Here is a 72,089-nt window from a genome sequence, read left to right as displayed (position 1 = left end):
ATCAGATCAGTTTCTTCCTCATTTGATTTGCTAATTCTCAGTTGGCATGCACATTGCAGGGCCCTGTCAGTTTTCAGCATCTGCTCCATTGACAACTATGGCCTCAGGACCTTGGCCTTCCCACATCCTCAGAGATAACACAAGACTCTCTTCCAATTCTTCCATAAATTCAAACTGTCTCAAAGAACAATGCAGAGCCATAGTCTAAGATACAAAAAAGGAGCCAAAGTCCGAATTACCTTTAGGCTCAACTTATCAAAACTGTGTGAAACATCAGCAACATTTTGGCCTCCTCTCGCTTTTCAAAGTGGTGATGGGTTATGGTGTGAAATCTCTCATAAGCATGAATTTGCTCTTGCTTCAGAGAATCAGGAGATAGAAAAAATGGGAAGAATTTGATTTGAGCACCAGGAGGACATTGCATGAGTGAATCTGAGGTTTAGACTATGGATGGTTAGGCAGCCAAGATGGTGGCCTTCAAAAAAAAATAATCAGGATTTCACCTAGCAACTAAAAGTTATAGACCACTGATCCAGATATTTCCTTGAAGACTGAGATTATAAGACAATATCTATCAAGTTAAGTAGCATGATCAGCCAGAATTTTTCCTGAAAACCAGATGCCAGACTATAAGAAGAAACTACCAACATGAGTGTTTTGTTAAATAAAATAATCTATGTACTTTATGGCCTCATACAGATTGTTTTCATTGCATTAAAATTTTAATCACCGAACACGCTTGAGTAGAACAGCAGGATTTTTTTTAAGTGCAACATAAGCGAAGCATCTTTTTGTATGACTTAGGTAAATGAAGAATAGTAAGGATTTTTTTCTAATTACTGAACTATAATGGAGGTATAGGTATTTGCTTAGGTATAGCATGCAAGCGCATGTTGTAATTGATGGCAATTATGAACACATTTTTTTCCATTAAGGAAAAAAAGATAACATGGTTCATAAAAAGAAAATCTATAAGAGAATCATGTGTTTCCACTGGCGGCTTACCAAATCACTATGCACATCGTATAGAGAAAAAGATAACATTTATGTTACTTTACTATAGGGGCTTTGCCAAAATAAACTTACTCTCTAGTTACTTAATAACTTTAATGGACTGATTATAGACTTGGTATGTAAACTCTTAGTTCCTTGTTTTAAAAAATAATAAAGCTATTCAATAATTATTAGTTGTCTTTAGAGACTCAGAGAATTAGGTAAGAAAATACCAGCTCTTCTAATTAGTCTACAGCAGCCCACTGAACTTCCTATGGGGCCTTCAGTAAAAGGCTGAAACTCAGATTCTAAAACAGATGTCAAATTTCTGAGAACTCATGAAGAACCCAACAATCAATTACTTTGCCCAAAGACTATTAAGCAAAACAAAGGCCTTTCTTATTGCTTTTGTTTTCTCCGAATTTAAATTGAAAACCAGTATTTCCAGCAAGGTCACTATAAGGACTCTGTTCAATTACTACCCAGTCCCATGTGAAGACTATTGGGGATCCACTGGAACCCCTTCAGAGGTGGCAAGCTTAGTGATTCAATTTCACTCAACATCTCCATAAAATAATAACGATTGGCTTCAATCTGTGATTCACAGATGTTTTTCATTTCTAATATTTGAATTAGGACAAGCACTTGCATCCCTTCTTTTTCAACTATGATTCACATTTTAAATTCATTAATAAGATAAATTACATTGCTGCCAAATACAGGATTGGCCCTATTAATTGAGAGACTCAAAACTGGCCGACCATGACACCGTTTTAATGGTTCTAGGATGATCTTCACTAACAATACTGTCCTGCCCACCCGAAGTCACGTGACTCTTCCCCAGATAACGACTTCTCCTCTGCCTGCCCATTTATCTGAAATTGGATAATTGAGAGTCACCTTTACTTAAAGTTTTTGTCTCATTTTAAAAGGTAAATAAATCTGGGAAAGGATGTTCAAAGTCATATTATATAAATCATTTACACCTCAACAAATATTTTTAAAATGCTTACTAAGTGTGAGGCAACATTCAAAGCAGTAGAGATAAGGAAAGGGGAAGGAATGTCCCTGCCCTCAAGTCACTCAGTCTAGTGAAGAAGAATCACATGCCCATGAATCTATGTAATGTAAGTTGATGTTGGCTATGAAGGAGCTGTCTGCCAGCGACAAAGGGACCCCATGAGCTGTTATACTCCAGTCCCCTTGAGTCAGAAATTCTTCAGAAAGAGTCATGGCTGGAATGAGTAGAAACCTCTAGCCCCTGGGCAGTAGGGGATGGTGAAGGCAAGGAACACACAGAGGCAGGGACTGTGAAGGAACAGAAATCGAGACACATTTAAGGACAGAGTGGTGAAAACAGGGGGAGTTAAAGAATTCCAGTAAACTTGGAGTTATGGGAACATTTTGGGAAATAGGAAGAGACAAGATGGCACATGTTCTTTAATCCCTTACTAGGTTCCAGGTCCTTCCTGTGCTTTAGAGCCATTATGTCGTTTGATCCGGGTGACAACCGTATGAGTTCAGGGGTATTATTATTCCAATTTCCCCTCCCACAGGTAAGGAGGATGAAACACTAAGAAGTTAAGTAGCTTGCCCAAGGTGGCTGAGCTCATCAAGTCTCAGAGATAAGCTTCAAATCTGGGGGTCTGCCAGCATCTTCTAAATGTAGGTTGTGAGAGAGGGAGGGTCAAGAAGGATAAAGTCATTGGAGGTCTTCAAAGAGATTGCAGGTGATCAGAACAGTGTGCTTAGCCCAGGTGCAAAGCAAGTTTACCCACCTGTGCTTTAGCTGAGGCCTAGGCTACAAGGTCAAGTCAAAGTGGGGGATAACCTGGAGAAAATTAAGGGCTTTTTCATTTCTACTCATTCGGGTAGCATCTACTTCCAAGAGGTCACCATCTAGAGCTATTCAGGAGCAGAATTAATCACCTCCCTACCCATTGCTTGGAAGACTTCACCCAGGTCTTATGAAACAAAACCTATGGCCAGTAGGGCCAGAAACTCACCGTCCTCAAAGGGAATACAGAGCCTGATCTCCATCTCCCATCTCCAGTCATCAGTCAACACCCAACTGACAGCTATCATAGGCCCTCTCTTGCTGCAACACCATCGCCCTCATAATGCATTCTGCTTTCTTGCCCAAGGCTTTGCTTTCCTTCCTCCCCACCTCCCAAACTCTGCCGTTACATGCCCTGGAATCAGAGCATCACAGCAAGAAAATTCCTTTTTACCCTCAATCCCCTCCTTGGAGCACCGCTTTCATGTCCTTGCCTTAACTGAAACCACGGAGCACATGATATATTATATCCACAGAATGAATCTAAAGACCAAAGCAGACTTAATCCATAACAGATGATTTTGTTTCAAAAGATAAAATGACCTTAAAAATTAGGGGAGGGGTAAGGATGAAATTGCCCCAGTCTTGATTGTCACTTGTTCTAGAAGGAAATGCAAATCATAGTAGTACATCTATTTAATGAGCACTTATACATGAGGTGCTGCACTAAACATAACCTTCAGTTCTTACCACAAGCCCCTGAGACAGGAATATTCTCTAGTTCTCAGATGAGCATACTGAGACTCCAGAAAGTTAAATTTGTCTCCAGGTCACAGAGCCACCTGAGTATAGAGTTGGGTGGGACTCTAGTGACTTCATCTGCCATGTCTTCCTGTTACATTTTCCTGTATAGTTTAGGTAGGACTATCAGACCAGAGCTTATGATTCTAGCCTTTTTAAGGAACGGAAGCCTTCCCTGTAGTTCATGGAGTATATTACGAGCCAGTTACTTCTAGGTCTTAGTGAAAATATTCACAGCAACAACTCTGTTGTTATTATTTCCAACTTTTTTCTAAGGAGGTAAGTAAGCCTCAGGATGTTAAGGAAGTTATTCAAGGTGAGAATGTAATCCACAAAACCCAGGTTTTAACTCAGTGTCTTTGCAATCCTATGAAAATTACACCACCAAAGCGAATCTCCAGCTAAGGGCTTTACAAAACTCTTCCTATCCCTCCACCTTCCATAAAAACAACTGAGTCAAAGTCATGGTTGGGGGCCTGGAATGTTTGTATTTCAACATCCAAGAAGATATCACGTAGCCAGGTTGATGGCATTTAGGAGTCACTGCCCTGCCCTCCGGAACAGAGCTTCTCATGGTGAGACATTCAAGATGCTCCCTTAATAAGCATTCTACATCAAAAACTATTCCCGATTATCTTGGATCTTGAACACAGCCTCCTAATCTCCCTGTTACAGATAAATGGGTGGAGGGAGGAGATGAGTAAAGAACAGGTAAGTTCTAAGAAAACTATCTGTCTTCTTGAACAAATGAATAATGAGGGTTATGCAAAGTCAGAAGGAATACAGTTAAAGTGTATTTAAGACCTACACATTTAAAGGAAGGTAGAGGGCGGCAAAATGGATGAAAGAGAGTAAGAGATACAGGCTTCCGGTTGGGAATGAACAAATCACAGGAATAAAAGGTAACGCATAGGGACTACAGTCAATGGTATTGGGACAGCATTGTACGGTGACAGACGGTGGCTACCGTCTCTCTGAGCGTGGCATTTCATACGCACTTGTCAAAGCACTATGTGCAACACCTGAAACCGATGTAACAGTGTGTGTCAATTATCCTTCGATAACAAAAAAGAGCTACACATTTAAGATGTACATGATTTTTATAGTTCCAGTCCAGTAAGCATTTACGTCAAGGGAAAGAAATAAGGAGGGAAAGAGGCAGGGAAGGAGCGAGGGAGGGAAGACAGTGACATTATCGCCTTAGAATTTAATTAGCTGACAAAAAAAAAAGGTAGAAAATTTGACCAGGAGAAACAAAATGCAGAGGAAACAGAATAAGGAAGAGAGGAAACTAAAGACAAAAAGTTATAATGAGGTTCTGACTAGCATCTGAAATGTAACCAGCTCTTTTCTGATGTATTCTAATTAGCTTGTCTTCAGATTGTGTTATTTTGGGTTTTGTTGCTTTTATGTGTGTGTGTGTATGTGTGTTTTATTTCAAAGATGTAGACTTTGCTCTGAATGTCAAGGCAATTTCAGCTCTTGCAAGAGAAGGCAGCTGAATAGATAGCAAGCAAAATATAGTCTCCATTATACTCAGCTATAAAAAAAAAAAAAAAAGGGAAAAAGAAAAGAAAAAGAACCCTCCAGGGAATTTGCATAGTAGTCAGACTTTGGTGGCTACAGTGGGTGGTTCCGGCTGAGAGGCAACGCTATTCTTAGATGTTGAGCAGGGGATGGAAATCGGTCACTGCTGCTATAGGACCTTTAGTTAGTTCTTTTAATGGGGCACACCTGTCAGATCAAATTTCCCCAAATTGCGTAAAAGACGATTGTGATCAGACATGTCATCCCCTTCGTTTTATGGTGTATCTCAGAACAGAGCTGTTTCTTTCAATAAAGTACTAAAATTGTGGCCTTTCCCTTTTCTTAATGAGTGTTATTTTTAGGAAGAAGATTTTTTCTTCCCCATTCTTTTTGTTAATAAAAGTTTATTTCAAGTGAATATATTTTCCTTAAGGTAAAAAAAAAAAAAAAAGGCGCCTTTTCCCTTTATGTAACAACACGATGGACCTGGCTTTCCGGTTGTGTGGCCCTTAAACACAATCTAAGCAACATGAAGGTTAATTTTTTTCTATTGTAAGACAAGTCTGGTGCCTTATTGCAATGTATTTTCTACTTCGATACATTCATAGCTTAAAAGCCCAAAAGATAGTGAGGCTGCCAATAATAAGCCTTTCCTACTAGTGATTGGAACTCGGTCTTTAAAAGAATTTTTAGGGCACCTGGGTGGCTCAGTCGGTTAAGCATCCAGCTTCAGCTCAGGTCATGATCTCACAGTTTGTGGGTTCGAGCCCCACGTCGGGCTCTGTGCTGACAGCCAGCTCAGAGCCTGGAACCTGCTTCAGATTCTGTATCTCCCTCTCTCTCTGACCCTCCCCTGCTCATGCTGTCTCTCTCTCTCTCTCAGAAATAAATAAAACATTAAAAAAATAAAAAAAAGAATTTTTAAAAATTTATCAGAATATTTATGTAAGTTTTAAAAAATAGATTCCTTTAAAAATTTTTTTAATGTTTTTTTAAATGTATTTTTGAGAGAGACAGAGCACAAGCAGGGGAGGAGCAGAGAGAGAGGGAGATACAGAAGCTGGCTCCAGGCTCTGAGCTGTGAGCACAGAACCGACGTTGGGGCTCGAACCCACCAACCATGAGATCATGGCCTGAGCCTAAGTCGGAGGCTCAACCGACTGAGCCACCCAGGCGCCCCCAAAATAGATTTCTTTTTAAGTTTTATGTTTCTACACCCACGGCTTCAGGAAAGCCTGTAGCCTAACAGGCTTTGCTTTCATTATCTGAAATTCTGACTCAGAATCAAGAAAACCTGAGAAGTCCCCCAAACTGCATCTTTTTTGAGGCCCCTTTTACCCATACTCTCTGAAACCCTGGGCCATCTAAGCAAAAACATATGTGAAGAGAGCAAATGTGCACATTCTCTAAATGATTCTAAATGCGTGCCCAGTGCTTCATCATTTTGTCACTTGACAATTTAACACATTGGCCTCGAGAAGCTAAAAAAAAAAAAGGTGTGGCTCCATTATATGAGGCCTATTCATTTATAAACGAATGATATTAAAAGTGAACTTTTCTGGACTCAGAGAGAAACTCTGGAGAAACATAAAACCACCCTCACAGGGGAAAAAAATGAGGAACACATGTTATATTTGGACCTTAAAAAATATGAAGGTCAAGTGTACACGAGATAGATGATACTGGTATTTGATTTTTTGTTTCAGTGTGTACAGTCACACTAGAAGGGTTCTTTTTAAAGATCATAATTCCTGGGGCACCTGGTGGCTTAGTCGGTTAAGCGTCCAACTTTCGCTTAGGTCATGATCTCGCGGTTCGTGGGTTCGAGCCCCGCGTCAGGCTCTGTGCTGACTGTCAGCTCAGAGCCTGGAGCCTGTTTCAGTCTGNTGATCTCGCGGTTCGTGGGTTCGAGCCCCGCGTCAGGCTCTGTGCTGACTGTCAGCTCAGAGCCTGGAGCCTGTTTCAGTCTGTGACTCCCTCTCTCTCTGACCCTCCCCTGCTCACGCTGTCTCTCTCTCTCTCTCCTAGAAATAAAACATAAATAAATAAATAATAAAGATCATAGTTCTTTTTCAAAAAGAGATTCACTCTAGGGATTTACTTAAGTATGTATATGAATAGAAGAATACAGAGTCAGAAAGGAAATTGCTCTTAATAAAATGAAGACTGAGAAAGGCTCAGAAAAGTAATAAAACAATGATTTCGGAATGTGGCTCAGTTGGTTAAGCATCCGATTTGGGCTCAGGTCATGATCTCACGGTTCATGGGCTCGGGCCCCACATCGGGCTCTGTGCTGACAGCTCAGAGCCTGGAGCCTGCTTCAGATTCTGTCTCTTCCTCTCCCTGTCTGTCTGTCTGTCTCTCTCTGCCCCTCCCCCACTCGTGCTCTGTCTCTGTCTTTCAAAAATAAATGTTTAAAAATTTTTTTAAATAAATAAAAATAAAACTATGGTTTCTGGGACTTTGAGATTTCATACATTGATAAAATCTCTATCATTAGGAAGGCATAAAATATATAGGCTCAAGATAAGGAATAGTTGGGGCACCTGAGTGGCTCAGTCGATTGAGCATCTGACTTCGGCTCAGGTCATGATCTCATTGCTCATGGGTTTGAGCCTCGCTGACAGCTCAGAGCCTAGAGGCTGCTTCAGATTCTGTGTCTCCCCCTCTCTCTGCCCCTCCCATGCTCATGCTCTGTCTCTCTCTGTTTCTCAATAATAAATAAATGTTAAAAAAAGATAAGGAATAGATTTTTTTTAATGTTTTATTTATTTCTGTGAGGGAGAGAGAAACAGCATGAGCAGGGGAGGGTCAGAGAGAAAAGGAGACACAGAATGTGAAGCAGGCTCCAGGCTCTGAGCTGTCAGCACAGAGCCCGACGTGAGGCTCAAACCCAGAAACCGTGTGATAATGACCTGAGCTGAAGTCGGACGCTTAACTGACTAAGAAACCTAGATGCCTCTGGGGGTTTTTTTGTTTTTTTAAACCAAGGACATATATCTTCATGAAAAACTCCCTACATGGCCCATTTCACTTTTCCATTAGCAGAGAGGGTAAAAGATAAAAATAACCACCACCACCACCACCACTCTAGCTACACAGCAGTCCCTGAACTAAATGTTTAAAATATTAACTACTTGACAGGCCAAAAACAGTGTCAGCCATAAATGAAGCAAATCTAGTCTCCTTTTCTGAGGATGCATATAAGAGCTCATGTGATTAATATCACAACTGTTAGTGAAAGCGTTTTTTGGTACATTCTTAAAATTACCTTCTGAGCGTTTTCAATATGGAAAAAACTTGTTAAAAAGTAATAATCAAAATTACTCCACTGTTACTCTCAAAAAGCAGAACAGAAATCAAAAGAATGACAATTAACCTCATCAATCTTGAGACAAGTTGATCACCAAGCTAGTATATTTTATAAACAGTAGATTTTCCCCCATAAATGACACTTGACTCAAATCGGCTGTGTGTCACAGCCTTTCTAGGAGTTTCCCAAAGCCAACTCTGACAGTGGCCATTAAGTGATATGCTGTGGGAATCTTTCAGTGAAGACAGTGTGTCTCAATATGCCTTGATGTTTCCTGTAATGAAAATTAAGGATTCAGGATGCCCCTATGAAAACAAACTTTGTGTAGCTCCTGGCACTTACCAAAATTTATCCAATTCAGGTGGCTTAAGAATGTCTAGATCTTGTCAGCACCAGAGTTGACCACCAACTCCCTATTGTACACTAGACCTTGGGTCTTGACCCCACGGAAAGATAGGGGACTCTCCAAGAATGGGGAATGGTGACCATGTATGACCTCTGCCTCAATGGCCAGTCCAGGCTGAAGATGGTCTTCCAGGGCTGAGGCCAGGCAGGGCCACCCAGGGATGCCTGGTGCTTCCCAGCTCTTAGGATTTGTCTCCATTTCCATCATGCAGAGTCCATGTCAGCTACTAGACAGGACCCTCAGGGTGGAGGGAAAACGCTGGTAACCTTGGACTAGCTCATTTTGATTCCTGGGTTTCCTCTTTGCAGTATGCACATTAGGTCCCCAACAGGTATTAGACCCTGGAACCCTTCGTTCTTCACAGGAGATGCCGTACTCCTGTGAGCTAGTAGGTCAAGCAGGTGGTGAGGTCCGAACAGCGCCGACTTGCCCGTGAAGCACAGCCTGTGTATTGCATCCCGTTCATTTTACATTGTTCTCGAGGAGGGAACAATCTAGGTTAATCCAAATTTAACATGGATTGCCTGATTGTTTCCTTCCTGGCTGGGCCAATTACTCCCACACATACGACATATTCCGCTGAATATTTGATTTCAGACTACATCCTAAGTTTCCTTGAGTATGGTAAAATTGAATGTCATGAACCATAGTTAGGTTAAAAATCAGATTTAAATATTTTGGTGAGCACGGTCTTTAATTGCTTGAACACAATTTGAATAGGGTCAGAAAAGAGGAAAAAACAATACATACTTGGTTTTTTAATTCTCCTATACGTTACCCAACACATCTAAGGGTAAGTAAACTGAGAAAAAAATATCTCCTTAGTTTCACTTATCCTTGAGCAGTGATTTATAGTAATAAATACTAATTCAGGAGGCTGATTTGGTGGTTCTAATCACCAAAAAACCTAGCAAAGTTTTTAATTAAAAGAAGGGGATGAAAAGATGGTGGATATATAACATATTGCTCCCACCAGTCACGTTTATCTGTAAGAAATGAACAGTACTTAATGTTAGTAACCATATAAGTGTCCTCCATGGTTCACTGAATTTGTGATCTCTCTACCACCCCTTCCAAACTGCCCCCAAGCTATTTTATTTATGCCCAGACACCTTGTAATAACCTGGGTATTCCTCTGCTTTTTTTTCTTACCTAAAACAGTAGCTAGGTGGTTACGGTGTTTATGTATTTCTTGTATGCTGTGCTCTCAAGCATTAAGAATTCAAATTCATTTCACTATAGAAACAAGAACCAAAAGTCCCAAAAGGCATCACAGACATGAATTGAACCCAACAGGTTCACTATTTGCCCAGTATTTGGTTTCACCATTTCTTCTTCCAGAATTACTCTCTGACAACATCTTAGGTGTGGTACGTACTACAGACTACTCAGAAGTTAACTGGGGATAATTTCCTCAACCCACAGGGACAGGACCAGGTTCGTCTGCATCTGCTGTATCGCTTATGTCTCTTTGGGAATTCAGTGTCCTGGCCCTTCACGAGTTCCATAGACGTTTTTCTATGGTGGGGTGTGAAATTATATTTATTATTCTGATTAATTACCACCCAATGCTGCTCCTTGCCTAAACCTGTCATTTAACTGATTCAATCACAAGAAATCTCTTTGTGGCTAGGGTTAAGTTCATTTTTAAGGGTTTTACACTTGAGATTCTAGAATCCAGTTAGAAAAGACCCAAATTACTACCAAGAGAATCAAGAGACAACTCCCTATTTTCTTATGTTCCAGATAGACGTGCACTCTCAGTAATAAGTCACTACTTATACCGGTTCTCCAAGCCCTTCCTCATCTACAATATGGAATCTGACCAAGCTCTGGGGGAGAAATCAAGAGATGGAGGTGACATCACATATGTTGGTGGGTATTTATCCATCCTATAGCATTATCACCAGGCATATACACAAATTACCCCATATTTCTGAAGTGAAAGGGGTCTTCCTTTGAGATCATAAAGCCGTCACCCTCTTATAGGTAAAGCAGGAAGACCTGGAGGTTAAGAGACTCAAAAGCCATAAGAGACATTAGTGGCAAAATCAAGACATGAATCTGGTCACCATGAAGTCCCGTTCCACGCTTGCTTTGGCAGAGCTGCGATCTCACTGCCTCCTGACAGCCCTTGAATCCCCTTTCCAGGTTTTGTCATGAATATGATAAAGGGCTAAAAGATATGATAATCAGTAGTTTCACAACAAACATATATATGATATTTCTATAAGATCTTCTAATTCTCTCTCCCAGCTTTCGAGATCAACTCTGCTTATGGCTTCTTCCTTTATTCAAAACTACGTGTTCTGGGTGCACCCGGGAGGCTCTGTCAGTAACTGTCCATCTCGTAATTTCGGCTCAGGTCATGATATCATGGCTTGTGGAATGAAGCCCGGCGTCGGGCTCTGGGCGGACAAGCCTGCTTGGGATTCGATTCTGTCCCTCCCTCTCTGTCCCTCCTCTACTCATGCTCTGTCTCTCAAAGTAAAAGAACTTAAAAATATTATGTATATATTCCTTCCAAGTAAATTAATAACGCCCCATCTTATAGGGTGCATATCTTGAGTAGGTTTTTAGTTTAGCCTCTCCAAGATAATGTATTGACACTGAGCCACCAGCTAATTTTTTTCAACAGATAACATTCACCGTAGTGTGAGCATACTGCTTCATCCTTGTATCCAAACGCATCCAGGAAAATGCCCAAGAGAGCACTCTGTTCTCTACTGAGGTAATCACCAAAGAGGAAGGGGTAATAAAAGAAAACCAACAGTCTTCGTTACTTCTTTTTAATTGTTTAACTTTATTACTGTTGCACCATTTATACAATTACATATAATTTCAATGCATCCATTGTACATTTTTTTGTTTTTTTTATTTTTATTTTTTTTTCCATTTTCCAATGAGTGGTGTGTTGGTGTCTGTGACACAGAATGGAAGAGAAGCCAGAACTGCAATGAACGCAGACTTTTTTTTTTTTTTTCATTTCCACTGACCAATAAACAGAACTACAGGTGCACCCAACCACGGACATGCATTAACTCGTCATGAGAAATCTAGGGAGGCTAAGTAGGATGAGAAAATGCTTGTTACTCCCAAAAATACCTGGGGAGGAAGAATGGAGTCTTGGCATCGAGATACATGTGGACAGGCTAAGTGGGCTGTCTGAAAGTTGGCATTCATCCACAACATTAAAAAAATATCAAAATAAGAAAAGCTGTAAATTAAAAAGAAAACACAGGAAATACTGCTTTCGGAAAGATCTGATTGCCTTGGCAGAGGCCCTGTGGGCAGAATCAATCGTATCACTCCCAACCCCCTTGCAGAAGACAAGATATTCGGATCTTGGCGGCGGAGTGCACGTAACAGCAGTTCAGGCACAAAAATTGTACTGTACTTTCAGACATTGATCTTTAAAATCCAGGACTGATTGGTAAAGTTGACTGAAGGTATATTAGATATTTCCCCACAAAAATACTATTTGGATTCTCCCCACCCCCTCCCTCCCTCGATGGGACAACATCCTTTTTTTTTTTTTTTAATCTTGGGCAATACATTATCATTACTTCGGATTTGAAACGAGTTAGTATAGGAGAGAGAGAGACAGAGAGAGAGAGACACGGAGAGAGAGAGAGACAGGCGGTGAAGTGGACTCGGTCTCCATAGGCTGTCCTTGCTACTCCTTGACTGCTACGGTTTGCTCGGAGCTGGCGGGCGCCTCGGCCGCCTTGACCTCGTCCGCGGGCGCTGCGGGGGCCTGGGCCTTGGCCGTGGAACTGGGTGCTTCCGTGGCTGCGGGGCTCTCCTTGGACGACGGCGCAGCCTCGGCGCTGCTGGGTTTTGAGTCTGAAGCCGGGGCCCCGTCACTTTTCGTCTCCTGCGCGGCAGGAGCTGCGGGAGCCTCAGTCTTTGTGGGTTCCCCGGCCTCCTTGCCTTTGTCGTCGGCCTTGGCCTCCGCGGGGGCCTCGGGCTCCGCGGCCTTGGGGGCGTCGCCGGCCGCAGCAGCAGGCTCGGGCTCGGGGGTGGCCTTCGGGGGCTCCGGCTTGCCCTCGGCCGCGGCCTCCGTCTGCTCGGGCTCCGCCTTCGGGGCGTCTTCCTTGGCCGCGGCCGAGTCTTTGTCGCCTTCCTTGTCTTCGGGCTTGGCGGCCGCGTCCTGGCCGTCCTTGGCCGGCTTCTCCTCCGGGCCCTCCTTCACCTCGGTGTTCTCGGCGGCCGCCTGCGCCTCGTTCTCCTTCGGGGTTCCCTCCTCTTCGGTCCCTGCTCCCTCGGCCTTCTTGTCTTTGTCCTTGGCCTTCTCATCGTTCACATTGTACCCCTTCTTCTTCTTGCTCAGCTTGCCTCCCATCTTGGAGTTCTGTAACACAGCACAACACGACACGACACACAAGCGTTACTGGTGGCTGCGGGAGGGAATGGCTGTGCCCCCCACCCCCACCCGGGCCGGCTGAAATCCTGACCCCTGAGGCCATGGCCTTGACCCGAAGGTGGGGCCCTACTGGACGGGACTGGACCCCACATGGCTCCCTGGCCTTTTACCCAAGGCAGGAGCCGCCAGGAGACCAAGCAGCACCAGTCAGAAGCGGGCTTTCCCTCCACCAGCCCTGCCTGCACCCTCACCTGGGCCTTCCAGCCTGCACAGCTGCGAGAAACTTCTATTTATAAGCCACTAGGTCTGCCTGATTCCTTCCAGCAGCCGGCATGGACCAAGATGCTTCTCAGGAGGAAACACTAAAAGAAGCTTCTGTTTGCAAAGTAAAGAGTTCAGAATGCTACTGAACTGTGCACTTGGTTTCTTTTTAAGTGTATTTCTTTATTTTGGGAGAGGCAGAGAGCTAGAGAAGGGGGGAGGGGGCGCGGCCGGGTGCAGGGAACTCCCAAGCAGGCTCTGTGCTGTCAGTGCAGGGCGCAACCCAGGCTGGAGCTCACCCACCATGAGATCATGACCTCAGCCAGATCAAGAGTCCCACACTTAACCGACTGAGCCCCCCAAGCACCCCTGAACCGTACACTTTAAGACGATTACTATGGTAAGTTTCGTATTGAACACTTGTGTACAAAATGGCAGCAGCAGCCATTTTAGATCCATAGTCCAGCCAGCAAGAGGCTCCAGAATCTTAAAATACTTTCCAGAGAGATGGCACAGCTGTAAAAAGGCACAAATGACAAATTCCTAGAAAATAATCTCAAACTACAAACTCTCTTCCAATTTTCTATTCATATATATATATGCTCATATAAGCACAGACCTCTCCAAAGACCAAAGGCAAGTAGCATTTAGCCTCTCAGGTTATCAAGCGGGACCAGTTAAAGGGAAACTATCACCCAAGAAATGAAAAGCATACAGTGTCTGCAGTTACATTTGCTTTGTTACTTGTGCAAGACTTGTATTTATTGCTTTTTGAGGTATTTGTGGCTTAAGTACTTCCACAGAAATATACAAATGCCTTTCATTATCAATTACCTGATTAGAATTCAAACTAACTCAGTGGTCATTACTTTTTCCCTCCAAGTGCCCTCCCCCAACTTCTTGGAGGCTTTTGATTCTGGCATCAGAAACTGTGATTGTATTTGAATCCTTAATTTCTCTTCTCTAATACAAAAGGAAATCAAATAATCCAAATAAATAATAAATTTTAAATTTACAAATAAATTCTGTCTAGAACCACTGCCAGAACTAAAGAGGCATATTTTTTTCCAAGTGCATTTTTATGCAGGAACCAACTGAACTGTTGCTCTTTAGAGGAAAATCGGTCACTCTTCCTTGATGAAGGAAGGAAGAGATTGGATGCTCACGTCTTCATTAGTCCTCACCTTTAAAGTCCAGGAGAGAGAAGGCCTTGCCCTGGGCCCCAGTGGAGGCAGAATTCTAAAGTTCTTATGCACCAGTCACCTCTCCCCCCGCCCCTCATTAATGTCATCCCTTTAGAACAGAAAATTTTATTCCTTACACTTCTTAGAATCATGATTCATGGGGGCACCTGGGTGGCTCAGTCGGTTAAGCGTCCGACTTCAGCTCAGGTCAGATCTCACAGTTCGTGGGTTCGAGCCCCACATCGGGCTCTGTGCTGACAGCTCAGAGCCTGGAGCCTGTTTCGGATTCTGTGTCTCCCTCTCTCTCTGCCCCTCCCCCATTCATACTCCGTCTCTGTCTCAAAAATAAATAAACTATTAAAAAAAAAAGAATCATGATTCATGATAGTGAAATAATCCACATTTATCTTATTTAAAAGAAGGGTGTTAGGTAGGAGAGTGCAATTCTTCAGTCAAAATTTGACTCTGTCTGCTTATTTCCACTCTATACGTGAATTTCCTGTCTGGAATGCATTTAATGATTGGAAGAGGAAAAAAGCAATAAGCTGAAAGATGACTAAAATAATGTTCCCAGTCTGAGGGAAGGCCTTTATTATGTAATGAAAGAAAGAATTTATCTTACGTATCTTTTTTAAAAGAGGAATAACTTTGGGTCATAACCCACGTCAGACATCCAATGGGCTCTATTTGACTTAATTTTTGGTTATTTCTCTCTCAGAAGTGGGGGCCAACATACTGGATAAAAATACAATTAAGTACACTTTAATCTCATAAACAAGCACAAAGCAGTAAGTGAAAACATAAAGAGATAAATTGGACCAGTGTTTTAAGTTGTAGTTTATAACTCTTTGAGTTCTTAATCAGCCAGTAAGCATGAAATGTCAAAATAATTTCAGCTCTGATATTTAAAAAAATTTTTTTAGTGTTTTATTTTTTTTCTGAGAGAGGGAGAGAGACAGCATGAGCAGGGGAGGGTCAGAGAGAGAGGGAGATACAGAATCCGAAACAAGCTCCAGGCTCTGAGCTAGCTGTCAGCACAGAGTCCGACGTGGGGCTTGAACCCATGAACGGTGAGATCATGACCTGAGCCAAAGTCAGACACTTAACCAACTGAGCCAACCAGGCGCCCCATCAGCTCTGATATTTCAAGATATATTTTGGTACATTAGGTTAGGGCTAAGAAACAGAAAACCTGACAGGTCTGCCTTTTCTATATATTCTCCAATTCTATAATAGAAACCCATGTGCCAATTTAGAAATTACAGAATAGAAGACCATGTGTAAATGTGGTGTTCATTCTGAACATAACATAGGAGTGCCTCTTTCTGACATGCCCAGCATGAAATTCTATATAGCTATCCCCAGAGGCTTAAAGTTATGTTGGTTTACAAACCTAAAATCTGTGTTACTAAAATTGGTTTTCTGAAACACAAGGCCACTTTCTATTCTTTAAACCCAGCTGTGATTCATTTCTGGGTAGGAAATGAATGTACATAATCAAGTTGTAAGAAAGTCCCCATCCCGATTTGCTTTTCAAACACAATGTTAATAAATACCCCTACATTTTGCTAATTTTCTTATGTTAGTTATAGTGGGGTATCAGAGGGAGGCTTATAGAATCCACCAGAACCCTGTAAAATCAGGGTAGTCTGGTTATTTCCCAAGACCATATGGGTGAAAACCTTGCATATACCCATGGGTAGATTAAAATTACAATTTAAAATCTATGAATGGTTTACTGAGTGTCGAGCAAAATTTTAATCCTAAACACATGACTAGAATATTTTAATTAATCTTCTCAACAGTACCACAAGGTAGGAAGCAGATACCATTAGTATCTGCTTTTTACCCATATGGAAATTCTATCTAGCAGGGTTCACGGGGCAGTACTAGAAGCAAAAGCCAAATCCAACAATTAAGATGAGAAGGCACAGGGGCGCCTGGGTGGCTTAGTCGGTTAAGCGTCCGACTTTCGCTTAGGTCATGATCTCGCGGTTCGTGGGTTTGAGCCCCGTGTCAGGCTCTGTGCTGACTGCCGGCTCAGAGCCTGGAGCCTGTTTCTGATTCCGTGTCTCCCTCTCTCTCTGACCCTCCCCTGCTCACGCTGTCTCTCTCTCTCTCTCTGTCTCTCTCTCCTAGAAATAAATAAAAACATAAAAAAAAAAAAAATGAGAAGGCACAGTCCAAGAAGTCAAAGGGAAGTTCATGAACAAGCTTGTAACTGTACAGAGCTAATCTCAGAATGTTACCCACCCTGGGTCACAAGGTTGGTGGCAACATGGGGTGACTCAGAACTCAAGATACTGTCAAGATAATAATGAAGTTCAGAATTTCAGATACTCTCTGCTTCTAAACTTTTCATCACTCCATTCGTCAGCGGAGCTTTGTATCAGTATCCTTAAAAAAATAAGAAGAGCCATGGACATGTGTTTTAAATATTTCTCTCATATTTTTACTTCTAATTTTGAGAGAAATTAGTTGGTGTAGCAACCTTTAAGTTGGAAGATCTAAGTTAGAAAAAAAAAAAAAGCAGTTCCAATAAAAAATCAGCAACAATTAATCCACTCTGGAAGTCATTTAAACCTAAATCTGAGCTACAGTGAAGGCCTAGACTACCTTGCATTTCTCCACATCTAGGACATTCATTAGCCATTAAAAACTCAGACCAATGCTGATGCACTGAACTCAGCTCACAGCATGGATTCAATAACCAGACACTGAAGGTGATCTCTTACCAGAGTTCTCCTTTACAATTACAAGACAATTCCATGTCACAAGGGCCAAATCTATAGACTTACGGCTTCAAAGTGGCATGGAAACTAACTAGCAGTCAACAAAAACAGAAGAGACTTCGCTGTCCTAAGTCTGGAAAGTTCTGTATAACGATTATTTCGTGGAGTGTCTGCATGTTGCGTCATGGCTGGCCCGTAACATGTTGCCATAAATCCCATCTCCTCAGCACACCTGCCCTGAATCCTTGCAAGTTACTTAACCTCACTGTCCTTTCATTCCCTGTACAGTAAAAAAATGTCAACCTTAGAATTTAGGGCGAAGCATTGATACAACGTTTGCCATTTCATGGGCCTGCAAGAAATGTTCATTCCCTTTCCCAGCATTTAATTTTGCGATTCTTAGGTAGTTCTGTGCTTATAAACTCCAGGAGAATAGCAGAACATGGGCTCCACACACCCAGTCAGGCATGGTAATTAAAAGACGATTTAAAACTATTTTTAAATGTCATCAAGAAGATGTTTGGTATGGGTGTTTCAAGCATGGTCCTGCTGAGTGGGCTACCGCAGAAAAGAAGCTTGTACACTATCTGTTGTCAGCATGCTGCTAGAAGTAAATTCGTCTACTTCTTGGATTTGAATATTCTATGTCCTTAAGATTCTCAAGAGGTTGCAAGTCTTTTTAAATACATCAACAGTCTATTAGAGTAAGAAACTATTTTCTAGGCAGAAGCAAAACTTATAGACTAGTCATGTAATCGAATGGCTCCCAATTTGAGCTGGTACTAGAGAGACCACAGAAGAAATATTATTTCATCTTCCTATTTTTTCATCATTTCTTCCAAGGAAACAAGGGAAAAATTCCATTTCAGCCATCCAGATGAAGACAGAACCCAAATTCTGCAGTTAAAATTCATTTATTGCTGGGGCGGCTGGGTGGCTCAGGTGGTTAAGCGTCTGACTTAGGCTCAGGTCATGATCTTATGGTTCATGGGTTCGCCGCATCAGGCTCTGTGCTGACTACCAGCTCAGAGCTTGGAGCCTGTTTTGGATTCTGTGTCTCTCTCTCTCTGACCCTCCCCTGCTCACGCTGTCTCTCACTCTCTCTCTCAGAAATAAATAAAACATTAAAAAAAATTTTTAATTCATTTATTGCTTATAATATATATGAAAGGGAAAAAAAAAAAACCTTGATCTATGCCTTAGCTCGGCTAATAAGCTAAACCAATTTCTTAGGAGGGAAGGTAACACTGTCAAATGCCCCCCTTCTCCCCAGCACTCTGCAGAGGAACTTTTTTCTTTTATCAAGTACCAGCGCTTTCATAGTTTTAAGGTCTTAACATGGGGTTTTAAATCTCCCACAGCTGTCCTGTGACTTATTCCCCAATAAAACCAAACTGCTCTCTAGTTAATTAATCTCATGTGGCTATAAACAAATATTCCAGAAGAATTAAAGTTCTGCTTGTTGGTGAAGAGAGGAAACAAAGGGTTACTTCAGCCCTGTTCGTTGATCAAAGCAATGACACAAGGTGTTTTGTCTGGTGGCAGCTAATGACTTTTCCTAATAAATGACAATGTGTATTCATGAACATTCATGAAATTCCAATGGTGTGTTTCTCTAACGTCTTCAAGCAGATGAAGGCACATAACAGAACAACTCCTAGCTAGGCAGACAAGGTAAGATGATGGGCTTTGGCCTCTGAAATGGGTAAGTGAAGTAAAGTAATAAATGGCCTAAAAATTACATTTTAATTCTTTCTCCAAACATCCTGCTGAATCCTGAAGCTGACAAGCACTTCTTTTCTTCCAAAACAAAATCCTGTTTACAAACTAATGTTCAACTATGAAGTTGAATAGTATACGTATCTCTAAAGAAAAGAAACGTGACCCTCTATATTGCCATGGCAGCAAACCTTAAAAAAATGACTCTGACTCGAGAGCTTAAATATTATATGAAAAATTTGGGGGATTAAGGGCAAGAAATCATTTGAAGGGTTATGCTGTAGCCAACATACTCTAATAGCGATGATCTCTTCTAATGGTTCTCCCAACTCTCTGTTACCTGAAGCACACTCCAGGCTCTGAGCTAGCTGTCAGCACAGAGCCCGATGCAGGGCTCGAACCCACCAACCGTGAGATCATGACCTGAGCCGAAGTCGGACGCTTGACCGACTGAGCCACCCAGGCACCCCCAGTCACGTTTATTTTGTACACACAACCCCCAGGGCACAGTGGGTCAAAATCACCTCTCTACAGAGCTGAATTATCATGTAATTTCATTATCTAACAATTCTTACAAATCCTAATATGATCAGCTCATCCAGAACTTTCCTGATGTGCATTTAAATTTTTTTCTTGCCTTAAAACGAACCAATCTACCATCAGCATAGCCTCCCGAATTAAAACTTCGTCTTTCATTTTGAGAAAATAAAGGCAGAAGGGCAGAGGACAAAATGTCATTTAGAAAAAGGTTAAATAAATTATGAGTCTTTCAAGACATGTCAAAAACAAACCACCTAGCATTCAGTATGAAGTCTGCTACAAATGGCCGCATGCCGAGTGCTGGTCCCAGCTGTCAATAATTTGCTTAAGACTCTGAGCAAATCACCTTCCCCTCTGGGTCTCAAATTTCCTATTCAGTAAAATGAAGATATTTAAAGTTCATGTTCTCGGTGGGGGAGGCGGAAATGTGTGTGTACAGATATATATACATATTCATGAATGCTTATGACACTAACAAAATGCTATGTGTGTGAGAAATGTGTTATGATCAATGTTACGGCCTGAATGCTGTGTCTTCCCAAAATTTATAAGTTGAAAGCTCACCTCCAAGGTGATGGTATCAGCAAGCAGGACCTTTGGGAGGTCATGAGCATGGAGCCCTCATGAATGGGATCGATATCCTTCTAAAAGAGACTCCACAGAGCTCGCTAGCCCCTCCCACCACATGAGGACAAAGGAAGAAGTCGACATTAGGCACCAGAGCCCAACTGTGCTGCACCCTGATGTTGGAATTTTACTGCCGCCAGCACTGCGAGAAATTAATTCCTGTTGTTTATTTATTAAAAAAAAATTTTTTTAATGTTTTATCTATTTCTGAGAGAGAGAGAGAGAGAGAGAGAGAGAGGGAGAGACAGTGTGAGCAGGGGAGGGTCAGAGAGAGAGGGAGACACAGAATCTGAAACAGGCTCCAGGCTCTGAGCTAGCTGTCAGCACAGAGCCCGACATGGGGCTCAAACCCATGAACTGTGAGATCATGACCTGAGCCAAAGTCGGATGCCTAAGTGACTGAGCCACCCAGGCACCCCATAATTCCTATTGTTTATAAGTCACTCAGTCTGTTTCTTATAGCAGCTCGAACAGATGAAAGCAATCAATAAAGTTCTATATTCCTGCTAATTATTATCATAAAAACTTATACCACCTTGCACCCTGAAGATTGACATCGAGTTGGTTTCCTGCTATAATTGGATTTCTTTGTGTATACAATGTATGATAAATGTACAGTAATATCAACACATGTAAAACTTGCTAAAAATTAGAAACAAAAATCTATAAAATATCCAAATATTTACCAAAACAACATTTTCTGAGGTTTTCAATGACATTTAGGATATGTTTTCAGAATAATGTGTCAGCCTTGTATGTAATGAGTGGGGACAGAACTGAACCCTGAAAACATTTCAGATGAAGACATAACTGTCTGAAAATTTACGCCTGATTAGTTTTGCTCACGCAGAACTATTTGACAGTGTTGTGTTTATAGAAGACACTCAGTTTGTTACCCTTGACCTACTTTTGATGGGTCCTCTCCCAGCCATTGGTGGTCCTGTTAGCTACCCCGTGCCCCATGCCAAACTCTAAGAAGGAGTGTTTTCTAGAAACGGTCAAATGCTACCCATCTTCCCTTTTATGCAATGCTAAAAATATTTTAAAACTATCTTTTCAATAGAATTTAAGTCAATCTAAGGAAGCTCCATCACAGGTCCTTGAAGCTAACATGACTTGCGGTTTAGTGTTGGTTGAGAAAAACCATGTGGGAAGAGTTCTTGGGTTCAATTTGCTGGAACAATATATCCACCTAACACTCAAAAGCAAAAGTCAGTGACTTAAACAGAACGATAGTGACATAAAATGATTACCAAGCCTGAGAAACCAAATTGAAACAATTTCCTCGTCCCATCCTGTATCCTGTGAGATCATTTAAATATATAAATATGTAAGTTTAGGGGCTCCTGCCTGGCTCAGTCTGTAGAGCATGGGACTCCTGATCTCAGGGTTGCGAGTTCAAGTCCCATGCTGGATGTAGAACTCACTTAAATATATATATATAAATTTAGTAGTTATGGAAGACTATTTAAGTAACCTGTTTCCTGCATATAAAAAGCATTTAGAAAACAGAAACTTATACAATATGGAAATTATTCTCCTGCCACCATTACCACGGTCTCATCCAGAATTAGCTGATGCTACCGATGGTGTCTGCAAATCTTTGAGGAACATGTGCTCAGTGTAAATAGAGGACCTGCCTCCTTTCTAAAGTAAGATTATACTGTTTTGTAGGACACTAACACTGAGTGTGTAGTCATGTGTGGCTTCCTGACAAAGTATATTTTGTCTGCCAGAAACCAGCTTTCACTCCCTTGCTACTGATGAGAAAAACGATCTAAGCAGTGATTAGATTCACTTCTTCAATAAAGACTAAAATTCTCACGCTCCTAACCACAAACTCCTTCATACCCAAAAGCTAGCAAGAGGTATTTAAAATATACAGGGCAATTTTGCTTATACCTAGGTGGGTCTTCCATGGGGGGAAAAAAAAAGTACCTTGAATTCAACAGAAAAAAAGGTGGAATTCCTGAGACAGAATAAATATTAAGATCATCTAGTACCACAAAAATGGTCTAAATTTTGCTGAAGTTGAAGGTTTTAGCTGAAGACTCATTGTCTTTTCCTTCCGTTGAGAAGTCTGAAGAGCTTAACACATAAGCACCATTGTCACCAATCATTTATACCACTTAGTTTGGGTAGAACCATTTTTGTTTTGCATTTGAGCACAGAAATATGGAATACTTCTTCTGAGGAAAAACATTCAATTTGTTCATAAAGGTCTGTGTCTTTTCTGAATTTTCTTAAATGTTCAGAACCTCATTACACAGGCTTACACAGTTTTATCAAAGAAATCGCTCATGAATTGTTTTTTTTTAAATCAAGGAATAATTCATTTCTATATTTATTGTCATGGAAAAACTACACAAAACAAAATTAGGCTGCATCAACCTTTTACAAAGCTATCAGAAAAGCAAAATTTTTATAAGACGTTGTTGGGAGTTTATAAGTTGAGAAAGAGCTCAAGCCTGTTATAGGTTTTAAATGCCAACTTTGCTTTGGGAGGTCATGGTGGCTTGAGAATCAGTAAGGGCAAAGATTCATTACGTTCCCATAAAAGAGTGAAAGAGCATGAGATGGATAAGAAGAAAGTGTCTTATGTTAAATAAAGTCTCTCTACCCTCTCTATATTGCTTCTTCTGAAAACCTACTCCATCGGATCCAACCTTTTTCTGCATTTTTTTTTAACTTACAGAAATGGAAACCAAATATTCTCTCCTGCAAGCTTTTCTAGGAAGAAACGTTCCAGGCACCCAAGAATGAGAGTATCTATACCCTGACTCCATTGTACCCAAAGCTAAAGCAATGGCATTTTGAATTGGGAAGCCCATTAAAATAGTTTCTCCGTTCCCTAAGGCTCAGAAAGGAGCCCAGTTTGGCAGATGCCAATTGCTGTGGTGAGTGGTGCCCTTGAACGGATTCGGTGCTCAGTCATCTCCATAGATAGAAGACCATTCTTCCTCTTCCAGAACTGAGGCTCTCAAATCCTCTGGCTGCTACCAAGTGAAAACACAGGGCTTCAACCCACTGCCTTTGGTTTCAGTAAAAATAAATAAATAAATAAATAAATAAACAAATAAATAAATAAATAAAATAAAATAAAAATTGGCAGTGTTTTAAAACACAGGAAGGCACAGCCCTATTTACCTGGATAGCATCTAATCGATATTTTAGCCAGTATGGAAGTTGTTCCTATGGCTCCCCAATAAACTGTGGGGTTCCTGGGAGCTATCATTTACTCTCTTTTCTTTAGACCCTAAAACAAAACATTTACTAAAGAGTCAAATTGGGTTCAGATGACAGAGAAATGGAGAAACGTTGGATCAAAAGGGTCCTGAGAAGGAGAAACAATAACATGGTCATGACTAACTTTAAGATTTCAGTCCTTTGAGGGGTGCCTGGGTGGCTCAGTCAGTTAAGCATCTGACTTTGCCTTTGCCTCAGGTCATGATCTCACGGTTCGTTGGTTCGAGCCCTGTGTCAGGCTCTGTGCTGACAGCCAGCTCAGAGCCTGGAGACTGTTTCAGAGTCCCTATCTCCCTCTCTCTCTGACCCTCCCCTGCACACGCTGTCTGTCTGTCTGTCTCTAGCTTACCTGCCTCCCCCCCGCAGGACACTCCTCTCACCTCCATCCCCCCACTGCCATCAAAACAGACTTCAGTGATAAGAAATGGAGAGAAGGAGGGTTTGAGGAATCCGAGTGTTCTCAGGGTAGCACTGAGGAGTCTGCTTCTACTTACTACCTTTGTTACCTGAGGAATTCATCCCTCCCAGGTTTTGCTTTGTCTACGAAGTGAGGGGGTACTTACTATGTATTTTGCTAGATAGATTTCTTAAAACATTTTTATTTGAAAAAAAAAATCTTATAATTCCCAGATGATGTTTTAAACTGTACGTGATACACAACATTACATTAGTTTCAGGCGTACAACATAGTGATCCACAAGTCTGTAGCTTACGCTATGCTAACCACAAGTGTAGCCATCATCGGCACGCCCAGCACTATTAACACTACCGCTGATTATATTCCCTATGCTGTGCCTTTCATCCCCGGGACGTACTCTTTCCCTAAATGGAAGCCTGTGTCTCCCACTCCCTTGCACCGATTTTTGCTTGTCCCCCACCGCCTCCAAAGAGCTTCCAAGAACCTCTCTGTGTCTTGGTGGCAAGCGAAATTATTGGTAATTAAATATTAATATTTATTTTAGCCCACATACTGAATTTTGGATGTCACGATTTGCAGGAAATGACCACTTGCAATTGTTGAATCTACTTTTCAGTAACACTTGGTTGGTTAATATCCATTAGTGTTGCCCAAGTCTTTGGAACAAAACTGCAAGCCCCGAGTATAGCAGTGTCCCTCTTCAGAATAGGCAACCTTGCATAATGACATAGTTTCCAGGCATTAACTACCCCCAAGCCCCGGGGAATGACATGCACTGTATTCTTTCTCCAATTACTACATACTCCACAACATCCCCCAGTTGCATTTCTTATTAGCATACTTTCACATTTTTGTTACTACATCAGTGAACACCATCACAATTCTGTGACTAGGAAAAACAATTCTGTGACTAGGAAAATCACTGGTACACTTAACTGGTATATAAAACCAAACCAGAAAAGAAAAAATGACTAATATAGAATTTCTCCCATATGATCCAAGTTACTATATTTACAACTTCACATGCTATTCCTATTTATGTCTTCTTTTCTGCACTAATAATATCTAGGCACCTCCTATACAGGACAGTTTGAATCATACAAAGGTCCCGTCCATTGCCAAGATTTTTATTTTGAAAATGCAAATCTGGATTAATTAACCATTTCATCTTGATCCAGGAGAACAGAGTTTAAGAATGATATCGAACAGGGGCGCCTGGGTGGCTTAGTCGGTTAAGCGGCCGACTTTCGCTTAGGTCATGATCTCGTGGTTCGTGGGTTCAAGCCCCGCGTTGGGCTCTGTGCTGACTGCCAGCTCAGAGCCTGGAGCCTGTTTCAGTCTGTGACTCCCTCTCTCTCTGACCCTCCCCTGCTCACGCTGTTTCTCTCTCTCTCCTAGAAATAAATTAAAAAAAAAAATTTTTAAAAAAAAAAAGAATGATAGATATCGAACAGATTACAATGAAGATGACTTCACGTATATAGCAAAACCCAACATGAATAGGTAGGTGTCAGAGACTAGAGCGTTATTCCCAGTGTGACTGCTGCTTCATGATATGATCAAGGCAAGATTTAGTCTCCTTTTAATTTCATTTCCATTTCATAATCAGAAAATACATCTGCTTCACACAAATGCTGAGAACAAATCAATGCTTCCTGACACCATTAAAAATACGGCCAGAGTATATTACCTATACCCCTGAACAAGCAACTATCACTCTGAATTCAGGGCCACAAAGCTCCCATGGGTTTATAAGCAAAGCAATCTATTATTGATTTTAAGATAACCTACAAAGTTAGAACTCATGAATTGTATCTGCAGACGAACTCTTCACCAGACCAACCGGGTTTATAATTACTGTGGCCGAAAAAAATATCCAAGTTATAGGTCAGAAAAAGCAAATATTAGGGTAAGAGAAAAGGGGGGAAATTACCTCAAAAGAAAGAATTTACAGGGCACTGGGATGGCTTAGTCGGTTAAGTGTCCGGCTTCTTGATTTCAGCTCAGGTCACGATCTCATTGCTTGGGATTCTTTCTCTTCCCCCCAATGCTCATGTGTGTGTGGGTGCTCTCCCTCTCTCTCAAAATAAATACACGTTTTAAAAAAGAATTTATAAAGAATGAAGAAACCTAACAAATTCAAAAGCTGTACTCAATATTAAGAGAGGAAAGAAAACATTTGGTTATGTCCAACAATTTCTAACACCACCAAACGAGTGGTCCTTTATTCCTTTGAATAGTCAAAACTTTTATTTTAAAGGAGAAAAAATGAAATTAAGATCCCGTAGCCAACACGTATTTTTGGTATTCCTACTAGGATGTGCTTGGTCAAAATGATTTACTGTCAGGTTTCATCAATGCCTGGTGATAATTTCCATTGTTGGAATTATTGTTCTCGGTGTCTGGTTCAATCAAAGCTTCTATTCAGAAACAGTGACATCATGGACACGGAGTGGATGCAAATGTCCTTGGGGAGAGGAAGCTCTAGCAAGACCTGTCAACTTATGTCTACGTTTCTAAGTCAAACCTATTAAACACCATGAGTAAATCTGTAGAGAAAACATTTAAGAAAATTTGTTCCCTTGTCCCAGTAAAAGTGTTCAGTCCTATCGAAGTATAATATAAAAATGTTCAAGAAACATTTGGAAAAAGTACGAACACGCTCACACTTTACAACCCAATTTTCCCAACGAGGTGATTAAGAGGGGTTGAATCTACAAAATCAGAAGTGTCTCTAATACAAAAGAAAATGAACCACAAGTGACTTCTCCATTATTCTCCTTCCTAAGTACTGACTAGCCTCACAGAAACACCCCCAAGTTATCTTTGGGGGTCTCTCATCAAACAAACATCCAACATGCAGTGAGGCACCTGGGTGGCTGAGCATCTGACTTTGGTTCAGGTCATGATCTCACAGTTCACAGGTTCAAGTCCTGCATCGGGCTCACTGCTATCAGCACAGGGCCTGCTTCAGATCTTCTGTCCACTACCCCCCAGCTCCTTCCCTGCTCAATGCTTTCTCTCTCAAAAATAAATAAAACATTAAAAAAAAACAACAACAACAACATGCAGAGTGGCCTCAAGAACTTCAGATGTTCAGAAATCATTCTAGAAAAAAATAGACGATCTTAATGAGAACAGAACTGTTTTGAAGTGGGTTCATGTATAAGCCATGCACAGAAACAAGTGAACAAAAAACTTCCTCTCATCTAACAAGAGAGAGAAGACAGACATACAGAAACAATTAAAATGAGAGTAAGTTAAGTGTTACAAGAGGGTAAAAAAAACAGAATTTCCCCAGAAGAGATAACCTTTAGTTGGAGTCAGGGCATTAAGAAAGTTTTATGGAGAAGATGGGGTTTGAGATGGCAGAATGCCATCAAGTGGCATCAGATGCCACAAGTGGCAGAATGTGGAAAATCAGTTCTTATAGGAGTTGGAAAGGGAAAAAAAGGATACATCTTAGAAAGCAAAGGAAGAGAGGGTTTTAGGAAGCAGCTTGGAGGGGTTTTATGCTGCTGCAAGAAGGCTAAGCAAGAAACTGTGTGACTTGATCTGGTGATCAGTTGCCCACTACTGCCCCTGAAGTGACCCGGGTGGAGGAAGGAAGACATAGGTCTCTCTCTCAGGAAGGGCTCACAGAGTGTAAGAAGAGCCAGGAGAGATATCCACAATGGTCACCATAAAAGGGGGGCAGTACAGTAAAGTCAAAACAAGACCTTGCAATTTTGTCAAGACAGAATTTGCAATGATTTGGAAGAACAGCCAACACATATGGGAAGAGAGGAAGAGACAAAGAATAAAGAATTGGAAGGAGAAACAAGGAGAAATCACTGATAGTTCAAGATGCTGGAAGACTCACTCAGTCTCAAAATTGTGCTTGGTAACGCGTACTTACTATATAGATGGGGAGGTAGAGAAAGGAGCGAGGGCAAGTCCAAGGCCAGTGGCGTGCCCAGACTCAGCATCCAAGTCACTCTCTTTTTCAAGTGAATATGGTCAACTCTGATTTATTCTGGAACAAACATTCACTAAGATCTCAACAGGCTTTCTCTGCAGTGCATGTTAAGGCATAAGCATTTGAAATAGTTGTTTATCTTTTGGTATTCTAGGTCTCTATTTGTCTAGTTAGTTATTTATCACTTCGCTTCTTCCATATTACAACACTTGGGATTTCTCAAGTACACAGAGAAAAAGGACAGCCATTTCATCAACTAAAATGCTAAAGCATGAACACGGTGACCAATAAACCTGGAGAGGTCTTAATGGGAAACAATTTGAGGTGCACAAGGAAAGCAAATAGGTTCATCACATTATAAAAGGGTTTGAAATAAGGGAATGCACAGTTGGTCTCCAGACCCTTATTCACAATGTAAATATAGTAAGGGCATTCATTTTTAAGAGCTACTTTGCTACACTTATTCTTTCTGGATCATGCAATCTGGACTTGGTCTTTAATAAGCCATCCATCTGTGGGTATTTATCACTATCATCCTTGCTTAGCCCTTTTATATTCTTCTGTATTGTGCAGGGAGACTTAATGGTGAAAGGGATACAGGCTTACTGGCGCACTGACCTAAAAGCCCTTCTTCAAATTTATTCAACATGTATCTGAAAACCCAAGCACAAAGATTTTGTTTTACGGTTGTTAATTCACGATGGGGGCTCCATAAACACTGCAGACTTGCTCCACATGGAGAGATGCAATTTTCAGATTATAAACTTATAAAATGAAAGAGCCAGGACTTTAGATTCGGTTACATAAGCCCAGCTTTCACTTCGCAGTAGATACAAGTATGCTAAATTATAACTGAAATCTCCATTCCATTAAATGAGACACGGCCAAGTTCCCGAGATCATCCACGGTGGTGAATTCTACAGCATTAGGGCCTCATAATTAAAGAGGAGAACGCACAAATCACTGTGATTCTTTGGACAAGCTATTTTTGAAGTCACTAAATGCATATTGTAGAAACCAGTTTTTCAAAGTGTATCTCCAGTTGACTCTATCTACAATCTTTTCACCATCCAACTGAATTTATGTGCTGCTATAAAGATGACAGATGACAGTTAAGCTTGTCTTTGAATAGGTTGACCGAATGCAGACCTTATGCAGAGGGCTTTTTTCCCCCTCCCATTTAAAACATCCTGCCACACGCAGCAGACACCATCAGAAAACATGTATTATTCATGCTCATCAATAGCCTAATATGCTTTCTTTCGGAGTCTGCGGTCATTTACATCATTACTTATGCGCACTTAACTAGTGGTCTTTTCCAAAGCCCTGGCTGTGACATTCTAACATTCGACTCCATATGAATCACCTGTTCTTTTTGCCAATAATGCTAGTAAGTGAACCACAACCAACCCAGGAAATGCAAGCTAAGATCACTCCTGAATCCCTGCTCCCGTCCACTACCAACCCGGGAAACAAATACATCCTATGCCTGCAACTAACTGAAAACTCTCAGGACAGAATTAAATAAAACACAGGGAAAAACAAAACAGAACCACAACAACAAAACACGGCTTCTAGAAGTTGAGATATTTTGAGGGCTCACTAGACAGACCATCCCGCGCTTGGACATAGTCCCCTGGCCAAAGTCTGACTGTAGCCAAGGAGAGAGAGAAACCTAGCAATGCAGGGAAAGACCGGAGCTTTATTTCCATTATTTTCTATCTCCAATCATAAAAGTTTGGTTCACACATTGTATGACCGCTTAAAATTGCCACATATTGACATTTTAATGCACCTTTGTGTGTTGGCCCCAATAGTAAATGTAGTATTTCCAGTCCTGAAGCGGCTTCATATTTTAATCATTTGCAAAGAAAACCATTCTAAAAATTTTTATACAGACCCTTGATCTATATATCTTTTTTAATACTTATGTATTTTGAGAGTGAGAGAAAGAGAGAGAGAGCGTGCACGCGCGCGTGAGCAGGGAAAAGACAAGAGAGAGACACAGAATCTGAAGCAGGCTCCAGGCTCTGAGCTGTCAGCACAGGGCCCGACACGGGGCTCGAACCCACGAACCGTGAGATCATGACCTGAGCTGAAGTCGGATGCTTAACCCACTGAGCCACCCAGGCCCCTACAAGTCCTTGATTTTTAAACAAAGAATTCGCTTTTTTTTCTTAGTGCTACGCTTAGCGCAAAACAAATAAGAGTTCAGTAAACATGGGCTGAATTCAGAAAGAATACATTAAATCCACAGGCAAAGAGCATACGCTGTGTATTTTCAATAGGCTACGGCCACAGTGAGCTTAAACAACACAATGTAACCTTTAATGCCATTTGTAATGCAGCCACCCCTCCCTTACAAGTGGAGGTACATCTCTCAAAATGTCTCATCCAAACATTCCCCCCTCCACACTGGCCTTCTTCAAGTCTGAGTCCGTTGGCCACTTTAACGAGGCACTGAACAACAAGAAAACGTTGAAAGTTTAAGTCCCAGGGTGCTGTGAGCTTTAAAAACATAACTGAGCGGTATTTGTTCCTAACGAGAAACTCCTAGAGAAGACAGACTACGTCTTTAATCCCCAGATCCACTAAGGTAAAAATTCAATCCATATCTTTTCACTGAATGAATAGGAATGATTTCTAATGGAAGGAAACAACTAGAATTCAATGCCAACTTGCCCCTTATTGTGTTGTAAGCTGGGGTGACATCATTCAAACGTCATTCTTTTATTTGTTGAAATTTAACAATAACGTGTCAAATGCAAGCAGTAAAATTTGAGTACAGCTGAATCATTTGAGGAACTTGTTGATGTTGCACCAAGGGGTCTGTTTCCAGAGATTAACTCATGGGTCTAGAGTGGGTTCTAAGAATCTTATTTTTAGAAAGCCAGCGGCTCAGAGGAAAGCAGACACATGGAGTTGGTTTTGCGTCATCTGTAAAAACTGAAATAAAAATTCCAAAGACCAAAGTGATTATTCGTAGGTATACGGTGGAAAACAGGCTGAGAAGAACACCTAGCTGGGTCTGACCCCGAGGTCAGGGTGGACGGAACAGGGGGGCGTCGGCCCCAGTAAAGTCTCATCAACCACTGAGCCATCTTTGAGTTCTTTGCTGCCAGAATCACAAATACATTAGAATTATCTGGACTCATTCTCCCTCCCAGAAACTCCCCAGCAACCATAATCCCCCCCTACCTCCTCTACCACCCTCCCTACACCCCCCCTGCTCTCCCTCCCCAGCTCCCTCACAGTGCCCACTGTTTAGCCACAGAAGGGGCACCACGCAAGCCGTCTGCACAGAAGAGCGAGGTTCCTGACCAAAGAGCAGTCAGTGTTCTCTTTGGCTGCAGAGAAGCCCCCACGCCTCCATCAGGCCTTAGGTGGTCCTTAGTTACCGCAGGAGCGCACAGTGGTAGCCACAGGGCTCTGTGCGCTCCCTTCTGACAGAACCAAAGCTTCAACTGTTCTGGGTCTACAGCCCCCCCTCTGAGGCAATCGTTCTGGGGAGCATCCATTTTATGCAATTAGAAAACAGATTTTCCTCTTTTACTTCAAATGGGGCTTTGACGGCTGGCCCATGAGGTTTGAGCCCTGACCCCAATATACCCTGCAGGAGAAAGCACTCAGGCAATGGGGTCAGCACGCCAGGTTTGGCTATGTGAACTTGGGTGGCGAAGTTCGCCTCAGCAAACTCAATCTCACCTATGAAAGAAAAACGAGGGGAGGGGGGAGGGTCGTTAAGAGCATTAAATGGAGTACTTGCACCAGAGACCACAGTTCAGCTCATGACACACAGTAGGTATTCAGTACATTTTCATTTACCTTTCTTTACCTCAGGAACAAGAATACCACAGGCCCCACATGGAGTCACTTCTGCTAGGCCAAGTCACCAAACCAGGGTTCAACACCTAACCTACCTGCAGTTTCGACCTCCCCTTGGAAATGCAGGCTTACCTGGGCCAGTCAGGAATTTTCTCATCAGCGCTACTGAGATCATTGGTCACGTGGGCCCGCCCCATGCCCCTAAGGAAGATGAAGTCATCCACCTAAGGGACCCCTTTCTCTCCCCACTAAAGGAAGATGACCTTGCCTGAAGCAATCCTTTCTTTTCTTTTGCTAATAACTTCCTCCCCCTAAGGCTTTCCTACAAAAAAACTTCCATTTTGTACAATTCCTTGGAGCTCCCATCTACTTGCTGGATGGGGTGCGGCCTGATTCATGAAAGGGTTGATAAAGCCAATTAGATCTTTAAACTTTACTCGATTAGGATTTTGCTATTTAACGACCTAAAATCATTTCTCAGCCCTGTTAATAGGTAATAGGTGACAACCTTGAATTTTGAGATTAGGTAAAATAGAGGTGGAATAAATTATTGTATTCAAAACAGGCAAATGAATGGAAATGGATTCAATTATGATCAAAATAATCATTTTCCTTAACATTTAAATCTTAGATTAAAGCCTGCGATACTCGTTATACAACCTGTAGGTTTTAAGAGCAAGTAAATGTTACCAAATGTGCAAAATCTTACAATAATAAGAACAGAAGCCTCGTGTTGAGAAAAGATGAATGCGAACAGGGAACACCAAATGACTAAGGGAGCCCAGTATATACGGGAAAAAGTTCCAGAAAAAAAATTGAAATGGAGAACGTGTCTTACAATGTGCTTTAAAGCTACTTTGGGAAAGAGAATTTTCCAGACTACATTTCCATCTTACTTGCTTTAGGTAGATTGGGAGGTTGTATGGCCCAATACTCAGTTTGTCCCATTTTACCTGTTTGGAGTTCAGTAATAGTTTTCAAATGAAGTATCAATAGTCCTTTTTCCTAGGAATATTTTGTTTTCCATGTACAAAATAATACAGTCAAACACAAAGTAAAAGAAAATTACCAGATCTCTTTCTCGCTCTTAGTATAAAATGTAGGCAAAACGTCAGCCATTTCTCGATTTTTCCCCTTAGAAAAGGAACTAACGCCATTAATTGTACATGATTGTGTGAACCTGAATCTTTAAACATCAGTTCACCTTGGGTTTTAATCTCTTTATGGCTGACGTGGAGAAAAAGGTAAAAGAAACGTAGAAAAGTTAAACTTCCTTATAACTTACAGCCCATTGACGAGGACTAGGGACAGGGAGAGTGACCTTCCTCCAGGAACTCAGCTGCCTAGGGGTTAACACTTGGTAAGGGCAAAAGGCAACCTTAGCTTGACATTAGACTGACCTCCAGGATCCTATAAGTCTTCTTTAACATAATCCCTTTATGGAAACTTTAAGGAAACTTCCTTTATCTCTATCCCCTCAAGATAGATGTTAGCAATTACCCTCCAAGCACAAGGCCCACTGATACACATCTGAAGTGTCCCATGATGGAGGTTTTACTAGGCAATAGTAAATGACACCTCAAGGTCGTGGAAACCTTGCTTCCAAATTCCTTAGAGACTTAAACTATCCCTAACCCCTTCCCAGGTTGAAAATGTATAATCAGTCACTCCTCACAATCCCAGTGCAGCTTTTTCTGCCCACGGGTCCTGTCCCCATGCTTGAATTATCACCTTTCTGGCACTGAAGACATCTCAAGAATTCTTTCCTGTCTGCTCCGGGACCCCAGCATTTCACATCAAAGGCCGCTACTAGCGGTTTATGTTAAACAAGCCACTTTTTAATTCCCCAAGGCTTGGACATTTCATTTGTGCTCTAAGTGACTATCACTGTATCCCTTGGTTCTCTAAGTTTGAGTCTTTGTACGGATGCACAATAATCGTTTGCGGATTGGATTAGATTGTGTTGACCATTCAAATCTACTTCCACGTTTCTTGCAGCCACAAAGTCCAGGTGCTGTCCTTGGTTGACTCTGAACTCCCATCGATAGGTCCCTCAAGTCTAGATCCCAGGAAGACTGCATCTAGCCCACTGGTCAAAGGTAGCAAGCAGAAAAATACTAGCCCCGAGGGCTGGATTCTGACAGTGTGGCTTAGGCAATTTTAACAAGTGCACTACAATAAAAAGTCAATTGTTTTGCAAGAGTTAGAGGAAAAATACAAAGTCAGCGGCCCACATCTTTCCCGATGAGGCTTTCTAGGCTCTCCTACGACATTTTTGGTGCACTGTCTGAGGTGCAGCACCAGGCGGGTGCTAAAGGCTACGGTAAGCAGTCAGGATGACATCAGACACCTGAAGATTCACTCGGTCAGACACAAAATGCCTTCTGATGAACACACCAAGGACCCTATCTTACACACTCAACCCAAGTTTCCTATGTGGGCGTCTGGAGATCCCGGTCTATAAGGCCGCTCTGATCTGGAAATAGAACACACCGTTGGCGGTGTGAGTCGTAAGCAATCTTTAGTCCTGACAGATCTATTTGAGGAGAGGTGTACTGTCTTAACAAGAAAGTCAAAGGCATACACATTGTCCACTTACAACGGAAGGTGGGAATGATAGAGAAGATGTACTTACGGTGACAAAATCTACCTGATTTTACAAGCTGGCAAAAATCAGCCTCAGTCAAGACTCCGTGAGTTCCACTTCTCATTCCTGTCACCAACCTTGTATGTATCCCCACAACTTCCTAACGTTTAACACCGAGAGTAGTAGGTTACAAGTTACAACATTTCCTGAGTGACAGACACTAGGCATGCGTGTGGGGTGAGGGATGAGAAAACACAGAACAGCCTTGGACTGCTACACGGCCACAGATCCAGGCTCTTAAGATGTAAGGAGAGTTCAGAGGAAAAGCTGGGAAAGGAATAAACCCTGAATCATGAGCCTGTTTTAATGGGAAAGGATAGTATTAAGTGGGCAGATTATTTTACTACGTCAAGAACGGGAGACCAAAAATAGATTAAGTTGGGGCGCCTGGGTGGCTCAGTCGGTTAAGCTTCCGACTTCGCCTCAGGTCATGATCTCACAGTTTGTGGGTTCGAGCCCCATGTCAGGCTCTGTGCTGGCAGCTAGCTCAGAGCCCGGAGCCTGTTTCAGATTCTGTGTCTCCCTCCCTCTCTGACTCTCCCCTGCTCACACTCTCTCTCTCAGAAATAAATAAAGCATTAGAAAAATTAAAAAAAAAAACAAACAAAAATAGATGAAGTTGAATAAAAGGGAAAGAGAATCTCTGTGAGGACAGCTTCCCCTGGTGACTGGACACTCGTCCCTCACATTTCTGGACCCGCAACATTTTTCTATAGAGCAAATGGATGGATCCACCCGCTTCATCTCTAAAATTTGAGGTGTCTAAGACACTACTACAGTAAATACCAAGAGAGAAAAAGTTTTCGTGTCCAGAATCGTTTACATGTTTGGAATGATGGGTCCAAACAAATAAATATGTAAATAAGGGCACTGCAAGTTAGAATAAATTACCACGTAAAACTTAAAAAGAAAAAAACCAAAGCTATGCTGTCAGTGAATTGGAAGGCTTAAAAAGATGCAGAGTGCGAATTAAAATTTCCCAAGACCACTCATAAAAGGGTGAACATCTTGGGGTGCCTGGGTGGCTCGGTTGGTCAGGAGTCTAACTTCAGCTCAGGTCATGATCTCACAGTTCGTGGGTTTGAGCCCCACGTCAGGCTCTGTGCTGACAGCTCAGAGCCTGGAGCCTGTTTCAGATTTTGTGTCTCCCTCTCTCTCTGCTCCTCCCTCATTCACTTTGTCTCTCTCCACCTCTCAAAAATGAATAAATGTTAAAAAAAAAAAAAAAAGAGGGAACATCCGTTAAAATAAAGATCAGTTGTCAGAACATTGTTACTTTTTTAGTGCCAACTGTAAGAGGTGGGTCAACATGGAATATGTGAAATAAAGACATTCAGCATAGGAGGTACATTAAGATTTATCCTCTCCACTTTTATATTGGAACTCCTATCTAATTTAAGTCTAAAATGTCTTAGGAATCAGTACCAAGCATGACGTATAGGAAAAACTTATTCTAGATCATGTGACTTGTGCTTTGTGACCACTCAAATGTGAGATTTGCATTTCTTCACCAATTAAAATCTGAGAAATAAATGTAATTCTTCAAAACTGTCACTGAGCTCTTCACTATACACTGAAGACTCACTGCGATGAACTCCCGTTGAATTGAATGCTTTTATCAAATTACTTCATTTAACTCGTTCACATGGATTTATTCCAATTGTTACATACCTCTGAAAAGTAGACTATGCTAAGATCCAAACCACCTTCTAAGCCAGGCACAACGGACTCTTTATTAAGAATTAGCGAAACTTGGACTGTGATGTGTGATTACAATGGACTCTTAGGATTCCCCAAACCCAAGCTTTCAGCTCCTCCAATCACTGGAACTTTAAGAGAACTTTTGCACAAAAAGAAAATATTTTCTCTCCTGTAAGTCTTGAAGAGAATGAAAGGTCAAAGAGATACATAATAGCACTCAAAGGCAATGAGGGTGCATGTGCTCAAGATGTATGCTATACCACGCAATGCATGCAATGAAAAAGACGCTTTTAATGGAACAACAAAAGGTAAATTACAATTATTTTAGCCAACATTTGCTTTCTCTTACAAATCAATGAGAACCAACAGCTAAAAAGAACAAAGAATCCGCTTGTGATTCTTCTGCAAATGAATTATGCTCACCCTTCATAATCAGCACTTATTTACTGATATATAAAATGCTAACGTTCTCTTGGTTTGTTCTTCTAGAAGAAACAGATTTTCCCTTAAAATCATCTAAAAACTCTCTTCTGGCACTACAAATAAAGATTTGCAATTTGAATAGACTGTAAAACTATCAACATGCAAATTCCACATTACAAAGCTTTTCCGTGATAGCTATGGCATGATACAAATAAAAACAACACTAGATGAAGTAACTAAGCTGAAGGATTTTTCTGTTCCTTGATGACTCCTGAATGTGTTCGTGGTCTTCTTATCACCGGGAAGTAAAATGCATACAAATCTGCCAACAGTGTGAGGACCCATGCCTCCTCTCAGCCCCAGATTCCTGTCAGTACCACTGCAGCTGTCGAGGTACACCCTGATGGCGATCAGAAAAACTCAGAAGGCTCTCTGTGACTTCAGGGTTGGCATGGAAGCAATAGGTTATGTTGAGAGTTTTGGAAGGGCCTTGGTAACTCAGAATTCCAACAAGACTACACTCAGGAAAAAAAAAAAGAACAAAATGGGGACTTCCAATTTCATACTTTTCATTTGTTGTCTCAAAACAGTCATCACACTTATAAAAGACCACTCTAGAGATAAAGTCAAGTTTGAAAACAGAACTGGCTAAGTATTTTTTGAGTTCTGGAAACACGAGAGTAATTCACTACTTTCACAATATTGTCTAATGATTTCACCTGCAGGCTTAAAAGCAGAAATCCTAAAATTTAGCTTCCTTTTAGAGCAGGGGTCAGCAAACACGGCCACCTGCTTGCTTTTGAAAATAAAGTTTAATTAGAACACAGCCATGCCCATTCATTTGCACACCACCTCTGTTTTCAGGCTGCAAAAGCAGACTTGAGTACTTGTGACAGAAATAACATGCCTGGCAAAGCCTAAAATGTTTGCTCTCTGGTCCCTAGAGGAAAAGTTTGCTGATTTCTGTCTAGTCTTAGATGAACATACATACTTAGCCAGTGACTCAGTTCTTACTATCAGATGAGGGTGTGATTCAAGTCTCAAAGATGCTGCAAAGATTACTCAAGCTATTCTGGTTTGCAATAATATTATCAGTAAAGAAGATGGTCACATGGGAATGTTTTAAGACTGGGAAACAAGATAGTCAGATAGCCTTTTTTTTTTTTTTTTAAATTCTCCTATTCTGACTGCTTGAGAGCAAAGAGACTTAGGCTGTGGTATCAACACAGCTCTTACCAAGTCAAAATCTCCTGACATGTCAGGAAGCATGGTGCTGAAACACAAAATCCAGAGCAGAACCAATAAATGCACTTGGCTTCCAAGCCAGGGTTCTTTCCCTTTCCGCTGCATGGCATAGAGTCAACTGCCCAACCTCTGCAAGCCTGTTTTTCACAAGCATAAAACGGGGATAATAATGCCTTTATGTGAGAAATGATTTATTGAGAGAGGCCCTTTTTTTAATGATTAAATGAGAACATAAAGACTTCAATGCTTTTCTTGAGCAAGCAGCATGGGCTTGTGGTGCCCTTCAGATTATATCACGCCTAGCCTTTTCTGAAGTTACAACGCTCATCTTTGCAATGCTTCCATATCAAACAATAGTCTAATGGTGAATATGAAGCTAAAGAAAACACAGCTATTGCTTCTAATTTTCCACATACCGGTTTTTCTCACCTTTAAGCCTCAGCCTAAGCTTCTCTCTTCTGTCCATGACTTCCTTCAAAAGTCCATGGAGGCATCACCTTTGGTCCTCATCAACTCAGCTGTCTTGCTCTTCCTGAGAGATTCACCCACTTCTACAGTCTCAAGAGCCTTCTGGAATACTAAGGTTCCTTTGTCTAGTGTCTACAGCTTACCCACTGTTATTTCCTGAGCTACCGGCTCAGGCAAGCTGTGGTATACCATTGCCCCAACACAGACATCACTTGAATACCTCAAGCTCAAGATTTCCCCAAGTCAGCTCTTCACCACCTTTCCCACCTACCTGAATCTACTCCTTTTCTGGGTTCCAAACCAAGAGACTAGAACCATCACCCACCCCCACCACCCAGGCAGAAATATGAGAGTTTCTGTGGACCAACGACCATCCCCACTACACCACCACTCTGGTATCCAATTGTTTGTGTCCTTCTCCTATGTAAAGTAAGTTTATAAATCCTCTACTAAGTGCTGGCAAACAAAATATGATCTAGTGTTGTACATACTTCTGAAGAAAGAGAGCTTGGCATTCCAGGAACCATTTTGAACCACGAGGGCAGAAATCAACACTGAGAATGAAAGCTGAGTGACAGGACCCTGCTATCTTGAAAACACCAATGAACTACATCAGGCCTGGAGGCCATTGCTGGAATTTTATATAAAAGAGAATTAAACTACTCTCTCATTTAAGCCATTATAATTTAAAATTTCCTGTTCTGTCTATGCAAAAAAAAAAAAATCTAATTCAAACTTCCAACAGTAAGTTTCTCAAACCCACTCCTTAAGCGCCAAAACTTCAGGTTAAAAATATCTCAACACATTTGGCAATAAATTATTCATAAGACTCCCTCCTCCCCATGACCATCTCTTAAACACATACATTTCTCAACAATTAATGGTCAGAGTCTGGCATCACCTGAAAATACCAAGCCTACTCAATGAATTCACTGTGAACAATAAATACTAACAAAAATTGGGTTGATTATTAATACTTATTGTAAAGTCAATGCAGCCAATCTCACGAAACAGGTTAAGTTAATCAAAAGTACATCTATAAAATGAGACGTTTCTATAAAGAACATAGTGACTTTTTATAGTCAAGCGGAACAAACATCACATTGAAATTGGTGTATTTTAGTAGGGACGGACCAAAGCACACTAACAAGGGTCTTAACAGGAGGTAAAAGCAAACGAGAACCCTCAAAACACATTCAAATGAGAAGCCTTAGGGATGGTCCAAAACAAACAAACCAAAGACAGCAAGCTGTGGGTTTAAGAAAAATTAATGAAATTGGAAGGTACAAAACAGGCAAAGGTATAGAAATGTTACTATGGGTAAAAAGAGCCATTTATAGAAAACATGAGAAAGTCTAAACTGAAGGTTTAAAAAGGTAAAGCAGCTGTGTGTCAAGTGATTTTAAGTAGGGGTTTAAAAAAATGCTGGAGGGGCAGTGGCGGGGCGCCTGGGTGGCTCAATCAGTCAAGTGTCCTGACTCTTGATTTGAGCTCAAGTTCTGATCTCACGGCTGTGGGATTGAGCCCCGAGTCTGGCTCCCAGCTGGGAGCTGGCTTAGGATTCTCTCTCTACTCCTCCCCTGAACTCTCATCCTCAAAATAAAGAAATAAACACGCACACACACAAAATGCTGGGAACTGTCTTACCATTGATTGAAAAGGACTGAAAAGGTCTCAGATCTAGTAACTGAATTTGGCCTTTCAAATTCCAGGCCAATTAATCACATCTGTCTAGACTGTTACCAGTCCCACAGTTCAGGTGGGAGCAGCCAGGCAAAAGACCCTCAACCCCACAACTCAAGGAGGTAAAACTCTGAATTGTGGCCACACACACACGTAATGAGAGAGGAGCAGATGGCTTCTTACCTTGGAATTTTCTTCTGGCTGAAAAGCAAGGCTTTGCAAGGCCGACTGCATTACCTCACCTCACGCACGTCAGACCCACCCCTCAAGAGGTGAGGCAATGCGAGACTGGGGACAGGACAGACCCTGCGGGCATGGGGCAAAGGTGTCAACTCTCAAGGGCGTTGTAAAGTCTGCACGGTTGAGATCTCAAAAGAAATAAAACAGAGCCTCCAAATACAAAAAGGCCTCCAGAGTTTAATGAGTAAGTCTGTAACTGTTGTTACAGACTGAACGCTTATGGGCCCCACCAAATTCCTATGTTGAAATCCTCAGGGTGATGGTATGTAGAGGCAGGCCCTTGGCGAGGTGGGTGTTAGGTCACGCGGGTGAAGCCCTGATGAACGGAATCCCTGCTCTTTTCCAACAGGCCCCAGAGAGCCCCCTCCACCGTGTGAGATGATGGTAAGAACACAGTCCCCAGCCAACAAGGAAGAAAGCTCTTACCAGACACCAGATCTGCTGGTACCTTGATCTTGGGCTCCCCAGCCTCAAAGCTGAGTGAAATTAATGTTAATTGATTAAGCCACTCACGCTAGGGTATTTGGTTAGAGCTGCCTGAACAGGCTAAGACGAAACGTTCACAGTAATAGTTCCGCCATCAAGCTTCTACAAATCAATACATACAGATTTATAGTTAATGCAAAACATATTTAATTTGAGGTGTGAACATTTTTAAAGCTTCATATGATGGGGTGTAAGCCCTCCGTAATGAAGACATGCTAGGGCCTATGCAATGGTGGTGTGTGATTAGAAAAAAGGTAATCAAGGAGCCCTAAAACAATATATAAAAGCACTTTAAAAGCTATAAAAGAAAAAAAGCACAATTGCAACATGGCGTGTATTTTTATCAAGACGTTAGGGGGTTGAGTCATCCGGTAGCCTCTTGTTCAATGTGGGCCACCATCAACATGCTCACTGTGGGAAGCTGTGGCGTACCAGGGGCTGAAAGTAGCTCACATCCCACAGCGGAAACACATTGCCTCCTTCCTTGAGAGTTTGAAAGAACACCTCGGTGACAGAACTTGGTCAGCGTCGAACTTGGTTTTATTAATCCTCAGGTTTATGCAATCAGAATGTTCCAACACAGAAAAAACATTGCACTGTCCTTGTGGCTGATGATTGCACAAACACCACCATATTCCACAGTGCTGTCCCACTGGATCCAGAGCTGATGTTTCTTAATGATTCTGCTTGAGTGACCCTTCCCCCATTTAGATTTCGCACAGCAGAGTCAACTATAGAATTAATGCCACATATGCACTCAAGTTCAAAATTTTGTAGCCTTATCCATCACACACAGCCAACGGCACATGATAAAAAATAATAATAATAACCTTTTAATTCAAAGTATGGTACGGTTGGGGTGCCTGGGTGATTCGGTCAGTTGGGCATCCAACCCTTGATTTGGGCTCAGGTCATGATCGCACGGGTACGAGATCGACCCCCAGTTGGGCTCCGCACTGAGTGGGAAGCCTGCTTGGGCTTCTATCTCTCTCCCTCCCTCTTCACTCCCCCCATTTGCACACACACACATACACACACACTCTCAAAATAAATAGATAAATAAAATATGCATCCTTGTTTTCACTTCAACAGATTCAGTTCACAACAGAGGCTACTCTGATAGGCACATGTATTGGTCATTTTCTCCAGGTAAAAACATTAGCTATGAACGTGGTCATTTCATCCCAGGAATTCACAAACAGTGGCTAAATTTACACGTGTGCCACAGACTGGTACGTTTATAACTGAGGTGAGAATTTCAGCAATAATAGGACTACACACAACCATCTAAAAGATAGTTACCGGAATATTTTTTATATTTTATTTATTTTTGTTTTTAGTGAGTTCAACATCCAATGTGGGGCTTAAACTCATGACCCCAAGATCAAGACTCACATGCTCTACTGACCGAGCCAGCCAGGCGCCCCATATTTACCAGAATATTAACTAGCATGAAACCGTCTGTTCACTACCCCAGGTCTGGAATAGCTCAGATGTGTTTGAACAGAAATAGTCACAAGTAACTGACACAAGACAAAGGCAGACTCATGACCCTGGGGTACTAGCCAGCCCATGCCTAAGAAAGCTCCGGGGTGGCCCGGATGCAGAGAGTCACAGTTTCTCTGATCTCTAATGCCCTTGCCCCAGGAAACAGTGAGGCACTGTTAAAGAGACCACAAAAATGCTGAATATTTTCCAAATCCTCTGCAGTACATTTATCCCCTGATTCTTGTAACACAAAGTCTACCAATTCTTTTAAGTTAAATCTGGGACATCTGACGTGCCAGAGGATTTAGACAGCCATTCTCACATACTCCGTTCCTGCCACTGTCTTCTACGGAAAGAGATACGATTTCTTAAAATTGACTGAGGAGTTATTCCACCAAAGGCCGGGTTAAGTGCTGGGCCAGGAACTGTAGAGTCCACATCAAAGTTGATTCTCAATCACAGTACCTTTTGAAGGAGTACTCCAGGTAAGAGTTACAACTTACAAGCCAAAGTATATGGAACACACATCCCTTGGTAGGTCTGGTATTCAACTGATTTCTTCCACAGTTGAACTGAAGACACAGTAACATTTAGGTTTTCCAATCCTCTGTACCAAATAGAAACATCACTATAAGTTAGCCATATGTACGAAGTCAGGATTCACATCTTTTAGAGTGCCTATGGACTCTCCTCAGTCTGAGGGGCTCTGGGTCAAAGCCTCTCAGATCCATGTTCAGAACTTCAATCCAAGTAAGAGACAGAAACTGAACAACACTCAGACGCTGAAATGACTTTCATAGGGTGATACAAGAAGATGACAGAAGGTTAGGTGCTTCTCCTCAAGGGTTCAGATCTCTGGAGATCCAGAGGGAGCAAGAACACAATTTTGAAAAAGATCTTTCATGGAAGGGTTTGTAAAGCAAATTGAGAAATGGGCAATTAAGGAAAGAGGCTCCTCTTCCTCACTGGCTCCCCACTGCCATCACAGGGGCTGAGTTTTCAACCTAGTTTTCAGGGCTGTCATGGCCCCGGTGATCTAAAATTTCTAGCTTCCCAAAGGTCTTTTATGGGGAGGGCTCTGTTCTCGTCAACACAGTTGAGAATGTCCTCTGAAGAGTTTAAGCCAATCCTCAAAGCTGGGACAAGTTGTGGCGATCATTTCTAGCTGAAAGACCTCTTCCAAATACTTTTGAGTGTGGTGGGACTCTACCATGAAGCCATCTCCGGGAATTCGAGAAGCATTCTAGAAAACCTGTATCCCCTTCCTTTTTTTAGAGTCTTCCTGACATTTATTTTTCAATCCACACATTTCATTTGATACTACTCAACTGATTCGTAATTCACTACATTTCCCAGTTTTATGTTTTGACTCTGTGAAAGCAAATACACAAGCTTGAGAACCGTACGCCCATCGCTCTGAATCCTGGTGTTTCCAAATAATCCATTCCAATCTTGGCTGAGCTAGCTACCCAGCTCAATGAATTCCTCTCCTTTTCTCTTCTTCCTTCCCTTAAACCTTTCTTTACTTTTGTCTTTTCCTGCCCCCAGTAAGTTTTCTCTGTATTTTTCTAATAGTAAAGACCAAAGAGATTCTCTGCCTAGAGAGAGGGAAAAAAATTATATAACTCTCTACGTAGTGCCTAGTAATTTCTAAAAGCCTACAAAATTATACAGTTTTTAAATCATTAATCTCAGACTTTCATACATTATATTGTTGAGGTCAGAACGTTTACCAAAAAATGGAATTAATCATAGAGGCAAAGTGGTATTTATAGATTCGCATAGACGTATACTCAAAACATCATATATCTGTCATTTAGATTGAGCATTTATACAGTGTCTCTTTAACAGTCAGAATCGAATAGGGAGACCAGTGTTAATGGAATAGCTCCACTGAGACAAAATAGCATCAACAATGACCAAAGACACTCCATCTTCAAAACGAGAGAGCAAGAAACAATTTTTTGAAAATTCAATTTACATATTAAAATATTTTTTAACATTTTTAAATATTAAATGTGAAACCAATGTAATAAAATTTATTTGATAGCCACCACAGGGGAAAACGTCTTATTTCAACATTGACACTTAACTCGGTTTTAAAAAACTATAGTATCTTCAATGAACAGCAATGCAAATATATATTCAAAGACATACTTCTGTGTGGGTAACTCAAGAGTCCTCTATCGTGACCTCCCACCTCCCTAAAATAAAGGCTGAAGAGGCAAGTCCCAGGATTCAATGTCAGACCCTAGCTTGGCAGGGGTTACTAACTACAACACAGGTCCCCAGATATTCGTGGATAACGTACTCGCAAGCCAGAACGTGTTCTTCCAAAATGACAACACTCTGCACTTAAACTTCAGCACAATTTTCACCTATACACACAAAGCAAAACAAACAACAGTGACAACTCTACAAAATTCAGTCTGAAGTTAAAGCAGATGACTCATAAGCGTAAATCCAATTACATTATCATGATTTATATTACTAAACACACGCGTGCACGCGCATGCGTGCACACACACGATGCTAGACCACCCTTTCACCTAATTATTCTGTCCTGCAGACCCTGGGAACGTGCAATGCCCATAGTTTTCAAATTTTTAAAATATTTATTTATTTTTGAGCAAGAGAGAGATACACAGAGTGTGAGTGGGGGAGGGGAAGAGAGACAGGGAGACACAGAATCCGAAGCAGGCTCCAGGCTCTGAGCTATCTGCACAGAGCCCGATGCGGGGCTTGAACCCACAAACCGTGAGATCATGACTTGAGCCGAAGTCGGACACTTAACTGAGCCACCCAGGTGCCCCAGTAATGTACATATTCTTATCAAGAAGGTATTTATTGGGAATATTTAATATGTAGATTTCCACAGAATAGAAACTTATCTTTTACTATTCGAGAACCGAAAATATCAATTAGAATTCTTGAAGCCCGTTTTACAGTTTACAGTGTAAATAGGTATTTGCAAAGAATTAACCTTATCTGATTTCACATAGTACCCAGCACATACTGCACTGGAGAAAATGTGCCCGATGAACGTTTTGGCAAGAGCCCTACTGCTTGGTTTTCTGTTGGCAGGAGATAAATATTCACTTAAGAGATACAAGACGCAGGATGCTGGAAACTGAGTCATGCATAGAACACCTGGGGGCTGGCAGCACAGCACTGACGCTACAGGCTAATAAGGGAGATAGTGAAGAGTCATACACAAATAAGACAAGTTCACCAACACAAGATGTAGTTTGTGAATAGGTAAGACAAATTTCACAAACAAAAGAATTACAAGTTGTCACAAATGCTCTAAGGAAGCCAAGATCTAGATTAGACAGGGAAGGGAATGATGGAAACTACCACCCCATCTCTCTTCAGGTATGTTCCCTGCCTGGCTAATCCTTACAATAATGAGAAGTAGACCTCTTTCATGTCAAATTAGACACAAAAGAAATAGACGCTAAGAAGGTTGGAGGGAATGGTTCAAGCCAATGTGGATGTAAAATAAGGTGCGAAATGAGGATTTAAGTCCCCGTGGATCTGTCACGACACCCTTTCATAATGCAGGCAAAGGGACCGGGGGAGGGGTGTCTGGGACGCCCGTGGCCCTCAGGGGCTCACAGGCACAGTGACGGCTATGTGCGCTGGCTCTGCTCCAGTTCCGGGATAAATCTATGAGAGCTTCGGAATCTAGTTCATCTCCAATGAATGTAGCTAATGCACAGCACTTATTTAAAGAAGGCAAATTAAAGTCACCCAAATCGGAAGCAGCAAAGCAAGTTTTTCTATTGACTGGGAAAGCTTCCGGCACGTTGAAGAGCATGGAATATGGACCATGAAGGGCTAAGTCACACTGCTCCCCCGCTCCCACCTCCCCGGATCTCTTACTTATTTCTGTACCCAATTTCACTGGGGTAACAACAGTACCTCCTTCATTAGGTTGCTCTACCTTAGAAAGTCCAAGTCTTTGTAAGGCTCAGAACACTGTCTGCTTGGCACATGGTAACCCCCGTATTCAGCAGACCAAAAGGTTTTATTTTGTCATACTGGAATTAAAAGAGATTATAAAATGTAAAATGCCATTTAAAAAATGAATCTTGGGGCACCTTGGTGGTTCAGTCAGTTAAGCATCCGAACCTCAGTTCAGGTCATGATCTGACGGTTCATGGGTTCAAGCTTGGCATCGGGCTCTGTGCTGGCAGCTCAGAGGCTGGAGCCTGCTTCGGATTCTGTGTCTCCCTCTCTCTCTGTTCCTCCCAGGTTCGCATCCTGTCTCTCCCACTCTCAAAAATAATAAATACTAATTTTTTTAAAATGAATCTTTGCAGAGTTTTGCTTTCCCTGTAATAACGGTTTTATGCAGTCGGCTTAGAGTCGACATCACAACAATCTAGGCTTTTTAGTTAGCAGCCTTTGAAATTACATCTGTAGTAACAGTTCCAAGCACATGTTGAAAAAGGAAAAGCGAAAACCACCACCTTGTTGGAATGACATTTCCAAAGGCTCCATCACCACCATGGTGGTTACCAGTAAAACGGATGCTGGACTAGTACAAACTCACAGGTTCAGAGGGAATCCAGACTAAGAGAGCTTTGCCTCCCTGATTGAAGCTTGTTATTTTCAACCATAAAAGGACATTATAAGATGCAAAGATGCCACACATATCTGCAATCCTAACTGGGCCCTACTGAGGAACAGTGTTGCTTTACAAAGCCTTGGAAGGGAGATAAATGAAGCTATAATTTAGATAGATAGTCTGGGCTTTGTAAATTTGCCCTTCAGGACACTGAGGCCGCCATCCCAGGAGGAGTGTGGGGTCAGAGCTATCACCAAATATACGGCCTTCTGATACATGTACCAACATTGACCTATTTATGTGGACCCCGAATTTGGTGGCTTCAAAACTCATTTATCAAGAGAAAATGAGAGGGCTTATCACACTTGCCATACCTTCTTCCAGAAAGAGCTAAAAGCAATGTGTAATATTCAGTGAAGCATTGATGGATTATCCAGGCAGGGGGTGCATGGCTTTATGCACCAACTTATTTGTATATTCTATTGGATGAAGTCAACCTCGTTGGCTTCTTTTTTTTTTTTTTTTTTTTTTTTAAAGTTTATTTTTTAGAGACGGGAGAGCACAAGTGGAGCACAAGAGACAGAGAGAGAGGGAAGGAGAGAGGATTGATCCCAAGCAGGCTTCACAAGGTCAGTATGGAGCCCGACGCAGGGTTCGAACTGACAATTGTGAGGTCATGACCCGAGCTGAACCCAGAGTGGGACATTTTAACCAACTGAGCCACCCAGGCGTCCCCTTCATCGGCTTCTTATATGGCTAAAATGAGCAAGCACTAAACCAATCCTCGGTTCCTAGGCAAGTATCGGAACTGGACAGTCCTCAATTCAGTGGAAACATACTTAAAAGTTTACCAAAGATAACCAAAGCTGAACAGAAAGCAGGTGATTAATAGTTTACACTCAAACAGAAATTTCCACATACTCTTTGAAAAGTCACTGTCACAGCAATATTTAAATGCAATTCATAATGAGTCATGTTTAAACAGCAATATCGTTTATGTCACACTTCAGATATTCATCAGAAATTACCAACAGTGCGTGGTGCTAGAAAATAGGATGACAAACTGGAGACAGTGTGAGGAGGGAGAGAGAGGCAGGGGATGGAGAGGAAAAGGTGAGCCGAGGTCTGATAGGAAATGGCTGCGACTACCCTCTAGCACATTCAGATGAGAACCTGTGGGGGCCAGGGAGGCATGGATGCCATAGAAACCCCTGACCACAGAGCGTCAAATGCTCGACACAGAGTATGAAAGGTTTCTGCACACCGTTCTGAAGCTTGACATTCATCTCCATTAACACCTAACTACACGTTTCATCAAATAAACATCAAATTATTCCCAAGATAAACATCGGTAGGTGTTAGTTGAAAGGGAAAGACAGGAGGCTCAAGCTTCTTCAGTTGCTTTGAAGTTTTATTTTGGCTTCCATAAAAACTTGGGACAGCCAGCTATGTAAATGGAGTTGGTTGAAAACCAAGAGTGACCACTCTTCCTGTATAAGAAGTTTGGACCACGGAGAAGAACCACATGAATGTTAAGATTTTATGGAGAAGGAAATGTCTGGTGCTGTTATTAAAAAAAACAAAAACAAAAACACAACGATTTCAATAAAGGAAAAAAAAAGAAAGGCACCTAGACAATATAATAGGCGTAATCACAAAAAATTTCAAGACACCAACAAAATAAAGTGTCAGTGGGAGTGCCAAGCTGCAAAGACAATTACCCCCCACAAATAAGCATTTATGTAACTAAACAGGCTCTTCTCATACACACACTGTGTTGTGCACGGGTTTCGAGACACATGTCTGACTTTAGAAAGTAACAACGGTGGACACCTAGCAAGAGTTAAGTGACAGAATCCTCACTGAAATACGTCCTTTCCACAGGTCCACACCCGTCACGTCTGCAAGTTCAGCCACTGGCTTCGGCCGTTTTCCTTCTCCAAAATGAAAACTATCCAAGTCACCAACATTAAGACCTCTAGTTTTAATTCAGAAAAGCATTCCAGATGAGCTCACGGAAGGTTCTTGGTGTCCATAATCAGACAGCCTTATCAGTCTTTGTTACAACACTTCCAATGCAGAATTCTTGGGTGTTTACTGCAGTGCGGGGCTGGAAGATTCCATGAACAACCTTCCAAGGTACACAGAAAAACTCCAGCTTTTGAAAATTTCAGGGGAATTACAAAGTAACAGGGCAGCTTTTTTGATTCACGGAATTATGATTTCTTTATATCAAGATGGTGTGTTAAGAATTTTTCTTAAAATGTGGAGCTAATTAAAAGTATGCATTACTCACCACATTTGAACTCAACTTTTACATATCAGAGTCTATGAAAACTCAGTACAAATCTTTAATTCCTGTTATTAAAACATTTGGGTTTTTTTTTTCTAAACAATGACTTGAAAAACTAAACTCGTAAGATAGAATCTATTTCGGAGTATATTTAGCAGTCATTTAACTAGTTAGGACAGATCATCAACACAGAAGAAACACTTTAATTCTCATTTATCAGCCAGGAAACTAGTTCTCTGAATAATTTGTCCAAGATCCCCACCAACATACACACTGGTTTAACACATGTAATACTAAGTCATTTTTGCTTTTCTTCCCCAAGGCAGAATAATCTCGAGGATTAATACAGTGATGGAGGAATTGTTCTGGACCACCTACTGCCTGAAGCTCTAGGAAAACCACAAGTGAGCAGACAGGTCTTCCACATCCTGTGAACTTGAGAAATAACTTGTCAATCAGTCATTAGAGATTATAGGTAGTAAAAATCAGACCAGAAGTTAAGGTTCGAAGAATGATAAGAGATTGGTTACCAACCTTGCCCTATGTTTGTTGAGATATAATTTTTTTTTTAATCATGTTCAAGAGTTTCAGCTACTTCTGTAAACTATTTGCAACTTAGGAGTCAAGAGAAAGCAACACATTAGGGCAAAAGGGCCTGCATATGGAGGGAAATATAACTTCTAAACAAAACATTAATGGAAAAATGATCTGGTATCAACAACATTGCAAATTTACCCAATCCAAGAAGAAACTCTGGAATTAACATTTTCCAAAGCAGATTTTATCAAAATAAAAGCTTTTCTTTGTGCAGAGATACCCCTTTTTATCGTATGCCATGTGTAATTTCAGAGTCATTTTCCATGTGCGACCCACCCCCCACCCCCAGCTCCCAATTTGTGGTGAAGGATAAATAACCCTTATACTCTGGATTCAAAAAGTTAGCATCCCTAGAATAAAGATTTGATGGGTCCTACAAACAAACCATTGTGAGGTTTTCGTAGAATCTTGAACTTTGGGGCAAGAGCAATTCTTCCCTCATTCTCTCAAGCAGAGTGTCCTGTCCAGTGGGAGAATCCTGTCCAGAGAGCCTGGCAGGAGAGACCACCAGCTGAGGACTTTGCCCCAAAAGGTCCTTCAGTTACCATGTGCTAGAGATATAAAGTATATTCTTCCTGTGTTTTAAGAACTATTTTTGAAAGGCTTTTCCTTCCTCTAATCCTTAAAGCACTTTGTTTTTGATGGAAATGCAAGATATCTAAATGTCTTCTCTATCTGGTAATTAAGACCTTTAAATGAATTCAATCCCAAATTCCATATTCTCAAAACTGATATTCACACAAAACTCTTTAAATAGTAACCAATTGAACCTGCATATCTCACATGGTGTAATCAAGTGAAGGAGGTGGGTCAACTGACATACAGTAGAACAGAGAAAGGACAGAAGTAATGATTGAGGAGCGCCTGGGTGGCTCAGTCGGTTAAGCATCTGACTCTTGATTTCGGCTCAAGTCATGATCCCAGGGTTCATGGGTTCAAGCCACGTGTTGGGCTGTGCTGACAGCACAGAGCTTGTTTGGGATTCTCATTCTCTCTTTCTCTCTCTCTCAAAATAAATGCTTAACAAAAAGAAGAAGAAGTAATGATTCATCTCCGTAGTTAATTTAATGGCTATCTTCTGGCTGGTTTCTCTTCCCCACATCTACAGACCAACACTTGTCTCACTATAATTACTGGTGTGCCTGTTTGCCTTCACCAACTGTGAGCTCCTTAAAGGAAGGAAACCAGTCTTTGCATCTCCCAGCTCATCCAATAAACAAACATTAATTCTGCAGTAGTTTAATGTGGTTTGCACTTTCCCACGTTGAATTTAGCAGAGCAGAAAAATCCCACATTGGTTGCTCTTTTGGACTGCCTTTAAAAAGCTTGGCCTTGCCACTGATCTTTAAATAAAGGATAAATTCAGGGTGCCTAGGTGGCTCAGTCAGTTGAGCGTCTGGCTTCGGCTCAGCTCATGGTCTCGCAGTTTGTGAGTTCGAGCCCTATGCTGGGTTCTGTGCCTGGCACCTGCTGTGGATTCTGTGTCTCCCTCTCCCCTTTCCCCTCCCCCACTCATGCTGTCTCTCCTTCAAAAATAAACATTAAAAAATTTTTAAATAAAGGATAAATTCATCACAAAAGCAATAACTATCTTTTAACTGCATAATTTTATTTATTTTTTTCACTTATGGCTGCAAATCTGTGAGGTTACATCATGTGTATCTGCCCCAGTAACATATTTATAAAACAGAAATAGAATAATCTGCACAACTAAAGAGGGGGAGGTGAAGTATGTACCCACAAGGGCAGAAGACTGAGGCCCACATGAATGTTCCCTGGAGTTCAAAGACTTGACGGAATCTAAACATCCACAGCAATATGGCTTGGACTTCCTTAACGCAAGTCACATCAGACGGTTTCAGGAAAAATAAAGGATGAAAAATATCATCTAGTAAACTGCTCGGAAATACACATCAAAAGACGTGTCAGTCATCCAGTCTGTGTCATAAATTCTTGCCCCACCATCAATACCATGTCATTCCAGCTAATTACATATTCCAAGGACAGAACCTGCAACCTGGCCAGGGCCTCCAAGGGGACCCTGAAGTTAGGGAGACCGAACAGAGCATCAGATAAAAAAGTACCTGCAAAGAGTTACCACTGCTCTTTCTAGTCTGCGAACCAATTTAATTCAAACTGGCTTGACCCTATGGATTAGGCGACCTAGAGCTGTCCTCTCCCTTCTCCTGATGGCTGGCTTCTTTAGATGGATATGGAATGCCATTCTGTACTGGAGGGGGGTGGGAAGGTTAGAGGGAGCAGCTCACAGCTGCAGAAAATGGCCATTGGCTGATCCATAAACCGAATATATTTAAAATGAGACCATTTTCGGGGCATCTGGGTGGCTCAGGTGGTTAAGCATCTGACTCTTGTTTTCAGCTCAGGTCATGATCTCATGGTGATGGGATCCAGTCTTGCATCAGGCTCCACAGTGAGCATGGAGCCTGCTTATAATTCTCTCTCTCTCTTTCTCTCACTGTCTCCCTTCCACCCTCCCCGTCCACTGCACACACACACACAGAGTTCTCTCTTGCTCTCTCAAAAACAAAAGTTTAAAATGAGACATTGTAAGATGAAGTACTGATCTAACAGAGTAAGTAGCAAGTGGTCAGCGTATAAATCATGTGCCTGATAGTCTCCTACGCTGACTCAGCTCGCAAATGGAGACAGCAGACTAATCAGCTCAACTAGTACCACACTTTTAATATGTTAAAGAGAAACCTATTACAATAAAAATTTTGCGAGTAAAACATCAATATCTAGGAACATTTTAGAATGAGTAAATTATATTGTCAGATAGTTTCCTGAAACCCTGCATTATTACTTCCTAAATACAGTTTGCTTTGGAAATCCATTTTGTGTCGATATAAAAACCTATAAATATTTTTTTTTAATTTAGTAAGAATTCCATCAAGAAGATTCAGTTCTAGGAAGCTAGACAGATCTGTGGGAGATCTCAGAGTTGATGTGAGTGTTTTTAACTCTCTAACCATCTTAGTTCAAAGTAAAACATGAAGCTCCGAGACGAGACAATGACAGTTGAACGCTGGCCATTAAGGAGTGTATGAAATGGGGAGGGGGAAGGAGCAAATCACAAATGTTGTCTTAATTGTGTACCCCACCCCCTAAAGGAAACCCTATGATGTTTTCTAAAGCACCTTTGCCAGTTGGTTCCTGGACATGAAGGTAAAATAAATTAGCATTCCGACATACGCCTTGCCTTATTTGTACCGAATGATGCCAAATGGCCATGAAACATGCGCTTCTGTGCCTCCAGCCCCTTACTGGACCGCAGGTTCTGAACAGAAACACATTCAATGATGAATGAAGCAAGGGCCCGGCTTGGAGGAATGCACACGTTACAATAAGTGGTTACAGCACAGAACCAGGGCTACGCTCATTTTATTTGTTATCATTAACTACCATGTAAAGATTTAAGACCACGTGCTCATCTGGGGGCCTAACATGCCCAATTTCACAAAAGCAGTTACAAACCTGGATCAGACAAGCTGTGCAATAATGATTGATCCATGGCAAACCCATGATATTCGGTAACTTGGAGGAAGGGATGAAGAATGTACCATAAATCAGCCCCAGCTTTCACTTGCTGTGGTTTACTTCTGAGAAGATTCCATAACATAATACTATTTGTTTCCCACAAATAACACAGTTTCATTCTTCCTTGGATATTCCACCTAGGGAGGAAACTTAGATGCATAAGCCATTAGTACTAATTATTCCTAATGTCTCAGGGCTTTAGAACAATTACTACTGAAGTTACTGCCTGGAAACAGAATAATTACACTAACTGGAGTTCATCAGATATTCATCTTCATAGTAAGCACAACCGATGATGGGAAATTTATAGTGTCCATAAATGGAAGTCATTTCAACTACCAAAGGTGACTTTCAGAAGACATGTGCCCTCCATGAATACAAGGTACGGTAGGCAACCCTGTACACTGCACAAATGTGGAGGGCTTGGGATGCAGAACAACTGTTATGGGTCAACAAAACCAATACGGTCCTGCCTTCTGGTCTCTTCATCGAGAGGGGTGGAAATATTCAATAATCACAGTGGTTTTGATAAATGCAGAAACAAAAATGTGAAGGGCTACAAGGTATGGGATGGGCAGGAAAGGCATCTCTGGGAAAGTGGTAACTAAAGGAACAGTGCTTGGGCAGTGGGAGAAAGAATATTCCAGGCAGAAAGAACAGCAGGCAGGGGCCCGCACACAGCACTAAGAGAACTGAAAGGCCGGCCACGTGGCTAGAGGCAGAGGGTGGATGAGAGAGCACGAAGGGGTGAAGGAGTTTAAAGAGGAATCTAGTGCAGGAACTTGCAGATCATCAGGGATTCTTGTGTTTTATTGTAGGTGGACAAGAAAGTCATGATCAAAGTCTTAGGCAGAGGGATGTCATACTCAGATATACAAGAGTATTAGGGCAGTAATCAAGGAGGGCGATAGAAGCTTCTACGAGATTCATGGATTAGATAGAGGGCGATGAACACAGTGAGAGATAATGACAATAATGACAAAGTACACCAGTCACCAGAAAGAGCCCAGTTTTCTAGAATGAGTGGGAAACGGTGCTATTGACCAAGAAAGTGAGCTTCTAAATGCGAACCATGGATATTAGCTTGAAAACAGATGTTGCATAAATTAAAGAGTTAAAATTAAAACTTCTATGACTTGCAGCTCATTTTACACAGAAAGTATTTTACCACTTATCATCCTTTATAAAAAATATTACATAGTACCAACTTCCAATTATTTTAGGACCTGTGGTTTATCTGGTGTAGTACAACTGAATTGTTATATTCAATCCTGTGGGGGATTAATGAGGTGATATTTTTATTGAGGTCATTCACGCAACATGACGTGACCAGAAAGTTGAAACTGAAAAGGCAGCTTTCCGTACTTGATAGGACACCCTCAAAAGTTGCAAAATTGCTATTTTAGAAAAGAAAGAGTCTCTCAAGTGTTAGGCATACGCATATGCCCATATCCACATTTGTTGAGAATGTCCCTCAAAAAAATCCCTGAAGTATCACTACTTGTTTTATTGCTTGGAAAGACCCCAAAATGTATTAGCCTTGATGTCTGCAGTCATCAGAGACATCATATGATTCCTGACTTGTACTTTCCACTCCCCAGTATCCCACTACATGGTCAACTTTCCAGCAAAACTCTAACGGCCCCTCCCACACTTGCCTTTGTGAAAACTCCCCATCTTCTGACGTCTCCATCCATGAAGACCTGCCCCACGATGATACTGCAAGTGGTGAATCCTTACCAATAAGCCTGATGCTGGCAGAGGATTTTCAACTAGCCTATGCATCTGGTCAACTCTTTCATCTAGAATAAGGTCTTTGACATTGCCACTATTGGTAGATTTGAGAGAGAGAGAGAATGAATTCCAAACCGACTCCATGCTCAGCCCAGAGCCTTTACACAGGGCTCCATCCCACAGTGCTGGGATCATGACCTGAGCCAAAATTGAGAGAGGGATGCTCAACTGACTGAGCCACCCAGTACCAGTAGATTTTGAGGACTTTCCCAAAATAATTCCATCTTCATTTACTAGCTAGTCTTTACACCATGCTCACAAAGTAAACCTTTCTCACACTCCCTTTGTTCACTATCTTGTAACATTAGGGTATGTGGATACCCAAATGGGAAAGCCTTCAGGCAGAGGGAAACAAACAATACGACGCTAGAATGAAAACCAGGCTTCACCACATACTGATGTTTATTGGTTGGCGGCAACTGCCTAGAGACTGTGGTGAGGAGGATTCCGAGGCCTCTTGTACCCATGTCCGTCATGAATGCAAGAGGGACCACTACCTTGCACACACCCTTGGTCATCCCCAGTCTCCATACCAGCCTTGACCTTTTCAACTGTGATGGGAACCTTGGGGAAATTCACTTCTCTGCATCTCATGTCAAATGGAGGCACTTAGGTTTGCCCCACATGGGTTGGTGAGGACCAAGCCAGCGGCTCACGTACTGTTCATTCTCTCCACTCTCTCCTTGAGGGCAGGGACAAGCGAAAACCCTTTTCGCACGGGATTCCCGAATGTTCCTCACTATAAACTGCCTTTCCTAATATCAAGCATGAGTTGTTAGGGGTTGAGTTATGTTCCCACAAAATTCACATGTTGCAGCCCTAGCCTCCAGTACCTGAAAAGGTAACTGTATTTAGAGACCGGGCCTTGAAAGGGGTCATTACATCAAAAGGAGGCCATTAGGATGGACCTTGTGCTTACAGATTAGGAAGAGACACCAGGGATGGACGTGTGCACGCAGATGACGACCCAGCAAGAAGGCGGCCATCCTCAAGCCAAGGAGAGACCACAGAGGAAACCAAACATGTCAACACCTTGGTCTCATACTTTTAGCCTCCATAACGATGAGAAAATCAATTTCTGTTGTTGAAGCCATGTAGTCTGCAGTATTGCGTAATGGCGGCCGGAGCACACAAAGAGAGGAACAGAGCATTGGTGTCTTCTACGACTTCTATTACTACATGTTTGTTTCCCCACCTGTCCTGACCTTTCCCTTCCTCCTCTCATGAGCTATTCCCCTCCCCCCAACGCTAGGAGGGAGCAGCAAGGCTCAATGACAAGAGGTCGTTGACTGCTGACCTACAAAGTAGCTGTGCTTACATTCTGTACTGACCAGAAACCCCACCCACACAAGGGGAATCCAGACACTCCTAGAAACATAAAGGAGTGGTGTTCCCCTCTCTCCAACCTGAAACATGGCTACAAAATGACCGTACGAAAGCTCCAAGTACAGCCATTTCCTCCTTTTTAGAAGCATTTTACAGACCTCAATATTTAACAAGTTAATGCTACTGCTCACAAATGCCATCCCCACCCTCTCAAGATTGGACTGTTTAATTAGGTAGGGAGATAGTTCAATATGTTCTCAGAATCAGATTTAAATGGAAATGCCAACTGAGCCTCGCACTAACCACAGTGCATTCTGGTGTTCTGAAACGTTTGTGTAAGCAGCTAGATAATTTCTCTGCCAGGTAAACTATGCAAACAATTGCTAACATGCCAGGGCTTGCTGGGTGTGCCACGCTACACGCAGCTTATGTTAACACTGTCTAAATGCCCTAAGGGTTTGGGTTGGGTTGGGTTTTGCGGATCTATCTCCCCCAGGTTACACCCTCTTCCAATAGGAATCATGCCCAACTCAAAACTGGCTTGAGATTTTCCCCCTCCCCTTAGAAAGGGCAGTAACATTTTTTGCAGTAGTACATCATTCTGGACTCCTATGCCCTTTATCTGAGATTCTTGGTTACCTCACTATAGAAAGCAGAGACAACAGATCCTCCTTTGGTAGAAAGCCCAGCCAATGGGGATCGATACAGGCAAGGGACCTGCAAGCACCAGCCCTTGGACTGAGGGCAAGTTAAAGGGGGAGCATGAGCATATTTGTCCTAATTTGCCAACTGCTCTCTGGAACCATCTGGATGGAAGCAAGGATACAGTCAAAGACTGTGTTACTATTCACAGCACTGAAGTTCAAAGTGCAACACAGTGATACTTTGTAAGAGGGAAGGGCTAATTAATGGTATTGGTCGGGTGAGGGAGGGGGGCAAGGTGAAGCCACTGACATTTAAGATTCACTGTTTAAAAATCACTTTTTGTTACATTCCCTCAACTCAGAGTTAGTAGAAAGTCAAATGTAATATCTTAAAAGTAGTAAAGGGAAATCTTTTCCCCCAGAGTTTATTCCACTTAAAAGTAACACTGAGTTTTCCCACTGAGTTTATGCCACTTAAAGCTACCACTCTTACCTGAGTGAAATCATGGGTTATAATTCCACCGTATAGTTACTTCTCTCTGCTTGGTGGCCAGCTGGGGTCTCCTAAGATGCTTCCCCCCCACCCCACTCCCCCTCCAGGAGACTTTAGTACAGATGAAATCAAATCCAAGCTCTCTACATGGTGGAAACAAAACTAGTTAGAATTGAAAGGGGGGAAGGGATGGAGTGAGCCATGAATGTTTTTGTCTCTTGCACCAAGAGACCTTCAATGAGCCTTTTCCTTCATTAGTCAACCACTGGATTGGATGAGGGAGAAGAGGAACGTTCAGATGTGAGTCACATGAAGAAACACATACCTGGGAAACGATTACCAATCTTGTATTAACCACCTTGTGGAGAACATTGCTACAAACACCTGTTACCATTTGTCTGAAAACCAAACACTGGAAATTCTAGAATCAGGTTTCCAAAGTCCAGTTGGGTGAGCCCTGAGAATTCAAGTCTTGAGGTCTCAACAAAAGATCACCAGGGCTACTGAGGAAACCCTGGGTGCTACAATAAGCCTCCAGTCAACAGGGTGCTGTTCACTGAGGCTAGGGGATCATGAGAAGCCTCGGGAGCTATTGTCACCACCAACTGTTGAGATTCTTTCTTTATTCCTTAGGAAAATGAGTCATTCAGAGATTTCAGACGGTCTTACTTAGCCATATTAATGTCTTTAGTAAACACCGGAGTGGTCACGTAACCTTATCCTACCTTCCTGATGAAATCAGTGCAGGATAAAGGAGGAAAGAAAGATCTCCCATCTTCCCACCTATAGATCATGGATTTCTCTAGATTTTTCCTTTTCCATAGTCCTCTCAAATATGCCTGAGACAAATACAGATGCTGTCATTCTGTACTGAAACAGCTGAGAACAGAGGTAAAGATCAAAGACAGCAAATATTCCTCCAGCCCCAACTGTTTTTTGAAGACAAGCTCAGAGAAGCTTAAGACAGTACTCTACAAGACCGAAGAAGACCTTTCGTCTAAATATCCTTAAGAAATAGTGATGTTCTTACAGTTACTACTTGGTGGTTGTGGCTTTCTTTTTTGATGCATTATTTCCCCAATTAGATCTTGTTACTATTTAACTTGGCTATTGTATTAGTCTATGTGGTAATGGTGTTTTGAATAGCTGTCAACAGGTAATAATATGGGTCTGTTCAAAATCGCTTTGCCAAGCAATACAGGAAACTTGTAATTTAGAAAGCTCAACCAGCAAAGTCTGTTCTCTACCATCGGTTTCTTCATAAACTCAAAAAAGAAATTTGGATTTGGATTTATTTAGGAATATACGTCTGACCTCAGAACTGTGATCATCAAAAGCATTCTAAAAACCGTGAAGTCACTTATTTATTGCAACCTTCCTTGGAAAAATATAAATTCATCAAGCTTATTCTCCACTTATTGAAGTGTCTAAATAGATCATTAGAAATATGACCTTGAACTTATATCATCAAAACTAAAGTTACTGGTTTCTCCAAGTGCAAATGCACATACACCATTTACATTGCTAAACGAAGTCTGGAATCTTTACAAAGTGTTTTAACAACTTCAGTACTGAACTAAATTCCATGTTTAATGGCTACTTCAGAAACTGCCTGCTCTTTTAAATCCTCTAAATCGGCCCAGAGACTGTTAATGGTGATTCTAAAGAAAAAAAAAAAGATGAAACCTCCCGTTTTTGGCAGCTCTCCAATCAAGAAGCCAGATAACACTAGCGATCGGCATACCGGCTGCTGTCCATGCCGTCTCCACAGCACTGCACACGGATGTTTCCAAGAGACTCTCGAGGGACTATGTTCAGTGCACAGTGCTGGACCGGTCCCCTCACTCTACAGCCCCCACATTAGTCTACAGCCAACCGGCTTTCTTTTCAAAGAAAAGAAAATGCCCCTAGCCCTGCAGCAGGCCTCGTTTTAGGAGGAAAACACAGATACAACACCGAAATTTCATTTTATGAATAGTTATTTTAATGCATGCCACAAACGCTTTGCCACATGAAGGAAGTCACGTCCCACAATGCAAGAAGAAAAGAGACAGAAGTTGCGGAGCAAAGATGGCCTGTAGATAAAGCAGGTAGCAACTGCAGACAAGGGGCTCAAGTGGTCTGTCAAAGGCAGAGGCGGCTCTTTTTGCAGAGGAGGGGAGAGACCTACGGATCAGGAGGACATTTTCAAAAAAAAATGGTACCAGGTTAAATAAAAGAATGGCAAGAATTTAAGTTGCAGACATTGAGTAAGAGTTTGACTCAATTCCACAGAAGGGAGAGGAAGCAGGAGTGAGGCTTTATTGGGAAATAACCTGGCTTTCCACTGGGCCACTAACCAGCTCATGGGACCCTGAGTAAGCCCCTGACTTTTCTAAGATCCTCTCGAGTTCCAAAATACGTGTTTTTGGTCATGAGCTTTCAAACCTTCTGTGGGAATGACACAAGTTATTTACAGAAGACTGAGGTTGTGGTTAGGGCAGTATTTAAAAGCAGCCACCAATTTTCTGTAAATGAATCCTATGTGGAGGCAGAATGAAAACGGGTTAACAAAGTTAGGACTCTAGGACTCGGTTTGTCTCTAATCAGGCAACTAACAACATAGCACGAAGGGGGGTGAGTAGTATCTCTGATTAGTATCATGAAGGCAGAATTACAGGTAAGGCAACTGACTGATTACTTCCACTTGAGAAGTGCAATGAGGAAAGCGAAGGGGCCAACCAAAGCCACATTCATTTAGAGTCCTCATTAGGCTCAGTTGCCATCCCCCTCCCCCTTTAAAGGGATGACTTGAGGATATTAGCCCATGTTCCCTAACATAAGAAGCACTTCTAATCTATAGATCATGTAATGTATTTACTGATTAAAATATGGATTCCACATTGTATCTCTTCCATGATAATAATTTTTCATTGAAGAACTTAGCACAACTCTCTGTAAATGAAGAGTGAAGATGTTAGTATGTTAAAAGGTTATCCATTTTGTCCCATGTCCATTGGATAGAAGATAAAGTGGCCAAGGCTTATGGAAAATACAGTGTAGCACCGGACAGCAAAACGGGGCCATCAGACATGAATTTGAATTATAGAACTTCCTATTAGCTCTACAATATGTATTTTTTAATGTTTATTTTTGAGAGAGAGAGAGCATGAGCTGCGGGGCGAGGGGAGACAGAGGACTGGAAGCGGGCTCTGCACTGACAGCAGAGAGCCCCATGCAGGGCTTGAACTCATGAACCGTGAGACCATGACCTGAGCCGAAACTGGATGCTCATCCGACTGAGCCACCCAGGTGTCTCTGCTGTATGATCTTACATGTATTATTTAACACCCCATTTTTCATTTATTCATAAGCAAAATGAATCCTACAATTTGTTTGAGGGGATAAAACTCAATTAGAGCATATGATATACAAAAAATACAAATGTCCAATCTCATCCTGTAACCTCTCCAGATTAAAACAAATCAAAACACACGTTCACAGAGACAACTCTTTAAAAGCTACAACATCCATATCCAAAACCTCTTGATAAAGTAAAATATAATTTCCCTCCTAAAACCATAAGATTCAAAAAACTGTTTTTTTAAAAAAAGCTATTTAGAAAAGGATTTAACTAAAATGGAAATGACCCTACCTCTGCCCAACAGCAAAACTCAGTCTCCAGAAGGTAAATTACAAATTACTTGGGCAGATCCTTGAATTAAACGCCTGTCAAGTTCAAACTGATTCCAGGATCCATCAACCCCAAATATCTGAAACTCCAAAGAACTTCCTTTTTGTTTTTAAGCAGCCAGCTTGGCTAAGGTGTCCATCGGGATAATTACTTAATTTGGTCAACAGGTGACAAGAGCTTTACAGTCCTGAATAGTCGAAGCTTCAGTGTTACTGCTGGCAATGGGGTAGTGGGGATGTGGTTAAGTGAATACCTTAGAATTCTAAATATCCGAGATTGGTTTCTATCAACCTTAGTACTAATGATTAAGACACTCCTTCCCAAAGCAAATGAATGCATCTGGATTCAGGACACAACAAAGCCACGTGCTTTCAGGAATCTGAATGAATTATGTCTAGTCTCCAGGTCATAGTTTTGCCCTGATCTGAACATATCAAAACAGTAAGCCTTTCTCTGAAGGTCTCTGAAATCCCAAGGACTTTCACGGTTGTTGTTGTTTTCCATTTTAATACCAGTTATGGCAGCTAGGGTCATACTGACTTACCCACTCTGGACTTTTGAAACTAGCCCCAAGTTCCTGGCAACATATTCAAGGTATCATAGCTGCACCTGGAAGATTTTTCTAAACCACCTATTTCTGTGTTCTACCTATTTTGCGATGATGACCTCTTTGAAACAAGCATGTGAGTAGCTATAGACACAGAGCATGAAGTAAAGAAAGCTGGTTCTTTGACCACTTTATTGGTGAATGTGCTTTACAAAGATTTGCAGAAGCACCTGCAGACTCAGTTGGTTAAGTGCCCGACTCTGGACTTCGGCTCAGGTCATCATCTCACTGTTCCTGAGTTCGAGCCACGTGTGGAACTGTGCAACGACAGCCTGCTTGGGATTCTCTCTCTCTCTCTCCCCCTCTGCCCTCCTCCCCCACTTATGCTATCTCTCTAAATAAATAAAACAAATAAAAAAAAAACATGCAGAATATGTGAGCCTGTGTTCTAAGCGTCCGACAATTTCACTTAATTCTCACAAAAACTCTAGATTGTAATCTCCATTTGAGATGACGACTGAGGCACAGAGATGCTGAACAATTTGCCAAAGGCCACACAGTTCGCAAACGGTTGAGAAAAGATTATTAATCCAGTGAATCTGGCCCCAAAGTCCAATTCTACCACACCTAGCCCTCCAAATCATGCTTTTCTAAATATCATAGTCCATACACAAGGTACAAACAATGGCTTACATCTATTCATTTCAAAGAGAAGTTTAAAAAACAAACTCATGAAACATAGTCCTTTCTAAAATGAAGGGGGGAAAGTCAATTTAAAAACAGGTTCCCAAAATGTTTAAGTGATAAGGAGGAAATATTACGTAAATGCTTTGCCTTCCCCACTAGAGGCCATTTTTCTTTATTATCTTGAGATGTTTCCTTATGCCTGGGCCCCTGTTGTGCTTGCAGATGGTTTCTATTTCTAAATCTCTAAAGCTTTCAGGAATTTATTCCTAGACTTTGAAACCTGCTCACTCGCAAACCTCCCCTCACCCATGGCCTTGGCGAGTCAAAATACTCTCTACTGCCTTTGGAAAGCCTGATTTTTAAAGTTATTTAAGCTCTCAGGTTACAGAAGAGGGAAAACGCAGTATAGGAGCCTCGCTGTGTCCCTGTCATCCGACTTCCCAAGAGAAAGAGAGACTGTGGTTTAATCAGTGCTGTTAAGGAAGGCTTGTGTCTTCTCAGATCTACAATTTAACCGTCTCCTGATAAGAATTTGATTCTATATGGTCATCGTTTACTCTTGATTAGGGTTCACTGGATGATTTTCTCATACCACACTTACCTAGATGTCTCTTTAAGTGGTGAGGGGATGGCATTTGGGAAAAACCTTCCTTTGGCTGGCTGGCAGCTTCAGTGGACTTAGAACTACCCACGTAGTATTTACTCAAAAGAATTTAAATGCCATCTCTTGAATTATATAAGCAGCCATGGGAAATCCAATGATGGTGGCCACCCTGGCTTCATTCAATCCACTTTGGGACAAATTCACAGCGTCTCATTAAATCCCAAATAAGTACACGTATGAAGACACTAGTTAGGAATTGATTCTTGAGCAACTCTGAAATTGAAATTGAAATTTCTAATTTCTACCTGAATACACTGAACCCCTCAGGTCTTGACTAATCAGCATGGAACAAAAATACAGCTCAATATACAGAAATTAATTAAGTGATGTCAATCACATGGCCTGTGTTGGAAATGCAGACTGAGAGGTCAGGAAGCCTCTGAGAGCCAGCCACCCACTGAGTATTTTCTCTTAAAAAAAAAAAAAAAAAAAAAATCTGACTAGTCACAACCTCAAAGCTATCTCCTGCCTATTTATCCACCATAATTAAGCCAAAGAATAAAGTTCACATTGCATTGACTTATCTCAAGTCTTAAGAATTGGAATAAATGGAAAGGACTTGGTGAGTCGAGAAAACTTGATGAAATGAGAGCTTCTGCACCCATTTCCCCAAGGCCTTCAACCTGTCTATATACTCAGTTTTCCCTTAGCAGTTACCTGGCTTCCAGTTCACCAGCTAAAACGATCATTAAGAAGATGTTAACCTTTTGATAAAGAAGTTGTAAGATGAGTAGGTAAAACTCCATGGCAGAAAGAGGAGGGCCAAGCAAATCAGGGCATTTCTTTCAACAGACTCAGACACCAAAAGCAATTGCTTCTGACACACCACAGTTAACAAGCCTTTTGGGGATATTTTTCAAAGCCACATTTTACGAGACATCGGAAAAAGAAGACAGAACAAGTTTATAAATCCTTTATTTAGTAAGCATTGTTTATTACCGGTGTTAAAGTTCACTAGTGCTTCATGTGAGTTTTTAAGCCTATAAATGAACATCTTAATTTAAGATGTTCAATGCAACCCATTTGTTTTACACTCCTAGACACTGGAAATGGGCTTCTTCGGACACTAGTGAGGGCCCCCCCTTTTGCATACATACTAGAAAGACCAGAAATGGATCATTTCCCAAACATCAGCATGAAGCACTATAAAATAATAGTATATACCAACTAGTTTAGTTTCGTATCATTAATGAGATTTTATTTTATAGCATGTGTATGTATATATACACACGTGTATATATGTGTGTGTGTGTATACACACATGGGTATATGAAGGACGTCTGAATTGCTTTTTAAAAATTAGGTTTGGATTTTGCAAGTTGTTGCAAAACGACAGTGAATAACACAGACATCCATTTTACAGCGACCAAATCTCCCCCAAACGTAAGTCGTTCATACTGTACTTATCTTGACCGTGGAATGAAAATGGTTTTCAAATTGTTCTTACTGGGATATTTGAAAACTAAAGAGAACACATCACATCCTAGACTATAACATGGTTTGTTCTGGTAAATCCGGCAAGATTATAAAGATGCCTCCAAGGACAGAGAGCTGAAGCCCTCAGAGCTCTTCCACTGGACATTCGGGGTGACCCAGCAGAGAGAAGGCTCTCCCCAGCACGCCATAATGAAAGGATGAGCAAAGTTAAAGACAAAAATGCCACCATCTGATATGGTTATCGTTGGCGCATTTTGTCAAAAGGCCCATTTAGCCACTTTTCTCCACCTGCTAAGAACTGCCAAAAAACTAGTTGAATAAAAAGGTAACTGATTATTTTTTCAAATTCAGCTTAAAAATGATCTCTCTTAGAAGCCCCATGACTCACTGAATTTGGGACATATTGGTATATAGTAGCTATCAAATTCCATCTATATTCTAACTCACCTCTCCTTCAAAAAGATAACCTTCAGAAAAAAAGAAAAAGAAAAAATATGGATAGCCCTCTACACCATAAGCCGCTCAATACTAAAGACTAGAGAGAGAGCACCAGCCAGCTACCCTATCAAGTACACGCCCTAATCCATTAAATGTGGCCAATATCAATATCCTTTTATTAAAAGGAACAAAAGAGAGGACTTCCATTTTCCTGCTATTCTATCACGGTGTACTGAGAATGCTTAAACATACTCTTTTAAGCATAACGGCTATTGCAAAAATACAGTATTTAGCTATTTTATATCCATAAGTCACCTTTTTGGATGGTAGAATAAAGCAGCCCAAAAAGAAATCTAAATAGCCATAACCTGGATAATACATCATTGTTAAGAAAATCGGGACCAAAGGTTTATGTATCATGGCTTCTGTTATATTGGGGGGAAAAAAGGGTGGGAAGCATTATGAATTCAATCAACCATCTTCACCCCTGCAGCCCAGGTGGCCTTCTTCCTTCTTCCTCCCCTATCAGTGATCTGCATCTCTGTGAGGTTGGCTTTTTGGGGTCCCTAGTGAAACAATGAGGCACGAATCAAGAGAAAACACAAGAGTTAGGATTCTGACAAGGTAACAACCATTTTCTCTGCCCCGGGTTTTGTAGGCCATCTTGTTCCTGAAAACGCCAAAATGTCTTAATTTCTCCCAAGGAAGAACACTAGGGGCAGATAGCCACTGACAGTGTGGAGGCCAATGTCCCTTAATCAAAGGACCAGCAGAAAAATCTGTCAAATGGTTAACTGATGCAAATCGAGGGCCATCCCCACCGCGGTGCAATATGTTACAGGCAAGAGAACAATGGACAGTACTAGAAAGGAAAAAATAGCAGTATTCGGTCATTAAGATGTTTAATCCACTGTGTGGTCTCATCACCAAGGATAATCTTTACTTTTCGTCAACTGAAATCGCTAAGAAAGCAAAAGATGAAAGATAACCTGGAAAAGAAGAAACATACACACAGAGGGGATTACAAAAAAAAAAAAAAAAATCTGACATTTGTGTCCAAGGATTTCACGAAACATTTAGGGCAAACGCCTTTGTTCCTCGGCTTCGGAAGGCAGTGGGTGGGTGGGTGATGGAGAGATCAGATGGGGCTGCCGGGGCCCTCCACACCCTGCTCTCCGGCGCATGCGCGAGGCCAAGACAAAGGAATAGGTAATTACAGTCCCGATTCATTCATTTTGCCCGCAGTACTGAGGCTCCGCGAGCCCTGGCTGGGATCCCGGGGCGGCTGGTCCACACCCCTGCAGCAAAACGACCACCTCCATGCTCCTGCTGGATTCTAGCCCGCGAGGCAGTGCGGCCTCGCGGGAGACCGAGGGGTGTCAACGCGGTTCAGAGGTACCAAAATTGCACCCCTGAGCGCCGCGCTGATCCCAGCAGGGTGAAAATGACACGGGCACAGGCTGTCCCAAGAGTTCGTTTCAAGGCGGAAACGTCTCTGGGGAAGCAGATAAGGAGCCCAGCCGAGCGCTCGATGAATATTCATGAAAGAATGCGGTTTGTGGCCGCGCGCTGTGTGTGCGAGCGCATCCAGGGACTCCGCAATTTTTTTTTTTATTTTTATTTTTCGGGAGTGGGGGGGGGGTGGCGGGGGCGTAGGGAGGGAGACAGGAACCCGGCGTCGGGTTTCAGCGTTGGCGCTTTCGGCAGAACCCGCCGAACCCCAAAACCTTGGCTCTGGGCCGCGGGGGACCGCGCGCTGTCAGGCTCACGCTCTCGCGCTCGCTTCCCGGGCGGCGAGGGGGGAGGCGCCCAGGGCATCTCCGAAGCCTCGCAAAAATAACACGCTCCGAGATGGCCCAGCGGGTGGGGGGAAGGCGATCCGGCCACGTCCGGGGCGGCGGCTGCGATCCGCAGGCACGCCGTCGTGTGAGCCCCGCGCGCCTCGGCCGCCGCAGGCCAGGATTCAGGAGTCCCCCGGGTCGAGCAAGCCCACTCGCTGAACCAAAAGGCCACCTCCTTCCCTGGGATCACACCTGCTCCCCGCATCCCGGCTCCCCCTGCTCCCGCCCCGCCCCCACCCTCCGCCCCGCGCTGCGCCCCGCTCTCCGAGCGCTTCCCCCGGGCGGTGCGCGGCTCGGATGACAGACGCGCTCCCCGCAGCCCACAAACCGTCTCCGCGGGTCTCCGTGCGTCTCAAGGGCTTCGCGTTCACAATCCCCTCCGTAACGAGCAGCCTCCCTCCCGCGACCCACCCCCAACTCCGTTCATCAGACTCGCCACCCCCGCTTCTTCCCACCCCTCGGGAGGCTGAAGCCACCCACCTCGGGGGCCCCCCCCATCACCCCAAATCCCCGAAGCGCGACGGGAGCCTCGCGAGGGTCCCCGCGTTGGGCGCCGTCTAAGGAAGCCCGCAGCGCCCCACGCCCCCGGCCGCGGCGCCGGAGAACAAAGGGCCTCGAGGTGGGGCGGGGGGGGGGGGCACGGAGGCCCCCCGGGCTGCCGACGCCCCGGGCCCGCGGGGGGCGGCGGGGCCGCCGGGGCGCGCCTCCTTACCGGCTCCGGCTGCCTGTGCCGCCCCTGGGTGAGCGCGGTGCCGCCGAGGGCCCCGGGTCGCAGGCGTCGTCCGGCCGCTGGCGGAGGCTGTCTCCCCGGCTCGACGGCGGAGCCCGCAGCGAGGAGCGAGTTGGAGCGCTGCCGCCGCCGCCGCCGCCGCTGCCGCTACTGCCGCCGCCGCCGCCGCTGCAGCCTCTGCATTTCTCGCGCTCGCGCTCCCCCTCCCCTTCCTGCCCAGCGCCCTCCCCCGGCGCGTCCGCCCGCCCAGCCTCCCTCCCCCCGCGTACCCCGCCCGCCTCCCTCCCCTCCCCGCCGTCCCGGGCCCCGCCCGCCTCCCCTCAACCCCCTCCGGCCCCGGCCCCTCCCCGCGTCCTGGTCCCCTTTCCCCTTCGCCCCTCCGTCCGCCGTCCCTCCTGCGAGTCTCCATCTGCCCTCCATGCGGGCTCCCCACTCCCTCCCCACCCCCGTCCCCTCCCCTACCTTCCCCTCCGTTCCTGCCCCCCCCTTACCACACCCCGCGCCGCCTCCCCTCCCCCGCCGCGCCGGGGCTGTCTGTGGGTACTTCTCTCTCCCTTCTCTCCCTCTCTGTGCCTCAGTCCTTCGGAATGGGTGGATAGGAAGCGCTCGGGCGCTCGCTCATCCCTCGGGGGCTGCGTGGAGGTGGTGAGCGCGGCCCCCCGCCACCTGCTGCCCTTCTCCGCGCCCCAGCCCCGCTGGCGCGCCGCGTCCGCCGGGTATGCCGATGCCTGCACCGGCAGTGAGGCGGGGGGTGACCTGGCGGACCCCCTCCGCCCCTCAAGACAGATGTCCCCGGGGTTGAGGTGGCCGCCCACAGCCGGCAGCCCCGGAGGCCCGGGCGCGCGGGGCCGGGCGGCGCCCTCGCAGGCCGGGCGGAGCCGGGAGCTCCGCGGCCGGGCGCGAGCGACGCGGGTCCGCTCGGTGGGGACTCGAGAGAGAAGGAGACGAAAGACAGGACCGAGGGGACGAGCCGTCGGCGTTTTGTATCTGGTTTTTTTTTTTTTTTTTTTTAAGAGGCAACGGGTTCCCGGGAAGACTGGGCTAGCCGAGGCCACCCCTCCAGCGCTGCCTAGAAGCGCGCAGGTCAAAGCCACGGCCAAGACGCTTTAACACCGGGCACAAAATAGCCACCAGCGTGGGGAGGCTATGCCCACCTTGCTTATCTGTTGGCAAGAGGCAAATGCAAAGCATAACAGGACCACGCTTACAACCGCAGCTCTTTCATGAGACAAAAGCCAATTGTACGTTCCTGCCACCGGCTGGGCCTTTGGAACTTTTATTTGCGGCATTTTGGCGCCCTCTGGCTGCGCTGCGATTGCTCTCGGGTCCGCCAGCATCCCCGCGAAGCGGAGCCTGGAGCCGCGGCTTCTCCTTCCGACCTGTGCGTGGACTTGGGGGGTTGGGTTGTCCTCCACAACCGAGGCGACTAAATGCAATCGTATTTTAAAAGGGAGGACGCCAAAGGCAAGCGCATCTGCATTCAACGGGGGAAAGGTAAGTCCGTTTAGCAAGGAAAAAACTTGCTAGAACGCAACTGTATTTAACTTAAGCAGGGTGTGGATGTCAACCCAATACCGTACGTTGTCGCTAGAGACTATGCAGGGAGGTGTAGACTACCTCCATCAGGGTCCCAAAGCGGCCACCACAGATAAAACACGTGCAAGCTGGAACTGTCCGCATTTTATCCCAAGGGCGGTAAGAAAAAAGTGGCAAGTTTTTTTCTACGTGTTTTGTTTTTTCATTTTCCCCCTTTTTGCCATTTAAGCGAAATAGCAAAGAAGTAACTATCGTACAAGAACGGGGGCGGGGAGGCATTACAACTAGGGGTCCCTCCAAAGCATTTTATATATTTGAATATTTATGTTCAATAATTTAATATGTTCAACCTATGTCCCTTATTCCAGAACATCCTCTATGAGGCCCTATGCGGGATTTCTCAACCTCCTGTTTGAGGTGGATCATTTTTTTGTTTTGGGTGGGGGACAGGGCTGTCCTGTGTTCTATTGGATGTTTAACATCATTGCTGGCCTCTACTTACTAGTTACCAGCAGTGAGTGTGCACGCGCGCACACACACACAACCCACCAACAACATATCACCAGTTGTGACATGTGATACGTGACATGTCTTCAGATGTCTCCAAATGTTCCCGGGAAAGCAAAAATCACTCCAGGCTGAACACTGCGGGGCCGTGGAATTTTAAGTCCTCTTGAGCAAGCCTCTAAGTTTTTTCTTTGTCAAATCACGTGAGCATTTCCAATTTTACACTCAAGACATTCACTGAATGTATTTGTTGGGACACCTGACTAGTTATTTCATTAACATTCAGTTTTTAACTCTGTGATCTTCCGGACATGTAAAGAAATCATCTGAAAATTAGTAAATATCTGTTCCTATTATGTTTGCATGAGAAGCCTCTGAATGTTATCTTCTTTCTATTTTCTCTTTTTCCAACTTTTCCCAAAAAAGACAATGCAGAAAGTAATGTTTGTTACCTTCAGTGCTTCTAGCTAAATTTTCATGATGGAAAAAAACAAGCCGTTCAAAAGTGTAATAGAGAAAAGATCACCATAGGTTACCACCATATGGTAATAACCACAGGTTACCATAAAAATGGGAGGCAAGGGGCGCCTGGGTGGCTCAGCGGGTTAAGCATCTGACTCTTGAATTAAGCTCAGGTCATGATTTCACTGTACGTGGGATGGAGCCCCAAGTCGGGCTCTGTCTTCACAAGAAGAGCCTGTTTGGGATTCTCTCTCTCTCTCTCTCTCTCTCTCTCTCTCTCTCCTCTCTCTCTCTCCCTCCCTCCTCCACTTGTATGTGCTCTCTCTCAAAATAAATAACAAAACATTAAAAAAAAAAAAAGGAAAAGAAGTGCGAAGCAAAAGCTTACACCATGAGACTATGGGTCTCTTCAATTTTGTCTTCCATTAAATGTAGCTGTCCTTTTAAAGGATTTTTTAAAGGAATTCTTCTTTAATGAAATAATGATGTAACCTGCTGATAGGGCTACTACTCCCAGAACTTGTAGACATGTATGAAATGGTAACCAAAATGTTACATCTCTGTCCGTTATTATTATATAAAATTCAATTTGTTGATGTTTTTAGTTTGAGTTTTAGTTGTTCATCTAACATCTTAACATTTTTAAGGGGCATGCTCTTGAAAACTTTTTCAAAACACGCACTTAAGCAAGTCATGGTTAAGCATTTAAAGCTTTGGAGTTTAGAAAACTGTTAACATGAACTATTGTGGATGTCACCAGCTGCTTCAATTATAAACTAATGGACTTGGATGCACACATTACAAGTACATTTTATGACAAATTTAATTACCTGTCAGCACTACATTGATGATAATAAAAATGTCTTTACTCTCCAAAAGGAGTGAATATATTTTTAATAAACAAAATGGGTTGTAAAATGAATTCTATTGTCATTTTCTTTTTAAAAATTTTTTCAATGTTTATTTACTTGTGAGAGAGACACAGAGTATGAGCAGGGAAGGGGCAGAGAGAGAGAGTCACAGAATCCAAAGCAGGCTCCAGGCTCTGAGCTGTCAGCACAGAGCCCATCACGGGGCTAAAACCCACGAGCCATGAGATCATGAACTGAGCCAAAGTCAGATGCTTAACCGACTGAGCCACACAGGTGCCCCAACATTTCATTTGCCTGCCTAATTTGCCTCAGTGAAGCATAACATGCATTATAAAATTACTCTTCAAAAAGATAAATTATTCAGTGCCTACTGATTTTTCCTAAAAGATGTACCAAAGAATTCCTTGCAATATAATGGATACGTTGTCACCAAAATTAGTAGTCAGTTTCCACAAGCTTCAGTGTGTGCTCAGGGTTTCCAATTGTACCTAGTGTGTCACCTGAGGCATCTGCAATTGATTAGTACATAGACTTCATCTCACCTCCAAACCTCACCCACAGCTCCTCACTCTGTACCCTCCAAATCACCACCTCCCCAGGCCTGACATCTTCCTCACTTCCCCTTCCTTTTCTCTGAAATAGTTAAAAAGGATTAAGATCCCAAGTAAGCCATGTAGACCAAGATGAGTGAAGCAAAAACATGCTGACAGTGTCACCCATGTTACACCAGCCACATTTGCTTGACATCTTTTGGGCTAGTTCCTGTTCAAGGCCACATGTCAACCCAAACCCTCGGAAGAGACCCACACAGAGAATTCGATAAATTCAGCTCTATTCATCAAGTATTGAATAGATAACCTAATTGCCGTGAATGTTCACACGGCCTGATCTGCAAATTACAGGCTAAAGGCCGGACAGAGCCAGTATTACATATGAAAGTGTACAGCTTCCCCCCACCCTGAAATATACGTATGATTTTTAATCAAAGGAAAATACTGAAATCTGTACATTTATTCATCTTTCTCCCCGCCTAACCTCCCCCACCCTGTGATGATCACACCCTCACTATTCATAGATGCAAATGAAAAGACTTCCTTTGTTTCAATCAGTGGTTCACAGGCAGGTGCTCTTTAGCTTCCCTGAGAACAACCTGCAACATCTAGAGGCATTTGCGGGGAGAATATTTAGAGGGGAAAGTGCTACTGGCATCTAATGGGGTAAAAATGAGCGTTGCTGTGAAGCCCCCTGCAGCACACACAGCATAGCCCTGCAGCCGGCAATTATCCTGTCTAAAATGCCCGTAATGATGAGGTTGAGAAATCTTGGTTTAAAAGCGCATGAAG

At 42.6% G+C, this 72,089-nt stretch overlaps 1 protein-coding gene across 1 annotated transcript; it reads right to left on the bottom strand.

The window, feature by feature from the left end:
* Positions 1 to 11,785: 11,785 nt before the first annotated feature.
* BASP1 (brain abundant membrane attached signal protein 1) lies at positions 11,786 to 67,522 on the bottom strand. The gene is made up of 2 exons (XM_039238841.1): positions 67,352 to 67,522; positions 11,786 to 13,171 (listed from the first exon to the last, which is right to left on the bottom strand). The coding sequence occupies exon 2, from the start codon at positions 13,160 to 13,162 to the stop codon at positions 12,494 to 12,496; it is 669 nt and encodes a 222-aa protein (XP_039094772.1). The 5' UTR covers positions 13,163 to 13,171; positions 67,352 to 67,522; the 3' UTR covers positions 11,786 to 12,493.
* Positions 67,523 to 72,089: the final 4,567 nt, after the last annotated feature.

Source organism: Hyaena hyaena, unplaced genomic scaffold, assembly GCF_003009895.1.
Source record: "Hyaena hyaena isolate Hyena2069 unplaced genomic scaffold, ASM300989v1 scaffold_148, whole genome shotgun sequence".
NCBI lineage: Eukaryota > Metazoa > Chordata > Mammalia > Carnivora > Hyaenidae > Hyaena > Hyaena hyaena.
This window is presented reverse-complemented; position numbering and strand designations above follow the sequence as displayed.

Excerpts from the sequence above, each read along its gene's own strand:
- BASP1 (XM_039238841.1), bottom strand. The coding sequence starts at position 13,162 with ATGGGAGGCAAGCTGAGCAAGAAGAAGAAGGGGTACAATGTGAACGAT.